This window comes from Petaurus breviceps, unplaced genomic scaffold, assembly GCF_028583685.1.
Source record: "Petaurus breviceps papuanus isolate PSGF00001 unplaced genomic scaffold, PetGlider_PUasm1.0 90386, whole genome shotgun sequence".
Lineage (NCBI taxonomy): Eukaryota > Metazoa > Chordata > Mammalia > Diprotodontia > Petauridae > Petaurus > Petaurus breviceps.
Genome location: NW_027187236.1, coordinates 1,789,305 through 1,860,776, shown reverse-complemented (window position 1 = coordinate 1,860,776; position 71,472 = coordinate 1,789,305). Strand labels below are relative to the sequence as shown.

The window sequence follows — 71,472 nt, the reverse complement described above, 5'->3', positions numbered from 1 at the left end:
TGAAATGCCCTCCATGGAGTCTCCCTTGAATTCATCCTCTTGAAATCTTTCCTGATTTCCCCCTCCATGAAGTATTCCAATATATCCCCCCTCCTCGAAGTCTCCCCTGAGTTTCCACTCCATGAAGTCTCCCCTGATTCCCTCTCCATGAAGTCTTCCCTGATTAAACCCCTCCATGAAGTCTCTCCTTATTTCCCCCTCCATGAAGTCTTCCCTGATTTCCCCCTCCATGAAGTCTTCCAAGATATCCCCCCTCCTCGAAGTCTCCCCTGAGTTTTCACTCCATGAAGTCTCCCCTGATTACTCCCTCCATGAAGTGCCCCTGATTTCCCCCTCCATGTAGTCTCCCCTGATTTCCCCCTCTGTGAAATCTTTACTGATTTCTCCCTCCATGATTTCTCCCAATTCCACTCTCCATAAATTTCCCCTCAATTCACCCTCCATGTGGTCTTCCCTGATTCTCCCCTCCATGAAGTTTTCCTCGACTTACCCATCCATGAAGTCATCCCTTATCTCTTCCTCCATGAAGTCTCTCCTGATTTCCCACTGCATGAAGTCTTTGTTGCTTCCCCCCTCCATGAAATCCCCCCTGATTTCCTTCCCCATGAAGTCTTCCCTGATTTCTCCCTCCATGAAGTTTCCCCTGATTTCCTTCTCCATGAAATCTCCCCTGTTTTCCCATGAAATCTACCCTGATTTCCCCCTCCAGGAATCTTCCCTTATTTACCGTTCCATGAAGTCTCCCCTGATTTCCCCCTCCATGAAGTCTTCACTGATGTTCCCTCTCCATGAATACTCCCGATTGCCCCCTCTATGAAATCAGTCCTGCTTGCCCCCTCAATGAATTCTACCCTGATTTCCCTCCTCCATGAAGTCTCTCCCTGATTTCCCCCTCCATGAAGTCTTCCCTGATTTCCCTTCCATGTAGTCTTCCCTGATTCCCCCCTCCATGAAATCTTCCCTGATTTCCCCCCTCCATGAAATCTTTCCTGATTCCCCCCTCCATGAAGTCTCCCCTGATTTTCCCCTTTATACATTCTTCCACGATGTCCCACCTGTATGAAGTCTTCCCTGATTCTCCCCTCCATGTAGTCTCCTCTGATTTCCCCCCTCCATGATGTCTCCCCTGATTTCTCCCTCCATGAAGTCTTCCCTGATTCCCCCCTCCATGATGTCTCTTCTGATTTCCCCCTCTATAAAATCTCCCCTCATTACCCCCTCCATGCCAGTACCTCCTCCCAATTATTCTGTATTAACACTCTCACTCTATATGTACATCTGTATACATACACATGCTTCCATAGGATGCTATGTGACCCCCAATAGAGTGTAAGCCTCCTCAGGGCAGGGCCTGCTTCATTTTGATCTTTGTGTCTCCAGTGCTTGGCACACTCTGGGCACTCCACAAATGCTTGTTGACTGACTGCTTGCTGACTCAGAGAGGCAGTATAGTGCAGTAGAGATAGCTGTGCTCATGGCAGGTGCATGAATATTCCAGAATGTGCTTGGTGTGTTGCCTGGCACACAGGAGGTGCTTAATAAATGCTTCGTTCCTTCCCCACCCCCAGTGTAGTACAATGGCTGAGGAATAACCTTGTACAGTGAAGAAGCAGGGCTCTCAGATGGAAAAACACTGGGTTTGGAGTCAGAGGACCTGGGTTTGAATCCTGGTATAAACAAATCACCTTTTAGTTCCTCAGCTTCCCCTTTTGTAAAATGAGAGGTTGAACTAGTGACTTCTCCGGTTCCTTCTAGTTCTGTGTTCTTATAGATGAGCATAGGAAAGTCACTTCCCCTTTCAGGCCCTCACTTTCCCCTTTGTAAAATGAGAGAGCTGGGACTGACAGCCTCTGAGGGTCCTCCCAGATCTAAATCTATTATTAGCTTACAATCCTTCAACACAGTGCCTGCCCTCAAGGAGCTTACCATGGAGTTGGGACTTTTGGCTCTCCTCTGGCACTGAATACATAGGTCTAGCTCTCATTCAAGTAGAAGGAGTCCAGGTGGGGAAACAGGAGCTCCTAAGGCCAGTGTCAGTTTGGGAGACCTGGGAGCAAGCCTCTCGTTTGTACAATTCAGTTTGGTGGTCTGGAATCCCCCTCTGTGCCTCAGTTTCTCTCTCTATGGAACAAAGGGATCAATCTAGGTGATTACTGAGGTTGCTTCAAGCTCAAACATTCTCCACCTAATTCATCCTCTGATGTGGAGGTGACCCTGGACTCTCGAAGCCTTTGCCAGCAGAGTGCAACCTGGGATAGGTCCTGCCAAATTGGAAAGACTTTGAATGGCAGCCCAGAAGGAGCCAGTGTTGTCTGAGGGCCAGCTGAGGCCCATAAACAATCTAGCTCAGGAAGCCTGCCCACTGAGGGTCCACAGGGCAAAGGAGACAGAGAGAGCCCTAGACAAAGTGCATGGGAAGATGCCCTTCAGCTGGCATGGCGGGGCAAAGAAGAGGGGGAACTGCTCGGGAAAGGCTTCATGGAGGCTGTGGGACCTCTTAGAGCTGGGCCTGAAGGGAAAAAACAGGTTTCAAAAGGGGGAGACAAAGAGGTGGTTCTCTCCAGGCTTGAGGCATGGCATTCACCAAAGGCCTACAGAGAGGTAAGAGATGGCAGGACAACATCAGGGAACAGCCCAGAGGGAACTATTTGGACATGAACATTACATATAAGAAGGGGAGTAAGGCAGAACAGAGCTAGAAAAGTACAGTGGGATCACATTGTTGTTTATCCATGTCCAACTCTTTGTAACCCCATTTGGGGTTTTCTTGGCAGAGATACTGGAGTGGTTTGCCGTTTCTTTCTCCAGCTGATTTTACAGATGAGGAAACCGAGGAAAACAGGTTAAGTGACTTGCCCAGGTTCACATAGCTAGGAAGTGTCTGAGGCCAGATTTGAACTTAGATCTTCCTGACTCCAGGCCTGGTGTTTTATCCACTGTCCCATCAGGCCAGGGAATTCATATTTTAGCCTGAAGTCAGTAGGGAGCTATTGATGGTTTTTGAACAGGAGAGTATCATAATCAGTTCTGCACCTTAGTAAGGTGATTTTTGACCTCTATGTGAAATATGGACTAGAGAGGGGAAAAGTAATTAGGAGGCCAATATAATCCAGGAAAGAGGTGATGGAGGTCTGAAATTGGACAAGCAACTGTGGATGAGAGCAACTTTGTAGAAGTAGAATTAGCAAAACTTGTCAGTTGATTGTATAACAAACAGACTCATGCTTCAAGTTGGCTTTGCTCCTGAAGTAAAAGAAATGCAGGAGGATGTGATATACCAGGGGTATGGAACCTATGTCCTCAAGGCCACACATGGCCCTCTAGGTCCTCAAGGGCAGCCATTTGACTGAATCCAAACTTCACAGAACAGATCCCTGCTAGGTCCTCAAGGATGGCCCTCTGATGGAATCTAAACTTCACAGAACAAATCCCCCTCTAGGTCCTCAAGAGCAGCCCTGTGACTGAATCCCAACTCCACAGAACAGATTCCCTCTAGGTCCTCAAGGGCAGCCCTTTGACTGAATCCAAACTCCATATAACAGATTCCCTTCTGGGTCCTCAAGTGCAGTCCTTTGACCAAATTGAAACTTCACAGAACAAATCAAAGCTTAGATTCAGTCAAAAAGCTGCCCTTAGGACCTAGTGGGTCATATGTGGCCTCAAGGTTACAGGTTCCCCACCCCTGTGACATACCTTTCAGCCACCAGAAACTGGAATTGAACAGCTTAAAAGCAAAGATAAAAAGATGGTAGGTCCTAAGGGCAGTCATGGGCTTCTCTTTGCCAGGGTCTGCCATTAGGCCTCTTGCCCTTGTTCCACAAGCTTTGTGCTATTCATGTGAATCCATGTTAGAAGCAAAGGCCTCCAGCCAGCACCAGGTCCTGAGTCTGTGCCCTATGCTGCAACGAATTATCCTCCTTTGTTCAATCTCTTGAGAAGTGAAGCAAACCCAATTGTATGTTCCCTAGAGCTCCTGGGTTCGGGCTCCAGGCCTCTCCTCTCTTATCTCAGTTTACTATCTCAGTCACCTTAGGATTCAGTTATCCTCTCTGTGGAGGTGACATGCAGTTGGACCAAGGCACCTCTCTTCTCTGTCCTGCCACATCTTCTCTTGGAGGTCTTATAGGCAGCTCAAACTCAACAGCCCTAAAGCCCAATACATTCTCTTCCCCCAAGAGCCACTCCTCCTAATTTCCTTCTTTCTGTAGAGGGCACCACCATCCTTCCATAGTCATCCAAGCTCCCAACCTGGACTCTTCCTCTCCCTCTCATCCTATATTGTGGGGTGTGATTGAAGATCGCTTGTCAAATCTTGTCCATTTCACCTTCTTGCCCTCCTTTCTCTCTATTCATATCACAAGCCCTCATCGTACAGCTGACTGCAGCACACTCTCAATTAGGCTCTGCAGTCATCATCTCCCTCTCCAATCCATTTTCTATACTACTGCCAAATTGTTATTACTAAATTACTAAAGTGCTGGTCTGTGGTGAAATGACAAACGAAGAATTTTGTTTAAATGATCAGAACTATGCTAGCAAAAACCAAGACTGTGAAAAAAAGAGATGAGCCCCAACCAAAATATAAAATATTCTAATTAACAGAGTATGAAACACTCCATAAAGTCCCCAGGCTTGGAAAATAAAACCGAATATGCCAAAGCAGGGGTGGGGTGTGGGGTGGAATGTGTGTGTGTGTGTGTGACAGACAAACAGACAATCCTTAGTCCAGGAGAATCTATTGGTGAATTCTATCAAATGTTAAAGAATAATTAATACTTATGATATTATTCTCAAAGGTTGAGGAAAACATACATTATCATATAAAAAGATTCCTCTATGCTTACACTTTGTAGGATTTTTAGGGTATGTGAGTATGTACTTTGTCAAAGGCTTTTCTGAATCTATTGATACAATAATGTGGTGGTGGATATTTCTGTTTTTTAATGTGATTATTTTAATTGGTTTCCGAATGTTTAACCATCCTTGCATCCTTGGTGTAAATACAACCTGACCATTGTGAAAAAAAATTTTTTTTTGCTATTTTGCTGTAGACTTTTTGCTAAGGTTTAACATTTATCTAATAATTTCCCATCAATAGTCATTAGTGATATCAGTCTATTATTGCTTCATTTTTCCTTGGTTTGGGTATTAGGCCTCTATTTGTGGCAAAAAAGGAATTTTGTAGAAGAGACAAATATGAGGAATTCAGTGAAGATTTACATGAACTGATGCGGGGGTGAAATTAGCAAACAAAAAAAAGGGGAAACAATATGTACAAAGACCATAGTGATGTGAAAGGAAACCTGTTTGAACAGAGTGGCTCAAGTGATGCCCAGGGGCTACTTGGTGCAGCAGGCACAGTCACAGAGGAGGTAGTTTCATTTTGTTTTTATGTATAGCTTTATTGCTTTTTTTTTCTTTGCAAAAATTAAAACACTGTTCATAGTGTTCAAGCATGTTTGCTTTGGTCCTATGGGAACTGGACTCCATCATGCCATTGTCACATGATAAGGGCTCAGTGAAAAATAATAAGTTGAGGGGTAAGGGCTACAAAGCCAGTGGGTAGGGGCCCAGCACTAACCTAACTAGGTAGATCCACACGAACCATACTCCCTTACACTAGCCAGTCAGTGTGGTTACCTAGAGAGAAATGCTGGGGCACACACAGAAGCTTCTGATTGAGAACCATAAAGCACTTGGAGCTTTGGCTTTTCCACTCAGTTGGATGGTAGTGTCATAAACAGAAAAAAGAAAGCTGAATTTCTGATCCAGCCTAGAGCTGCCTAGCACTAAATTGTAGTGACTGAACTTACTTGCAATCCCTAGTCCCTAAAGATTTCCTGGCAGAAGGTATTGACTGTAACATTGAAGGAGTCATGTCTTACTTCTATGGGAGGACTATCTATGGAGATGAGTGAGTGAGTGAGTGAGTGAGTGAATGAATGATTGAAGCATTTATTAAGATTATTAAGCTAATCATTTAATTTTAATTTAATTATATTAATTTATAGCAAATATTAATATATAATAAATAGAATACATGAAAAGATATGATTATAATTACATCTTAATCATATAAATATAATATTTACATTTAATTATATTGATTGAAATAAAATTATTTATTAAGCTAATTATTAAGCTTATTATTCTTATTAAGAGCTATGTGCAAAATTCTTTTGATACAAATGGAAAAGTGAGCCAATCCCCATTCTCACAGAGTTCATGTCCTAATGGGGGAAATAGTACATGTGGAAAGTTTTAGCTGTAAATCAATTGGAAAGGTCTCATGGCCTTTAGGACTCATCAGCAAAGCAAATGCTAGTGTCTCCTTTAACATGTCATTTCCACTGACAAAATTATATAATTTTCTGATGTTGAACCCTTTGATACTGCCAAGGACTTTGGGGACAGGAACTTTGTTTTTTTGGGGTTTTCAGTTAGTAACTGTGGCTGTTATTGCCTGCAGGACCAGGGTCAGACTGCGTCTCCCTGGGGGCGACTGTGTCTCCAGGATGATGTCGGAGGGCCCTGGGTTGGAAGCTCTGTTATTCTCAGGGTTCTAGAGCTCAGGGTCCTGGGCTGTCACCAATGATGAAGTCATTATTCAAAGGATCTTAAAAATTCCAGCAGAGCAGGCCTCCAAAGTCATGTTTAAAAAGCACGGAACCAAGATACCTCTACTGCCTACCTGGTCCACCCTGCCTACAGTTGAAATTTCTATACTCAATATATCTGTGCATGGAGGACTTCACTTGCCTGTCTCCTAGCTTTTTTGGCTGCAGAGATAATGCCTCCAAGAAAGAGAGCTTCCTATCCCCAAGAGTAAAAGCACACCTCAGCATAAGCAATGTAACCAGCTTCCAAGGGAAGGGTGGGGATAGGGACTGGCTGGGAAGGGGTTTGCAGCACACCTTTTAATCCTTCTTTTCCTAAATGCACACATATTTAACACGAGAACATTCTATACTTTGGGGATGCCAACCCGCCTACACTCCAGGGAAGGGGTCTGAAGCTGCGGGGCATTGAGGTGGCCCCAGACTGAGAGGCACAGGGCTGAATGTTTCTGCTCCTTGCCCTATCCTTGTCCAAAGCAAGTCTCCTGCCTTCTCTGGGTTGTGGGAGTTGGACTAAAACATTTTCTTGGCACTAGAAACAGGCAAGGAGGTGTCCTAGTGAAAGATCACCAGACTTAGCCTTAGTTTGAATGCTGTATGATCTTGAGCAAATAACTTGCTGTCTCTGGGAAAGTATCTGTAAAATGAGGAAGTTGGACCAGAGGCTCTTTAATTCAGATCCAGCCTAAGGTTCCTTCCAGCTCTAAAGCCTACGATTTTAGAGGGCAGGGTTCCTGTGAGGTCCCAGACTGCCATGGGATACCCAGGAAGCCTGCCCAGGCCACACAGATGTATTGGCAATGAATGACCTACAATGTTTCACCACCAGTGAGAATGAAGCAGCTGGAACTCTGGGGAGACTTAGGCCGCCCCCACCTCAGGGCTCTCCCCTCGCTGTCCCCCCTGTTGCCCCCCACACCATGAAAGTCTGCAAAGTCTGAACAACTGCTTTCTTTCTCCTTGGACCAGCCCTGGTCTGGACATTCTTTGCTTCTCTGCAAAAGGAAATACATCATCTACATGAAAATGCCTTAGTATGTCAATGCTTTAATGCCCAGACCGCATCTTGGCCAGAGTCCATGGACTTCCTAGCACATTGTGGGCAACCCAGGGCCAATTATTCTTAACAGCAGTGAGAATAATAAGAATGTCAGTACCACCGCAATTCCTTCCTCTCTCCTTTCCTTCTTTCCCTCCTCCCTTTCTTCCTTTCTCCCTCCTTCCCTTTCTTTCTTTCTTTCTCTCTCATTCTCTCTCTCTTTCCTTCCATCTTTCCTTCCTTTCTTTCCTTTCTTCCTCCTTTCCTTCCTCTGGCTCCTTTCTTTCTTGACTCCTTTCATTCCTTCCTCCCTCTTTTCCTTTTACCCTCATTTCCTTTCTCCCTCCCTCCTTTCCTCCCTCCCTCCCTCCCTCCTTTCCTTCCTTCCTTCTTCCCTCTTTTCTTTCCTCACATCCCTCCCTCCCTTCCTTCTTTCCACAGTGCCTTTGGCCATTTGAGCTGAGGTTAGATAGGCTATCCATAGGTACAGGTTATAGGAGGGGTGGGGTAGCATTCAGGCGCTATGGAACAATATGATAACCAGGGGGTAAAGTGGTAAATATCTTCAATTCTGAACTAGGAAACTAACATACATAGCTTGATAGTTCCGGTGGGCCCTCAAATGAAGGGACAAGGTCAGCAGTATGGTGTAGGTCTAAGGTTGGACTCATGACTTGGGTTCAAAATCCAATTCTTATATTTACTGTCTATATGGTCAATCAATCGACAAACACTGATTACGTACTTACCATGGGTCAGGCACTGTGTGGACATAAAATTGAAACAGGGGTCCTGAGAGGGTCACTTGAACTTTTCTGGGTGCCTGTTTCTTCATTTGTAAAATGAGAGAACTGAATTCCTGAATTTTCCAATCTCCCCTTGGGTCCTCTGCAGACTCTAATCCCATGATGCTTTGTGGATAGATTTTGTTCTTTTTGAGAATCCTCTGAAGCAATAAACCCTTCTGTGGTCAGCTATGGAGATGGCCTAATGGAAAGATGCAGGTGCCTGCTTAGTGCCATTAGGAATCAGCTTCCCTCAAATGTGATTAAGGGGAGGTACATGGATGTTCCAAAACCAAGAAATCACAGTGCGTCTTGAAGAAACGAGGCAGGTGATATTCCCATGACAGCTGATTTTGATTACCAGCAGGAATTATAGAAACAGAAAAGTAGAGAACAAGCATTTTTCAGTGTTTCTCTGGCATCGCGCAGGGACAAGGGAATTGATTTTAGATAACTCATCTTGCTTATTTCAATTCATAGACTTGAAAGCTGGAAGGACCCTTAGAGATCATTGAACATCCTTTCCTCATTGCCTTTTTTTTAAACCAAGAAAGAAACTGAGGCCAAGAGAAGTTGAGGTTTCCCCATAGCTCACACAGGGACTAAGTGGCAGAGACAGGATTCAAACCTAAGTTCTCTGATGTCCTGTGTGAACTTGAAGGTGAACTTTCTAAGTCTCCATTTTCTCATCTATAAATGAGGGAGAAATTTCATCATTTATAAGTGAGGGAGTTGGCCTGGATGACCTTTGAGGCACTAAATTGACACTCGTATGACCTTTTTTTTAATGGTACCACACTGAAGAGGTAGAAATAGCCCTAGAATGGAGATGGGCAGCCAAGAGAGCTAGAACAGCTTGGTGGAAAGAAGAAAATTGCCTTTAGGATCACCCAACTCCCCTTATTCAATCTCCACACTCACTAAGTGATTTTTTTCTTTGTAATGAGGTTCCCTGAGTGGACCCACCCATTAGGGAGAAGGTATCCTTCACACATAACAAGAGTTGATGTTCATATGGTGCATTAAGTAATTCTTCACATGCATTATTCTATTTGAGTCCTGTGAGGTTGGTATGACAGGTATTATTACCATATCCATTTTCTAGATGAGGAAACGGAGCTCAGGGTGAGACAATTAGGAAGTATCAGAGCAAGATCTAAGACCAGATCTTCCTGATTCCCAGGGAAGTACCTTTCATAGGGGATCATATTGATCCTCTATGGCTGACCCTCATTTCTGTGCCAGATTTTACTACCACTGTCCCTTCCCCCTTAAAAGGCAATAAATTGGCATTCTGGTTTAGTTACCCAGTCTCTGGTGAGCTTGGCTGGTGGGAAGGGGATAGGGGAGGAAAGGAGCAAGCATTTATTGAGTGCCTACTGGATGGCAGATATTGTATAAAAAATGGAAGAGGATTTTCCTTTTTTTACAGTTATATGTAGGCAATTTGCAGCATTCATTTTTTTGAAATGGAGGCCCTTTGACTGAGTCCAAATTTCACAGAACAAATCCCCTTAACAAAAGGATTTGTTCTGTCAAACTTGAACTCAGTCAAAAGGCCATACCCAAGGACCCAGAAGGCCATGTGTGATCCTCTTGGTCCTTGAGGGTGGCCCTTTTACTGAATCCAAACTTCACAGAACAAATCTCCTCTAGGTCCTCAAGTGTGGCCCTTTGACTGAATCCAACTTTCACAGAACAAATCCCCTTAATAAAAGGATTTGTTCTGTCAAACTTGGACTCAGTCAAAAGGCTGTACCCAAGAACCCAGAAGGCCATGTGTGGTCCTCTAGGTCCTTGAGGGTGGCCCTTTAACCAAATCCAAACTTCACAGAACAAATCTCCTCTAGGTCATCAAGGATGACCCTTGGACTGAATCCCAGCTTCCCGGAACAAATCCCCTCTAGGTCCTCAAGTACAGACCTTGGACTGAATCCCAGCTTCCCTGGACAAATCCCCTCTAGGTCCTCAAGGGCAGCCCTTTGACTGAGTCCAAACTTCACAGAACAAATCCCCTTAACAAAAAGATTTGTTCTGTCAAACTTGGACTCAGTCAAAAGCCCCCACCCAAGGACCCAGAAGGCCACAGGCTCCCCACCCTTGGACTAAGCAGTTAATGCCTACTATGTGCCTGGCACTGTGCTACAGGCTTTTTGCAATTGTTATCTTATTTGATTCTCTCAACAACTCTGTGAGGCAGGTGATAATTTTTAGTCACCATTTTACAGTACTACCAGATTCCTTGAATAATTCATACGATAGATTATTGAGGAGTTGAATTTTGTGGTTTTCATCCCTAATAATTTAAAGGTGCTGATTTACAATGAAGAGCATACATTTGCCCATGGAGTTTTCATGACAAAGATATTTGAATGGTTGGCCATTCCCTTCTCCAGTGTGTCCCCATTTTACAGATGAGAAACTGAAGCAAATAGGGGTTAAGTGACTTGCCCAGGGTCATACAAGTAAGTGTCTAGTCAAATACAAATACTAGTCATACACTAGTAAGTGTCTGAGGTCAAATTTGAAGTCAGGTCTTTCTGACTCCAGGTCTGGCACTCCATTCTCTGCAGTGCCACCTAGCTGCTCCTTAGAGTTGGAGGACCTGGGTTCAAATCCCCGTTCTGTCACCCTCTATTCCACCTTGGACAAATCACATAACCATTGTGGGCCTCAGTTGTCCCATCTGTAAGTTGAGGGGGTTGGCCTAGATGGCATCTAAGGCCCCTTCCAGATCCAAGTCTATGATCCTATGACCTTCTGTAAGTTCTTTCCCCTTTCTTGGATTCATTTTTCTCACTTGTAAGTAGTATAATGGAACAAGCTTTAGATTTGGAGTCAGAGGACCTCAGTTTGAATCCTGACTCTGCCACCTACATGATATATTAGAAAAGTCACTTCCCCTTTCTGGGCCTCTACTTTCTCACCCTCAATGAGAAAGTTGGATTTGATGACCCCTAAGATCCCATCAGCTTTGACCTGATGGCCCTGTGGTCCTAAGTCAGGTATTTGGGGAGGGAGTTCAGCATGCTCCCAAAGTCTTAGAGAGGCAGTAGTCTCCAGAACCAGCCTCCTCCCTTTAATTCTGGGCATCACCTTTTAACAGGTACACTGCCAAGCTAAAGGGCTTCTGGAGGAAGGCAAGAAACATAGTGAGAACATTACTAAGCTAAGACCAGTAGAAGGAATAGGAGACAGTTCCAAGGTGGGGATCCTGGTAACTCTTTTCAAATATTCAAGGGGCTATATTTGAGAGAGGGAATAGACTTCTCTTGTGTGGGCCCAGAGAGCAGAACTAGAAAGTTATTGGATATTGCTGAAGCGTGATGTAAGGAAAGGGTAAGAATGTATGAAGAATGTAAGAAGAAGAAGGTATCTATGGCATTGGTAGAAATCAGAGGTCCTATTAAATAGAGCTTTTCAGATATAAAAGCTGTTCAAATTATATCTTTCTGCCTTGGCTTCACTCTACAAACATTTGTTTCTTTTTAAGCTAAACAAGTTAGCTAGTTGTACACAAGGTGTACAAAGCTTTCCGGTATCTTTCATGGGAGGATGCTATGTTGGGACATTGTGAATGAGATGTGGCCAGTCTATGGGGGCCACCTAGTCTTCTCTTGGTCTAAGTTTCATTTCATCTGGTTTTGATCTAGGAGAGACAAGTACCAAAGATGTCAATCCTTGATGCCCCTTCTCATGGGAGGACAATAGGGGTGTCTGCATGAAAGGGGATGCCTCCCCAGGCCTTTCTCTTTGCTCCTGAAGAATCTCCTAGAGTCAATTCAGTGGTCAGAGAGACTATTCTGGAGGCTTCCTTCCGTCCATCTCTATTTTTTCCAATTCTATGTATTGGAATTTTTTTTTTGAAAGGATGGCCCTTTGACTGAATCAGAACTTCCCAGAACAAATCCCCTCTAGGTCCTCAAGGGTGGCCCTTTAATGGAATTCAATATTCATAGAACAAATTCCGTATAGGTCCTCAAGTGCAGCTCTTTGACTGAAGCAAAACTTCACAGAACATATCCCCTCCAGGTCCTCAAGGGTGGCCATTTGAATCTAAACTCTACAGAACAAGTCCCCTTCCGGTCCTCAAGGGCGGCCCTGTGATGGAATTCAAACTTCACAGAACATATCCCCTCCAGGTCCTTAAGTGCAGCCCTCTGAATCCAAACTTCACAGAACAAATCCTCTCTAGGTCCTCATGAGCACACCAGGTGGGAGAAAGTCCATATCTTCTACTTCCTGTGAAGACAGCCTTAGCCACTCCTGGCCCTTTGAAAGATCATGCAGATCACTGACTAGACTTTACTTCGGAGCCCTAAATTGCCTCTTATGTCACCTGGAGAACGTCTCTTGTCTTACTGGTTCTACATCTCATCCACCCAACAGGCAGACAATGGCCAGCCCCTGCTTAGCGGAGCCTGGTGGGGAAGTGGTTAGGACCCCTTTCCCCCCGCTGGTTGTTTGTGTGGGCATATTTGTCATTGTTTGTTTATGTCCTCCACAGGGATTGTTTGGATACCAGGGTGTTTTACTTTGTTGGGAAAAATGAGGTAACAGTTGGCTAATACCAGGTGTTCCCATGGTTCACAAAAGCTAGTTACCTTTGGAACCAAACAAGCAGTTTTAGCACAATGTATATGCATGGAGACAGATGAGCACATTGCACACAGGGCTCTCCAGCTTCTATACGTGTCTGGTAATCCTCACTCCCTTTTCTCAAGCAATGTAGGGTTCACAAAACCCCAGGAGCATCCCTGGGCTGCTGGGGTGGCAGTGGGGCTCTTGCCATTCCTAATTTACAGAGAGAAATGGGATGCTTTGATCCCATGTAACTCACATGGGGTCAAGGAACTAGGAGGAGGCAGAATTCAAATCCTGAGGCCATATGGGACACTGGAAAAGAGCATAGGATCTGGGAGTTGGAGGGTTCAAATGCCCCCTCTGTTGCTATGTGTGTGATCTTGGGTCAATCACTTAACTGTTACGAGCCCCAGTTTCTCTGCTGTTAAAATGAGGGTGTCAGATGAATTATCTTCAAAGGTTCTTTTCAGTTTGAAATCTATGGGCTCATGGCTATAAGCCCAGCACTGTCTACACTATACTATCCTGTGTCTGCATATGTAATTTCATTTGATTCTTATCACCCCACAAGGGGGCTAGCATAGACATCATTGCCCCCATTTCACAGAGGAGGAAACTGAGAGGGAGTGACTTCTATAATTACCCAGCTGGCAAGTGTCAGGACTGGGATTAAAACCCCAGTTTTCTGAATCTCAGGATTTAGAGGTATCAAGTTCAATCCCTTCATTTTACAGAGGCCCAGAGGGGGAAGGGACTTGTCCAGAGTCACACAGCTCCTGTTCTCTAGGTCTGGGAGGATTTTCCGGGTCTCTCCTGCAAACTTAGAAGAGTCATGGTGCAGGATCTGGCCCCAGCCCCAAGCAAGGAATCTGAAGCAAGAGGGGGAGGTGACCAGCAGAGACAGGATGAGTAAATGTGAGTGTGGCAAGGCAGGAGCTGCCAGATCTGGCTTCTCTTTCCAATCTGCAATCCCAACCTTGGCTCCACACCATTCTTCAGGATGTCCACATAGCCTATGTCCCCAGGATACCCCATTATCACCAAGAAGCTGGGCCTAGGGACTGAATGGCTGCTCCAGTCATTCCGGGCAACTGATAATCAATCAACCAATCGATTGACAAGCATTTTTTAATTGTTGACTCTCTGCCAGTCCCTATGCTAGGCCCTAGGGATGCAAGGCCAAAGAAAAAAACACTCCCTGCCCTCAAAAAGCCCATATTCTAATGGGGGAGATAGCAAGGACATGTATAAATATACATACAGCGTAACTGTAAGGAGAATAAAGACAAATGAATACCAAGTAGGTAGTTGGGAAGGGAGGGCATTAACAAGGACATTCTGGGAATTTATGAGTGCCAGCCACTGTGGTGACACTAGAAAAGGGTCTTAGTTCAAAAACAGGCAGTGTGGCCTAAGGGAAAGAACACTAGCTTTGGAGTCAGGCTGGTTTGGAATCCCAGTTTTGCTCCACACTAAGCCAGGTGACCTTGGGGGAAACGTGAGGGAAAACTCAGTTTCCCTCTCTGTAAAATGACGAGGTTTTGAGTAGATGATTTCTAAGGGCTTTGTATTGTTGACAACCCATATAATCTGAGTTCTCTCCCATCTTGAACCTATAGATAAGATAGATAGATGGATGGATTAAAGATAGTTATAGATAGATGGCTAGATAGATGATAGACACAGATATAGACACATGACTAGGTAGATGAATAGATACATAACCACATACACACATATGTAGATTAGATGATCTCTAAGAGGTGTCTTATCTCTGAATTCTCTGACATTTATATGTTGCCTGAGATATGTGCTTTCCCCATAACAACCCTGTGTGGAAGGTGGTCTACATAAATCCCTTTTACAGGTGATGTAATTGAAACCGAGAGAAGGAAATGACTTATTCAGTGTCACACAGTGAAGGTTACATCTGGGTCACAAACCCAGGACCTTTGACTTCAAGTATTACATTACTTGGTTTCCCAGTTTCCATCAGACTTCCTATACCCAGACCTTGGGTTCCAAGCAAATCCTGAAGGGAAAATGCCAAACATTTGAACAGATGGGAGTTGCATGGAGCCACCAACCAGAGAGCAGCATGGTGTTGGGCCAACATTAGATTTGAATCAGACCACCTGGGTTTAAGACCTCTTTAACAAGCTACTAGCTGTGTGACCTTGGATAAGTCTCTTGACCTAATCTCTAAATTTCTTCCATTGTAAAATAAGGTTAGACTAGATGGTCTCTACAATCTTAGTATTCTATGACCCACTGATAGCCAGCTTCTGATTAGAAGAAAGGACAAATTCCCTGAAGGGGTACCACATTTGACTTTGTGCTATTTGAATTTGAATTATATGAAACATGGAAACTTGTTCCAGTCCAGTAGGAATTGGAATGATGTGACTATATCAGTGGATTCATTATTTGCATTAACTGAGGCCTAGCTGAATTTGGTTTTTGTGTTTCTATTCCTAGTACCTAAGCAATGGTTTGTTGGAGAGGCAGCACAGAACTGGCTCTGGAGTTTAAGGCCCTGGGTTCAAATCCCATCCATGTCACTACTAATATGAGTCTGGGATGTTACCAAAATTGTCTGGGTCTGTTTCCTCATCTGTAAAATTAGAGGGCTGATCTGGAACCTCAATATTCTCTGAGGTCCCTTCTAACCCTAAACCTACCTACATTCATGGCTCAAATCCCAGCTTTGTCACTTACTCCCCTGTGGAACTTTAGCTAAGTTATACCCCAAGCTTATTTCTTCCTCTGTCAAAGGAAAGCATTGGCCTGGATAATCTTGAATGGCAAGATGGTAGCAAGGTCAGGGCTTCTGTCATCTGGGGCTCAGTCCTGTCTCTCAGAGTTGCTACTTGTGGGACTATGCTGAAAGTCGCTTGAGATCTTTTGGCCTGTTTCCTCATCTGCACAGTGAATCCTCTGGACCTGCTTTCTTCATCTGCAAAGTGAGGGTTTTGACCTAAGGTTTCTGAGGTCTGTTCTATCTCTAGATAGAGCCAGGATCCTCTGCTCTGGGTTTCAAGTTCTGCCCCTGCCACCTTTGTGGGCTTGGGCAAGTTTGCTCCCTTTTTGGAGCTTGTGTTTCCCCACCTGGAAAATGAGAGTGGTAGGGGTGGTATTAGATTAGATACCATCTCAAAAGTCCCTCCCGGGTGTTGAACTATCATCCTATGAGCTGAATGGAATTTTAAATCCTTTCTCTTCTCTGGGCCTCAATTTCCCCATCTGTAAAATGGGAGTGTTTGGGGGTGGTGTTGGATTAGATGCCATCTGAAATGGAACCCCAAATCCCATCCTGTCTTTGTGTCTCGGTTCCCCCTGCTGTCAATTGAGGGGGTGGGGGCGGGTCCCCTCTTCAAGCCGGGGGGAGGGTTCTGGTGTGAACCACCTCCCCGGGAACAGGCTCGGGCAGGTTCCAGGCACTAGCACGAACCACTAACGGGCATCTCTGTTTTGCCCCCTCCCTCTGCAGCCCCTCCCCCGGGCCGCGCAGGCCTCGGCGCCCCCGCCCCTCGGCGCCCCCCCTCCCCGGCCCCCCACGTGCTGCCCCCGCCCCCCTCCGCCGGAGCGCGCAGGCGCGCTTTCGCCGGCCCTTTGGCCGGGCCCCAAGGCCGCGTCCCTTCAGTCCGAGCTCCTGGTCCCGGCGCGGACACGCCGCGCTCGTGGCTGTCGCTCGGCCCCTCGGCCGCGCTCTCTGTCTCCGTCCGTTTTTCTCTCTCTGTCCCCCTCCAGAGCGGCTGCGGCGGCGGCGACGCGAGGCGCGGGTCACGTGATGAGCATCCTGCTGCCCAACATGGCGGAGTTCGACACCATCTCCGAGCTGGAGGAGGAGGACGACGACGACGCGGCCGCCGTGTCCTCGGGCCTGGACGACGACTTCGACGACGACTTCGACGACGACGAGGACGAGGGGAACGAGGACGGCGACGATGTGGAGCTGCAGCAGCCTCTGCCGCCGCCGGGCCGGGTGGGGAGCGAGGAGCACCTGCGGCGGCTGGCGCCGGACCCGGTGACCGTGCGCGGCACGGGCCACATCACGGTGTAAGCCGGGGGTGCGGGCGGGGGGGTGCTGCAGTCCGTGCGAGAGGACCAAGGGGGGGCTAGAGCGAGGAGCTGCCCCCCTGAGAGGGGCCCCCGTCATTGGAGAGGGGGGGCTGCAATCCCTGAAACAGGACCAAGGGAAGGATGACGCTGAGAGGGCTGGGGTGTGTGGGGGGGTCCAAAAGAAGGGGCTACTTCCTCAGAAAGAGAGGCAAGTTGGTGGTTGGGGGGGGGAGTGAAGCTGAGAGGAGAGCCAGTTTGAGGATGGACTGACAGGATGGGGGGGAGGGAGAACTGCAGTCTCTGAAAGAGAACGAAGAGGAGGCTGCGCTGAGAGAACTGAGGGAGTGATGAAGTAGACCAAGGGGGTCCAGAAGAAGGAGAATAAGATTGGGGAGGGGATTTGAGAGGACTGAGGTGGGTCAAGGTGAAGGAGCTGAAAAGCCTGAGGACAGTCAAGTTGAGGGGGCATTTCAAAGAGGATTAGGGGCTTCGTCCTCTGAAAGGGAGCCAAGTTGGGGGAGTGCTGATGGTTAGAAGGTTAGATAATAGTTAGAATGCTGCTCAGAAGATTAATGATGGTTAGAAAAAGGGACCACTTTCTTTGAAATCGGGGGTGGTACTGACAACTAAAGGAATCAAGGTGTGGGGGTGACAAAGATCGGAGAGTCTAAAAGAGAGGCTTCCTTCCTTTGAAAGGAGACAAGTTTGGAAGGCAGAGCTGAGAGAACTGAGGGGAAACAACTGAGGGGGGCAGAAAAGAATCAATGAGTACATTAAGAGGGCCGGGGTGTAAAAAGCGGGCAGATTCCTCTGAGGATAAGAGCTAGGAGAATTGAAGGGAGGAGGGGGGGGGAAATTTGCATCTCTGAAAGGAAGCCAAGGTTTGGGGTAAAACTGAGAGAAACCAAGGTGGTGGTTGGGGGGGGGGGAAGGGGGGGAATTGAGGGCCTCAAGGGGGGGGGGGGAATCTAAAGGCTGAAGGAATCTTAAAAAAGGAGCTGCTTCCACTGAAAGGAAGCTAAGTTGAGGGGAGGAGCTGAGAAAGTAGGGGAGCTAGGTTAACAAAAGGAGGAGGGAATGAAGTTGGGGGGCTAAGGACTGAGTGGGACTAAAAAAAAAGGAGCTGCTTCCTCTGAATGGGAGCCAAGTTGGGGAAAGGATGAGGGAATTGAGGAGACTCAAGATGGGGAGAGCTAAGGATTGAGGGAGTCTAAGAAAAGCGGGGTGCTTCCTCAGAAGGAGAGCCAGATTGCAGAGGTTGAGCTCATAATTGAGGGGAGCCAAGTTGACAAGGTCTGAGGCTTCTAAAAAAGGGGGCTGCTTCCACTGAAAGGGAGCCAGGTTAGGGGGATGGAGCTCAGAGGAGTGTGGGGGGCTAAATCAGGGGTCTGAGAGAACCTTGGGGAGCCAGGGTTGTGGGGAGACTGTGAGAACTGTGGGGAATCAAATTGAAAAAGGGGTCTAAGGACTGAGAAGGTTCTTTTGAAAGGAAAGAAAAATTGGGGAGGGGAGCCAAATTTTGGTGTGTTGAGTTGTGGGGAGCCAAGTTAGGGAAGGTTAGAAAGAGGGGTTCTCAGAAGGACCACCTTCCTCTGAAAGAAGCCAATCAGGGTAGAGCTGAACTGAGGGAGGGGGCGGTCTGCAACAAGGGGCTGCTTCCCCTGAAAAGGAGCCAGGATGGGGGGGTGGAGAAAACTGAGGGGAGCCAAGGTGGGGTGGGGCTGAGGGACCAGGGAATTGAGTGGAGTCTAAAAAAAGGGGCTGCTTCTTCTGAAACGGAGCCAAGTTCCAAGGGTGGAGTTCAGAGAATTTCGGGGAGGAGAGGGCTGAGAACTGGAGGGGGGGCAGTGCAGAGGGGGCTGCTTCCTTTGAAAGGGAGCCAGACTGGAGGGCCAGGCCTGAGACAATTGAGGGGAGCCAGGAAGGTGGGGGGGCACTGAGAGTACTGAAGGGAGCCAAGTTTAGAGGGGGCTCAGAGGAAAGCAGTCCCTGAAAGAGGACCAAGTTTGGGGAGGGCAGCTGAAAAGTGCAGGGGGAGGGAGTACAAGAGGCTGCAATCCCAGAAAGAGCCCAGCTGAGAAAACCAAGGGCAGCCCCCTTTGGCACAGTTAGACTGGAGGGCACTAGCTGAAACAAGTGGTAGGGAGGGGGGGAGGGAGGACTAGGAAAGCAGGGGAAATGGAGTCGGAGACAGTGTAGATGAGGCAAGAGATGCTTGAACCCAACCAAGTCCTCTGACTCCTGGAGTCAGTGCTTTGCCCATGAATCCAAGCACACTGTTCCTTCCTTGTGGTTGCCAATTTCATGTGAGGCAGGACGTCTCTGAACTGCAGAATGGACCTGGGAGACATCTCCTGCTGGGATTGCAGATGGTAGTTGAAATCAGTTACGTGAACCCTTCTAAACCCCAACATGAGAGAATTTGATATATAATTTATGTCTCTATGAAGAGTCATATGAAGAAAATGACCCTCTCCCTGCCTCGGTCTTTTCTCAGGATGACATGCCTTTACAATAGAGGTCAGCTGCATATGTTTTCTAAGTGCTGGCTTCAGCTTAAGAGGGATCTAGGCCCCAAGAGCACATGTCACTTTGGGTCAATGAGGAAAGTACCCCTCTGGGAGTAAGGGGCATTTATCGAAACTTAGAGGAGGTAGTTTTTCCTTCTGTAAAACTCTGAGTCATCCCAGGAAAATTAAAACAGCCAGCCATCCAAAGTTTAAAAAAAGATCCTCACAGCTCAGGGGCTACAAAGGAGTTTTTCTAAGGGGCATGAGAACTTCTGAAGGCTATTTATTCACTGTTATGTGTCTGGACTGTAAATACTTGGAACTTTACATACTGGATCATGTTTTCATCGTGTTTTCACTATCTTTTACTACATTTTCAGGAACAGACCAACTTTTCTGTCAAGTTATGTCTCTACTTTCTGTGATACCCTCAGAGCTGTTGACTCTTCAATGAGTTTATATACTTACCCTTTCCCCATTAGCAGGGCTTATGATTGGACTTGTCCTGTACTTTGTTCTCTTTCAATGAAAGATACAAGAACAAAGCTTGTAGAATTGAGTGGGGATAGCGGAGATAGCATATTGGTTTATTCTTGGGACAGCTTTTTGATGAACTTGAATTCCAAATGTTGGGGTCCAGGAATGTTGCATAGCAATGAGCCACAGCAAGCCAGCAAATGTAGCCAGTGAGCTTATTGGGCCATGTTCTTTTCATTACTTTTTACCACCAGTGAGAGAACTTATTCTGGAAACGAATTATGGTTCTGTTTCCTTTTGAATCTACAAATTGCCTTCATGCAGACTAATGCAGAGATCACCATATGATGAAAGAATCATAGGCTCTTGGATCTAGAGCTGGAAGAGCCTTGAGAGATGAGGAAACTGAGGCTCAGGGGGAACGTGAGGTGACTTGTCCATGATCCTGGAAGTAGTTAGTGGAAGAGTGGGCATTGACAGCTAGCCGCCCTGGCTCCACTTTGCCCTGCTGACATTGTCAAAGGCTGCTCATGGCAGCCATGACTCTGTTTACCAGCACTTCTGCTAAGTTCAGATAGTGGAGAAGGAACAAGGAGGCAGAGTGTGTTTACTGGACCTTGTCTTCTTGTCTTGGTTCCACACATGGATAAACAATCAGCCTTTCTATTTTCTCTGTCATTAAAAGGGAATATATATATATATACAAATATACAATTCTTTTTTGCTTGGAATCTTCTTCAGTGACAGGTGCAAGGTTCCTTCTATAATACTAAAGGGGGGCAGGGGAGGTGATGAGATGCATTGCAGGATGGAAGCCAAGGTCTGAAACCCAGGAGCCTGATGTTAGGTTGCTGGGCAGTCTGGAAAGTTATTTAGTATCCTTGTGTACCATGTCTCAGCTGTGCCGGATCTTGGATTGAAAATTTTGATCAGCACATTAAATTGTCAGAATCAAGTTTCACTAGTTGTGAGGAATGGGATAACCTTACCATGAGCCTTCCTCACCCTGATAGTCTTAGGAAATATTTAATCTTGTGTTGATGTCTTCAAAATAAACTCTGTATGTGTGTGTGTGTGTGTGTGTGTGTGTGTGTGTGTAAGTATGTGTGATAGTGTGTGTGTGTGCACGTGTGCAGGCCATTCAAACAGATTTCTTTTTTATTCCCAAGATTTGTGTCTTTTCCATTGTCTGTACTTTTTTTATGCAGAAAAGGACTTTGTTTCTTTTCACAGTTTTAAGTTTGAATTTAAATTCCCAAGTAGGACCTTTTTTACAAAGCTCTGTTGACACGGTAAGAAAAGTTATCTTTTTGAAAATTTGATGACAAGTAAAATGCTCAAGAGATAAGGAGTGTTACTCAACCCCTAAGCACCATCTCACCTTTCTCTGTCCCCCAGGCCTTGAATAGCACTTTGTTAGCACCCCTCTTATGTTCTTATCATATTCTGTTTTGTGTAATATTTGTGTATGGCATATTGCCTTACTGGGTTATGTACTCTAAGTTCGATATCATTTATTGTATCTCCCCCAGCACCTAGCATAGTGCTGTGCATATAATATAGGAAGTAGAGAATACAGTATTATAGACTTGAATTAAAAATCGAGACTCTACCAACCACCTCTGTGACCCTGGGCAAGTTACTTCAGTTCCCTGGGCCTCAGGTAGCCAGCCAGTCTCTAAAATGAGGGAGTCAGATGAGGTCACTGTGAGGCCCAAAGAACTCCCTGTGTCTCCCCTTCCCTGACATGTGAGGAAAGGGTTGGTCAGCTTTGTGCTCCGAAGCCTGATGCTCCATTTTGGTTTTCCTCTTTTTTAGAAGGATTTGGAAAACAATCCAAAGATTGGGTAAGAAGAAAAACAGAAACATTTAGCAGCACAATTATCTTTGAATTAAAAAGCCAGTGACCAAATGAGATTGTCTCTCCATTTTGGTATTCAGATTCCTGAGCAGGGATGTTTTCAGAGTAGAGGAGCAGAAAAGGCTGCCAAAGATGAGAGGATTTTGAGTCTTACTGGCAGTAGAAAGCCTTGATTTTTTTTTGTGCTGTTTCCATATGGTAGTTGCACTAGAAGCATTTTGCTTCCTTTATGCCTGCTGCAGTTTCTGATACCATAGACCTTAATTGGGATTTTGCTAATTGTGATCATTCACATAAAGGTTGTTATTATTGCTAATAACAACTCATTATAGCATTTTGAGGTTTAGAAAAGTCTTGTCAAAGACTCCTAGCTGCCTTGTGAGCTGTGTGGTATAAAGAGAATCCCACATCTCAGAGTTGAAAAGGACCCCAGAACCCCTGGGATATGACCTGCCCTCTGCAACTATTCATAGGGCAGGGCACAGTGGAAATAACCAGAGGCTTTAGGTCCAAACCCAGCCACTGATGAGGGAGGGTTACCTCTCTGGTCTTGATTAAGTAATTTAACTTTCTGAGCCTTGAGTTTCCTCCTCTGCCAATTGAGAGGGTACTTGCTACCTCAGGGGTCCCTGCCAGCTTGAGATGGGTGATTGATCCCCTAAGGCAGCCTTTGCTTAAGAATCTCCAATGAGAAGGAGACCCATTGCCTCCTAAGCTTCCCCTTAAATCAAACCTTCAGATACTTGGGGGTAGATCTCGTGTTCTCCGTTTATCTTCTCTCCTGCCTCAACACCCCAGGTTACAGCCTGATCTTGAGGCCTTTTACCACCCTAGTTGCCCTCCCTCAGACACCTCAGCTTACCATTGTCATGTCTCTTTGGTACACGGAGCTGTATGCCATCTTCCAGGTATGGTTTGGCCAGTGGGCGCCCCTGGATGGCCTGGAAGATTTCTTTTGCTGTCTTGGCTGCCATATTACATTGTGGACTCATTGGAGTTTGTGGGCCACTGAAGACCCTAGATTGTTTTCATATGAATTCGGGTAGGAAGGAATTGTTCTCTTTTAATTCTCCCTCTCTCTAGTAGCAGCTGTGCATGGTAAAATCCTTCATTTTACATTAAAATACCTAGGTAATATTACTTGGGCCATGTAGCTGAAGGCATCAAGGGTAAGAGATGGGAAGTGCCTTGCCCAGGACCACACGGTAAAGACCTGCCTGGCCAGGACCTGCCCTATGACCCCTGGGTTCAGAGTGCAGCTGCAATCAACTTCTGTGGACTTTCTATAAAGAAAGGATTTCCTAAGCAAATGAACGCAGGGTTAAAAAATATTTTTGGGGAATGTAGTGTTATTAAGAAGAAGCTTTTACTAGTTTTGACTGACTTTGCCTCCACATAGTTCCAAATGGTTAGGCTTTCACTGTAATTATGATACAGCTAGATATCCTTAAAAAGAAAAAGAAAGTTGAAGTTTCCAGGAATTGTTAGAGACCCGTTAATCCTCATCAATTAAGAGTAAATAGTTATTGATTATCTTCTGTGTGTAAGTGCAGATCAGCCTCAAACCAAGGTGCTGGTGACTCTCTGGTAGCTTTATTCTGCCTCTCCCATGCATTGGATAAAACCTATGAGCAAACTCAGCTTAAGTTTTTGTGGAACACTTGCTGTGTGTCAAGGACTGTGCTTGGTATAAAGCAGACAACTTAGAAATGCTGAAGTCTTTCTCGACCTTCCTAACTCCATGAAATCTGCCTCCCCTAAATCTAGTCATTTACTAACATTTATTGAGCGTTGCACCATCACCTCGCACTCAACCTGTTGCAGGCCAAATTCTTCATCTTTCTTTCCCCGTGCCGGCTCCCCTCCCGGAGGAGCCGGTTTTGGTCATGGTGGCATCATTCTCCTAGATTCCCAGGCCACAGACCTAGGAGTCATTTTGGACTCTTGCATTTTACCTCTCCTTCAGTTCCTATTCGAATTTGCCTCCCAAGTCCATAATCCATTTGAGCTGACTCTAGTTCAGTACCCACCCTTTATGCCTTGTTAGAAGGTCTATCAGGTTAGCACCTTTCTCTCCATACTCACTTCCATCACAGTCCAGCTCCCTGGTACCTCTTGTGTTTCCCCTAATGCTCTTGTTATCTTCTCTGCCTCTAGCTTCTTCCCTCATTAATCTGTTCACAGTAAGGCTGGCAGAATTAAAAAAAATAACCCCTTCCTCATGTTTAAGAACCTATTTGGGTTTCCCTCTTAACTTGGGGGGAACAGTTATGAGCCCTGTACCCAGCTTTCAAGGCCCTCCATAATATTGGTCCCACCCCACCATCCGCCCTTATTTCTGGCTACTCCTCAGCACTTATCTTCTTCCATTCAGGCCCATCTTACTGTCTTCTACACATACCATGCCCTTTTCTGCCTCTCTGCTTTTTGCTCATGCTGTTCCTCCTGCCTAGAGTGCCCGTCCTCCTCTCTGCCTATCCATATCCACTTCAAGGCCCAGCTCAAGTCCTACCTCCTCATGAAGCCTTATCTGCCTACTTTGGAGTCAGAAGACCTGGGTTCGAATTGTGGCTCTGCTACTTACTCCCTGTGTGGCCTTGGGTAAGTTATTTAGCCTCTCTGGGCCCCGGTTTCCTCCTCTTTAAAATGAGAGTGTTAGGCTAGATGACCTCTTTCCAGCTCTAAATCTGATGACCATATAACTAGATAGTAGCTATTCCATACTGTCCATAGTAGAGCTCAGCAGGGTGTCTGAGCGCCCCATCTAGTCAGTTAACACCACCAACACAGTGGCCCCCATGCTTGTTCACTCATTGTTTTATGGTGGTACTTTTGACTTGCAGCCAGTTTGGGGGTTTGTGGAAAGCACATGACCTCAGTGGGCCCTTCTGGGGCTAGTGGCCAATGGACTGGATGATAGATTCCAAGAAAAAGTCTAAACTATAGTCCTTCTCAGAGAAGAGACAGTCTAGATTAAGGGTTCTTAAGCTCTGGGATCTGTGAAATTAAAAAAAAAATAAGCATTCATATATATATATATATATATTTATTTATTTTGGCAACTATATTTCAATAAAATTGACTTCCTTCAAAATCCTCTGTATTTTATGTGATGCATTTAAAAACCGTGGTTCTGAGAAGGGGTTTGTTCATAGGCTTTTTCAGACTGCCTAGCGGGTCCAAAACACAAAGAAGGTTAAGAACCTCTGCTGTGTAGTCAAATGCAAACTCATGAAACAATCCTCAAACAGTATAAGATAACATATAATTAAATGCTGAATTGTTTGGTGCAGACTGGAAGTGTAGTTTAGAGAAAGGGGGTCTTAGTGGGCCTTGAAGGCTGTGACAGCAGCCTTCATGGAAGGGGGACCACTTGGGCTGGGCCTTGAAGCCCTGGTAAGGACTTGAGTAGACCAAGGGGTAGGGGGAGGCTAGAGGGTAATTCTCTGGTGAAGAGTCGTTTCCCCAAGTGGTTGTGGGTATATTAAGGACACCCTGTGAGAACACAAGTATCTATAAGCTTCCTCCCAGTCCTGATTCTTGTGATCTACTTGAGCTCCGTAGCATTGCTGAACTCCAATTACATTCATAGTCAGCACTGTCTAGTGCTGCTATGAATAGGTCCCCTACAGGCCCTCTCACAGTGCTGAGCACATAGTTGGCACTCAGTTAATGCTTTTTGGCTGCTTGAGTCACTGTGCCAAGTTCTTGTATCAGAAGCAGTTTTTGCACAGGAAATAACAGTATCAGCACCTCCAGGAATGGAGCTAAGGCTGTACTTGAAGCAATCTTATTAAGCTGGCAGTCGTGTGTGAGAGAATCTGTGCTTGTGATTTTCTCTACAAAATGGGACCTCAGCTCTTTGGAAGGGACACGATCAAGTGCTTGGTAAGCTTCAGGGGAAGAGTCCTTATCAAGCAGGGAGGTCGGGAAGGCTTCCTGGAAGAGGTAGCAATTGAGTAGGCTTTGGAGGCTGGGTTGGAATTTAGCAGAGGAAAATAGAGAGGGACTTGGGTTCCATGAACAGAGTCCCAGAAATGGGAGGCGGGAAGCCCCAGGATATGTTTGTAGGGGCAGAGAGGAGGGTGTGGATAGAGCTGGTTTAGAGTGGGGGGGGAGGTGGGCAGGCACCTTGTTATGGAAACTCAGAATGCCAGGCAGGAGACATTGAACTCTGGGCAACAGTGGGCAGGCAGCCACTGAGGATTTGAGAGCCCAGCAGAGATGGGCCATTGGGTTCTGTTTCATATTTGAGCCCTTGGTGAATGTCTATGTGTTGTATTTATTTCCCCACAGACTGTGATGTAAGCTCCTTAAGGGTGGGCACCCTTTCTTTTTAATCTTTGTACCTTTCTGAGAGCCTGGCACAGTGCCTCCTTGCACATAGTAGGTGCTTAATAAAGGTTTATTGAATCAAAATGCTCTTAAGTTGCTTTTTTTGCATCTCTAATTTCTTCATCTTTAAAAAAAATGGATGTTACCTCAAATATATGTTATGTGTTCTTTGAATAGAAAGAGCATATAACATAGCACGTCTGCGAGGAATATAGCATAACATAACATGATGATGATTATGCTCTAACATAGCATCTTCCCCAAAGGCTCCTTGAATTGAGGCGGGGGGGGGGTGGTCCTCGCTCTCAGACATTGTCAACCCAGTGTGAACAGTGGTAGCTTCTGTGCTGAAAAGGCCCAGAGCCTATGGCTGGCAGAGGGAGTATGTTCTGTCCTGAGAAAAGTCTAGTGAAACAGCTCCCAGACAGAGTTCTTGTCAGTTTTGAGAGAACTCTTACCAAAGTCCTGTGAGGTAGGTGGTGCTCAGATTTGGAAGAGGGAAGTAAGTAAAAGAGAAGATGAAACCCTGGGCTGCCCCCCCCCCCCATTAACCAAAAGTCACATCTGATCAGGGCCTTTTTCCGCATCACCAAATAAATTGTATAGAGTGGAGCCCTTATGGAACTATCAAGTACTTGAATTCCATGCTCTCAATCACGAAGTTTTAATTGGGGGGAGGGCAAATAAAAACCCGTCCAAAGTCTCCATGTTTGACATTGGAGGTGTTATTTGTGAGACCTTGTCATTAGAAAACTGACCCAAAGCATGCTGGTCATGTAAAGCGGTATCAAACAAAGACATAACAGTTCATAAGGATGGATGTAGAACGAGTCTATTTGTGGCCATGCCACATCTGGGCTATTGTGTCTAGCTCGAGGTGCCGTCTATTAGGAAGGACATTAAAAAACTGCAGCCATGTTGGGGGGAAGGAAAGGGTACTGTATTGATGAGTGCCCAAGAGTTAGTGCCATTCAGGGATCATTTGGAGGAACTGGGGACATTTAACCTGAAGAAGAAAAAATGGGGGTTATGTTTGTTTCAAGAATTTGAAGGGCCCTCTCTTGGAAGTGGGGTTCACCTTGTTCCCAGTTCCTTCAGATGATTTCTGAACGGCACTATCTCCAGGCCACTCACCAATCCTTTATCCTTTCCCTTCCCGCCCCCTCCCCAGCTTTTTAATGTCCTAGAGATCAGAACAGTTGAAGGAGAAGGGAAAAGTTTCTAGCAACTCCAGCTGTCCGAAAGTGGAGTGGGCTGCCTGGGAAGGTAGTGAGTTCCCCATTATTGGCCAGTGCTCAAACAGGGACTGGGTGTTCATTTATCACAGATTCTTAATGAGAAGTAGGTTGGACTTCTAAGGGGCCCATTTGACGCTATGAATCTGTGTATGGAATAAAAAGAAAGTTCTTTTAATTTGGTTGCTTTTCTTCCTGCTTTGTAGACATTTAGCCCTATATTTTAAGTGATGTTTATTTGCAAATCATCTTTTGGCATTACTTTGTACTTTCATAGATTTGTGCCATTAATGGTCTATACTCTTTTTTTAATGACTATTTTTTAATGTATAAAAGTCAATCTCTCTCTTTTTTTTGTTTTGTTTTTCAGAGGGGGAAGGTAGGGCAGTTGGGGTTAAGTGACTTGCCCAAGGTCACACAGCTAGTTTTTGTGTTAAGTGTCTGAGTCCGGATTTGAACTCAGGTCCTCCTGACTCCAGGGCCGGTGCTCTATTCATTGCACCACCTAGCCACCCCTGGTCTATACTCATTTACAGTGAATTGGAATCAGTTCTTGGAGAATGCATAAATAGGAACATGAAAATTTAATTAAGTGAGGTCATCAAATAGAGAATAAAGAATGATAAATGAATTTGCCTAAATTATGCATTTCTGCACAGATTCAAGTACTTGATGCTTGTGGTGGAGGGACCACTGACTTGGGGACAATATCTGATAAGGCATGTTTCTACAAGGTGGATATTTTGCAAGGTTCCTGAGAATTGAGGAATATTGTATCTGTAGGGCCCTTCCATCTACAGTGGGGTGAAACGCTTGTCTTTATTTCCGTGGGGAAGAGGAAATAGCTGTACAGAATAGAACCAGAGTTAGCAGCACTCCCTTCACCATACCGTTGGAACATTAGTATAGACTGGCTTGGCCACACAGGGCTTCAGCAGAATTTCTCCAGCTGGGTTTGGCCCAGTAGACATCCTTCATGAGCAAACAGGAATTGGTGATGTTTCATCTATTCCAGATTTTTAAAAAATAACTTGGTCTTAGATGTTTTCAAAATGGGTGGATGAGAGAGAACCACACCTTTAATTTCTTTATTCCATGTACATTTTCTTTTTTCTCTTTTTGCTTTTTGGAGGGCAGTTGGGGTTAAGTGACTTGCCCAAGGCCACAAGGCTAGTTTTTGTGTTAAGTGTCTGAGCTAGATTTGAACTCAGGTCCTCCTGACTCCAGGGCCGGTGCTCTACTCACTGCGCCACCTAGCTGCCCCCGTATTTTCTTTCTATTATATGAGAGCCTCTTGACATAGTAAGTAAATTACTAAGTAAAACATAGTAATAAACCAATAGCATTGGTACCCCTGGTGCTCTCTTGGGATCTCTAGTGATTTGGAATCATAGGAGAGGCTGTGCTGCCACTTTGTGGTGCTGAGGAAGTTTTCCATAGGGCCCGTTAGGAGGTCCATCCATCTGGGGCTGCTTGTTGAACCTGGCAAAGTGCTACTTAAGCTTTGGTCCCTAAAGCTCATTATGTTTAATATTGTTTTGGTAGCTAATAGTCTCTAATGAGGACCATCAACATAAATGTCATGGCCCTGGTTGTTTCAGTAATCATTGCTGGATAGTGATCATAATTTTAATCTCTTGAGGATTAGTTTGCCATTTTTGGAATCATAGAACTGTAATATCTGACAAAGAGTTGACATGGTTCTCTGGGCAGTATATCCTTTGGCGAGTTTCTTCTGGTCCTCTAAAGTCCAACACCGATGGGGCCTTTTCCGGGGAAGGCTTTCCTGATTACAATGGCCCATAATGACTTTGCCCTTTGCACCTTACTTAACCCTTTGTTTTATAATTCTCAGTTGCACTTATTATGTAATATGTATTATAGCTCTTTGAGTTTGTGACCTTTCCCATAAGAACAAAAATCTGGGAGGTCAGAGTCTTAACCTAACCCCCCTCCTATTTCTTCCTTAAAGCAGCTCAGGTCTGACTATGCTATTCCTTTGCTCAGGAAATTTCAGGGATTTCCTCTTGCTTCCAGGATCAAACATAGACTCCTCTCTCTAGCATTTAAAGCCCCTCATAGTCTGGCTATAGGCTGCCTTTACAGCCTTAGAACACATCATTCTCCCTCACCTACCTGAGGGTCCATCCAAATCAGCTTTGCTCACTGTTCTCCACACATTGCTTCTGTACTTTTGGACTGGTCTGCTCCTCTGTCTAAAATGCTCTGTGTCCTCCCCTCCTCCTCTTAGAATAGAGAATCCTTCTCTATCGGCTCAGATGCCACCACCATTTCTGAGCTCCGCAAATGACCTTATCCAGATTTTATTTAATCGTAATTGTTAATGTTACTTCCTCATAAATGCATGCTCCTTAAGGACAGGGACTGCTTTCTTGCTTGTCTGCTTGCCACATGGCGACTTACTGAATGCTAGATGGAATATTTGTTGAATGTATGAACTGGTGTGAAAATGACAGTAACTGGCCCCTGTTTGGTGTGTGCTGTGTTAGATGCTGTGAGGATGCAGATAAAGTCTGAAAGTGGTCCCTGCTTTCAGGGAGGCTGTAGGGTGCACACACGCAAACACTGTACATTTAGTACAGCTTTATATAATTAACAGTGAAATCATGGGACTCTGGCCACAAGTAGAGAGCATTCTGAGAGAGGAGAGCTTGGGGAGGCCCAAAGATGTGAGGGTGATAACCTTTGTGCAAAAGTACCATGAGCCCTCCCTGTTCAAGGAACAGTGCAGAAGTAAGGGGAGTAGAGTGGGAGAAGCATGTTGGGGAGTAGTAAAAAGCACACTGAGAAAGGTAGGCTCCCCATATTATGGGAAGGCCACCAAAGCCAGGCAAAGGAGTTTAGACTTGGTATAGTACGTTAGAGAACTCAGCACCTTCAGAGGCAGCCCCATTCTGCTTTTGGATGGCTCTAAATGTTTTCTTCTCTCCCTGGGAAATCTGCCTTGGCCATTTTCCCCTGTTCCTTCCTGAGGCCAAACAAAATAAACCTCTTCAATGTTATAGCCTTTCAAGTACTTGCAGGCTGTGATCCTCCAAGTGTTCTGTAGGTTTCCACCAGTATTGGGGCTGTATGACTTTGAGGCATCTCCCCATTGCAGTTGCCTTCCTTTGGTCAATCTCCAGTTTACCATTGTCTCAGAACTGAACACAGTATTCCATCTGATGGTCTGATGGAGGCAGAGAGCATGTGGAGTTTTAGGTGATGACAGAAAGTTTGAAGCCAGAGACTGGAGTTTAAATGAAAAGACAGGACTAGCATGAGGGATTTGGCAGTCATAGTTGATGCCATTGTGACAATGGTGTGTGTCCTAGGTGGACACTGTGGTGCCCATCCACGCCTTCCCAGTTCCCCTGATTTCTGCAGAAAATAGAGAAGCAGGCTGTTACTTCACTAATTACCATTCTAGGAAGTGTCATATAGACTCCTTGGCCTACTGGGGCTCAGAAGACCATTAGCTGCAAAAAATCAAAATCTCTCTTGGTAACAGGTAGCAGCACCACCCTATAGCTAGCAGCCAAGTGGCTACGTCAGAGGATAGCAGGTTTGACTTGGTGTTCCCAGTGGCTACACTGTTCACCAGAGAGTTCCCTCCCACTGGCCTAAGCCTTCCATCCCTGGGTTCTGTATACGTGTAAGAGTCTGAGCTGGGCCATGCTCAAAACTGCTCATTCTCTACGTTTGGGGTTTCCCTTTCTTATGTTGAGTTGATCTCATTCACAGGACTTAGATAATGGACTTTTTAATAGCTAGATAACTGATCTGATGGGATACTTTTGAGAAAGATCAGAGAAGGGACTGTAGCTTCACAACTCCTGGAGGGTGACGGGCTGAGGCCTGCCCCTCTCTACTCTTCCATATGTGCCTTACTCCCTTTAATCTGTTTTCACCTCTCCCTGGCTCCCCAAGGTTAGTCCTGGCTCTTCATTTATTCCATCCTGCTTGGGCTGCTGCCTTTCCCCATCAGAAATCTTTTCTGTCCCTGCCACGTGGCAGTAAAGGCCTCCCAGGACTAACCAGGGTGTTGACCTCTCTACTCTCAGCCAAATGGAAGGAACTTGGATGGAATGGCTGAGGGATGGGCTTGCTCCATGATCCTGTGAAAACAGATGAGCATTCTGACACAGTTTTGAGAGTGCCAAAGACTGAGCTTTGGATAATACTCACAATTGGGTCTGGGAGGAGATAAAAAAAAAAGAAAAAGAAATCCAAACCAAAAAAAAAGAAGGCACCAAAGGAGGGGTCTGATCATAGAAGCTAGTTTTAAGGAGGAGGTTGTCACTGTGCTGCCATAGGTAGAAAAGGTCCTTGAATTTGTCCATAAAATGGTCCTCACTGGTGGTGTACTCAGAAGTTTTAGTAAAGTGCTGGCCATTTGGGAAGGCAGCAGATAAAGGCTACTTTCTGTGCTTATTTGAAAGCAGGAAGAAAGTGAAACTCATGCAGAGAAGAGAATAAGTGTGTGAAGCAATCTTGAAGAGTTAAGGGCTGGGAGAGTAACTGGATCTTTGGAGGTCTAGAGAAGCCTCTGTAAATTCAACTCTAGGACTGTATTTTAGACATTATCTATCACTAGTGGGAGATCAAAATAAGCAACTTCAAAAAATCATTTTGCAAAATAAATCTAGTGTGATGATTTAAAGTGTGTCCATAATACATTAAGGCTTAAAATATCACCAAGCATTTGGTTGGTATCGATTATGTGCCAAGCACTGTGCTAGGTTCTCCTGGAGGATGTAACGTTTATAAAGAAGTAGATAGAAGAGGAAGGGAGAAAGCCTGGCCCGGCCTGGTATAGACAATGCCTACAAATGTGGGTTGATACCTTTTCTGCAATTAGAGATTATAAACCTTGGAGATTATCATCTCTTAGACAGTTGGTGAGAGATCTGAGAAGTTGTGACTTGCTTAGGGTCTCCCAGCCAGTTGGAGTCAGGACTGGAACTCAGGTTTTCCTGGCTTGACAGTTGGCCCTCTATCTTGTCTACAGCATCCCTCTCCTATACAGCATACAATATATGCCCCCCCCCCCCAAAGTACACTGATTTGGAAAGGGGCACGAGTGACTGGGGGAATTGGGAAAGGCCTCTTGAAGTGAGGAGAGAGAGCATTCCAGTTCTGTACAGGGAGCTACAAGCAGACCAGTTTGACTGGAATATAGCGAATGGGGGAAGTAATGTGTTATCAGCCTGGAAAGACAGGCTGGCGCCAGATTGTGACAGGCTTGAAATGCCCAAATATCACCCTAGAAAAGGAATGCAAACGGCGTTATTTGGTATTATGTTCATGGCAAACCGTTTTAACCAAAAATGTACAGGGTTTATAAATAGAGCACAATGTATCTTATCAGAAGGACTTGTCTATATATTATTTAGAAAGATGAGCAAAACCCCATTTCCATTGAGAGTTGGTGTTTAGCCAGTGCAGAGCACTCACTAACCATTCAAATGATGCTGCTTTTCATTCTTTAGCTGTAAATTTGCCTCCAGAGAGAAGATGCTTGTTAATCAAAGTACAGGCAGGGCTGGGTTTTGTAGCATACTGAATTCTTGGAAATTGTCTTAAAGCAATCGGAGCCCATGAAGATAAAGTTTTTTAGTCCCGTGTTCTTTCTCAGTAAAATGAGGACGAAGGACTAAATACTCCCCAAGGTTCCTTCTTAGCTCGGAATTGTATGAACCCATTTTACTAAAACTCTTACCTTTGGTTAGTTTTTAGTATTTAGGAAGAATTTGAAATACATCAGTGATTAAAATATGTAGGGTCAACCTTCTTAGAATGGAGCCCAGGGCTATCTCTGAGGTTGAGTCACATAAAAAGCTTCTTTGTGGGAAAGTAGATTAAATGAAGCCTTCTTGATTAATGCTTTAAAATGTTTCTATCATAACAGACGGAATGATTACCTTTATTCTGTTACATATTTATGTTCCAGATTCTCAGATGAGTATGTCATTGTAAATTGTAAATTCAATACTATAATAACTGTGTGTTTGCCACAAAGCAAACCCCAGGCCTTGGATTTTTTTTTTTTTGGTATTAGGTTTGTTACTCTGTGTGAATATTTATAGATAGCATTAAGAGCTGTGTATTGGTAATGGAAAGAACACCAGAGACCCGGGTTTGAACCCTGCCCCTGGTGAGATGTTCCACTGTGGACAAGTTACTTAGCTCCGGGAGCCTACTTTCTGTTTCTCTGAAATGGAGAGAATACTTGGCCTACCCACCTTGCAGGGTTATTGTGATGAAAGTGCTTTGTAAACCTCAAAATACCATGGTGATGTGAGCTTATAACACTGGACAGCCTTTTTCTGTTACACATAAAAAGTAGGTTCTAGGATTGTAGGTGAATTTTATATTATTTTTTGTTCTGATTTTTAAATGCAGCTTTTGTTCAGATTTGAAATACAGCTTCAACTTTTGTCTGTCACCCACACAACATTTTCACAGAACTCACGGTTTTATATTTTAAAATTGTTTCTTAGTGAATCAAAATTGCTCATTGAACTTAATTAGACTGTAGCAACCAATGATTGCCAGTTGTATTTGGCTCTGAGGCTCACTTGAGCTCTGCCATGCTATGCTTGGACTCCACTTGCCCCTTAGGATTGGTAGTTTCTCCATTGGGGGCATTTTTTTGATGGAAACATTCCTTAGACTTATTACTGATTATACCTGTATTTTCCAAGAAGTTCAAATGTGAATCCAACAAATGACTCTTCGGTGACATGTTACTTTCCAGAATTTTAGCCTTGAAAAGCTTGTTGACAGTTTCTTGGTTATTTCCTGTCTTGTAGTTTCTCCAAAAATTCTTTGGTCCCTTTTAAACATGATTTTTCATATAACTCCTTCAGCTATTCAAAATGTCCAATTTCTGTCACTTTCCTCATTTGAGGAAACACAAACTACCCCTTCTTTGATTGGGGTCAGTCCATTGCCTTGACACCATTTTTCATGAAATGTAAAGTGACATGATGGTTACAAAGTTTGGGTGACCTGACACACATTGGACTTGCTACATGTCTCTTTTTTTGGATTCATCTCTTTCTTTGGAGGCTGATAATACTTCTGCTTCTGCTGCTCCATCTACAAGGAAAGTGGTAACATTGGGTTGGCCCCCATGGTCTTTCTCAAAGAACAATCCCTCTCAGATCCCCACCAAGCCTATGTCCCATGGTTCATGCTTCTAGGACGATTTTCCTTTGTGGACTGCATTTTGGCCACTCTAACAGGGGAGTTCCTTCTTTTACTAGAGAAGCCCATAGTTTGGACATGTCAAGGTGACAAATGAGGTCATGTGGGTTGACTTGAGTGATTAAATGAGTATCTGGGGAAGCGAAGGCTATTTGGACTTCTCAGTTTAGCAGACATCTGTTAAGCCCCTACTACATTCAGAGCCTGTGGTACAATACCAAGAAGCCAGCCCATGTCCCCAAGAAGCAGAAACTGGAGGGTAAGGCACAGATATACATTACTAATAATAATACAAAAGGATCATAGCTAGCACTTACATTGTGCTTTTAAGGTTTGCAAAGTGCTTTACGAACATCTCATTTGATCCTCACAACCACCCTTTGAGGTAGGTTATATTTGAGGCAGGCTATTGTTATCCCCATTTTATGGATGAGGAAACAGAGGCAGGCAGAGGTAAAGTGACTTGCCCAAGGTCACACAGCTAGTGTCTGAGGTGGGATTTGAACTAAAGTCTTCCCAACTTCAGGTCCAGCCCTCCACTTATGCCACCTAAAACAGTACATAAACACATAAGGGAGGTAGGTACAAACAAGGTTCTATATGAGGGTCAGAGATGTGGGTGGGGAGAACATCATTACTGCCTGAGGACTGAGGGAATTGGGAGAAGTTTCTTGAAGGAGGTGGTATTTGAACCGGACTTTAAAGGATGGGAAAAGGTTCAAGAGGCAGAGAGGCAAGAAGGTTTTATTGTTTGAAGTGTAATCTGATTTTTTTTCCTCCTTAGAAATAATAGTATAATAGGAGGTTAGGTTCCCCACTCCTGTTCTAGACCATAACAATGACTTGATGCCCATTTAAAAATAGAATTGACCTTGGGGCGTCCAGGTAGCACAGCAAGTAAGAGCACCGGCCCCAGTGTCGGGATGACCTGGAGATTGAATCCCGGGCTCAGACACTTAGCACCCACCCAGAAACACCTGGCTGTGTAACCTTGAGCAAGTTACTTAACCCCAATTGCTTAGGGGCAGCCAGGTGGCTCAGTGAGTAAGAGTACCTGCTCCAGTGTCGGGATGACCTGGAGATTGAATCCCGGGCTCAGACACTTAGCACCACACCCAGAAATAATTGGCTGTGTAACCTTGAACAAGTTACTTAACCCTGATTGCTTTAAAAAAAATAGAATTGACCACAAATACCATATTTAACCTACTATAAATGAGAGACTCTATGCTATATAAAGCATATGATTTCCTAGATTAATTAAATGGAGGCAATACTGTTGTCATTCATCCAAAAAGTATTTTTTGTTACCCTTTTTTAATTTAGTATTTTTTCCTATTACATGTAAAAATAATTTTTAACATTCATTTTCATCATTGAATGCCTCATGTATCCATAAGGCCCTGTGAGAAGTGCTGTGTTGGTCACAGGAATTAGAAACGTATGTCTCCCATACTCGAATTTTCAATCTAGTACAACTTGTTATTGGTTGTAATCCAGCAATCTGTGCTGTCGAATTTAGCCCAGTTTGGTAGAATATAATCATTTTCCATACAGAGGTCTCAACTTCTTTGTGATTCTGGACTTTTCATTACTGTAGAAGTTCAGAAGATGAAGGTGTAGCCTTGGGGCCAGGGAATTCACAAGGGTTTCTTCAGGAATATTTGGTAGGTTTCAGGAGGAGATCGGGTGGCATGCTTGCCTTCAAAATTGAGTAGGTAGTCTGGTAAAAGGCCTTTCAGTATTTGGGGCAGAAACTGGATGGGTTGGTCCTTACCCCCCCCCCCAGACCCCAAGAATACCTGACTGCCACTGAGGAAACTGAACATGTTGAAGGAAAAGCATTTTCTTCTGACATTGAGAGGTTGCTGGATGCACATCAGCATTTCTGTAACTTACTTAGAAAAAGCAGACTTCAGTTAGAATCTGACTTTGTTCCTTGTTGCCATGCTCATGCACTTAATTGGGATTAACATTCCACGGTTTGAGCTCATATGGTATAATTTTTAAAACTTCCCAGATTAACTTTTGAACTCTGCATTATCTCAGCTAATTTGCAAAATCGTAGCCAATGGATTTATGCAGAAAAATCGAAGCCTATTAAAGTAACATGATTTTAAAAGTAAATTAAAAGAAGTTTAGTAGAATATATGTTTTGTTTCTCTGTTTTCAAGGTTTGGCTTGAGCAACAAGTTTGATACTGAATTTCCCTCAGTTCTCACAGGGAAGGTAAGTAACAGTTTGTACTGAATTTTTCAATTAGAACCAAGAGAAGTATACACAATAACAGCAGTAATCTGAGGGAGAGCAGCCCCATATCTCGGCATCAAGGAACAGCTGAGGAAATGGACCTCCTACCACACTCTGGATGTGGAATGTGGTGTGTGCTGGGTCTTTGGGTTGTGCTGAAATGGTTGTCTTTGTTACAAGGGGGAGTTCAGTTGTGTGTGTGCTTGTGGGTATGGGTAAGGGTGTGTGTGTGTGTGTGTGTGTGTGTGAGAGAGAGAGAGACAGAGAGAGAGACAGAGAGAGAGAGAGAGAGAGAGAGAGAGAGAGAGAGAGAGAGAGAGAGTGAGACAGACAGAGAGAGAGAGAGAGGGAGGGAGAGAAAGAGACAGAATGAAAATGAGAATGAAGAGGTAAATGGTTAAAGGAGAAATGAGTTATGATATAAAATTTGAAAGTATTAACGTTTGAATGCCAAGGACAATCAAAGTAAAGTAAAAAGATGACCGTTTCAGAAGTCTCAGCTCACTGTTGATAAACTAAAACTTGAATACACTGAATGGACACAATGACTAAATGTCTGTCCCTTGACCAGTGATTATACCTAAATCCCCTCCTTTTCTGCAGCCATCCTTTCTTTATTTGTAGAACATTATCATGTGACCAAACCTTCCTCCCCTTTCCCTCATACAGATCCATGCTCTGAGATAATCTGGTGTTTTTTTTTTTGCGTAGTAGTGAATATCCTAGATAGTTATACTAGACCTGTAATCAAGAGAAATCTGGGTTTGAATCCTGCCTTGGACACGTACTAGCCGTGTGATTATGGGCAAGTCCCTTAACTTATCTGAACTTCAGTTTCCTCATCTGTCAAATGAAACTGACAGTAGTATCTAAATCATAAGGTTGTTGGAAGATTTAAATGAGGTGATGTATGGAAAGTGCTTTACTACCGTTAGGTCACCATATGAATGTCAGTTATCGTTTTTGCACCTAATTGAGGGTGCTGCATAGTAGAAAGAGCCGCTGGAATGCTAGGACTCAGGAGAATTGGTCTTAAATCCCAGTGCTAATTTATGTGAGCCTCAGCCTACAGCTAGATTACTGGGTCTTGTGCACATCTGTCTAGCTCCTTTTAAGCCCAGATTGGTAATGAAGTCCTTTGAAGTTTATAAAGTGCTTTGTATATTACCTCATTTGAACCTCACCAAACTCTGTAATGTACATACTTTAGGTATTTGTTATTCCCATTTTACAGAGGAAGAAACCGAGACTCAGAGAATTGAAGTGACATGCGCATGGTCACATAGCTCATAAGTGTCAGTTTCCTCATCTGTAAAATGGAATGACTAATCCTAGCTTGTTGAACCAGGTCTCTCACCAGGCTCCTTCCCGCACTAAACTATATGATTGCTAGGAACTATCTTGCAGGGTGCGTATGTGCAGAAAGTGCTGTGTAAACCTTAAAGGGCTACAGAAATATCGACTTTTTACTGGTCCGTCTTCCTCCTGAAAGTTTTTTATGGCACATATTTATATTGTAAATTAATGGGAATTAAAACGTTTTGATATTGTTACAATAGCTCCTCAGAGAGAATCTGAAGAAGCCAAGGTTGGAGCCGCTGCGTTAGGTCATTTCCTGTCCCTTTGAATTCTCAGTTCCTTCTGACTTGGTAGCACATGGGGATCCCAGTTTGTCTGTGATGTTAGTGGCTTCTTTTTACTATGATGTCATGCTGTACCATCCATATCCCAGTCTTATCACAGTTTCGTCCCACCCCCAAACCCAAAGTGACAGATCTGTTATTTTCAAAGGACATTGAATCTGAAAGCTTAATTTGGAGAATTCAGAACTGCAGGGAACCTGAGAGGTCACCTAGTCCATCTTCTTCATTTTACAGATGGAGAAACAAATGCCCAGAGAGTCAGTGCCTTGTTTATGGGTCTCTTAGTTTGAAGTAAGAGAACAAGGATTGAAATCTCAGCACACTGACTTGAGTGTAGGGACTTTGTGCCTTCACCAGGCTTCTTCTTGAGAATCTAGCCAGAGACATTCAGGAAGAGTGTTTTGAACTTAATTTATTTGTTTTACTCTTTCATTTTTCAGTTAAAGCAAAAAACTCCATTTAAATCAGCAAAATTTTCTTTTATCTCTGAAGGAATCTTGCTTCATTTTGGCATCTGCTCGGGAGACACATGATTGGAGGAAAGCTTAGCTCTAAGGTGAATTTGTAGTGCTCAATCAGGAGCTTTCTTGTAGCCAGCAAACAATAGACATAGTGCGACCTTGGGATCTTGCATTCTCTCCATCTTTTAGGCAGTTGTGTGATGGTAAAGATGTTGTTGGCTGTGTCTTATACCTGGCAAAAACTTACCTGATGCCTTCCTGTTCCCTCATCAAAGATACCTTCAAATGCATTTATTCTTATAAAAATTTATATAGATTGGAAATAGGTACCTGGGTGAGCAGTTAGTAATGTTCTCTTAATTACCTTTAAAGATTTTTTTCCTATGCCTCTGGCTTCTTCCCTGCCTTCAAATACCTTTAGAATTTATTTCTTGATATCCTCACAGTCGGGCTGTCTCCAGCATTGACCTCCTCTGTGGACACTTTTATTTTCATTTCATTCATTCGGCAAGCATTTATTAGGCACCTGTAGTATGCCAAAAATGAGTCCCTGCCTTTAAGGAACTTACATGCTTCTGCAGGGATGCAAGTCTTTGCAGACAAACTGGTTAATAGCTTCTTTTCTATCTGTAGCTACCTCTATTGAGAGAGAAAGGAATTTCCATGGGAAAAGGGGGTGGTGTAAACAACTGGGGGAAAATAGGGAAGGCTTCTTCTAGGGAGAGATGCTTGGTAGAGCTTTTAAGGGAGCTACACGTTTCAAGAGGTGGAGGTGAGGAGGAGAAGAACATTCCCTCCTGTCCCAGGAGCAACTTGTACAAAGGAATGACATACCATGTATGGATGGCAACAGGTTGTCTCTACTAAGAGTATAGAGTTCATGAGAAAGAAAATCTCATTTAATTAGCTAGGATCTGAACCGAAACCTCTTGACTCCAGATTTTAACATTCATCCCCTTTCCCTTCATTTCAGTTTCTATTTGCTTCACTCAGCCTAGAGCTAGATTACTGGGTCTTGTCCACATTTATCTAGCTCCTTTTAAGCCCAGATTGGTAATGAAGTCCTTTGAAGTTTATAAAGTGCTTTGTATATTACCTCATTTGAACCTCACCAAACTCTGTAATGTACATACTTTAGGTATTTGTGATTCCCATTTTACAGAGGAAGAAACAGAGACTCAGAGAATTGAAGTGACATGTGCATGATCACATGTGTTAGAAGTGGGATTCAAGCATAGGTCTTGGTGGTTCCAAGTTTAGTGCTTGATTCATCTTAGCACTGCTTCCAGGTGAGACTGGCTGCGAACCACTCATAGGAAATAACTACACTTTTCATTCCCTTGGCCATCAGTAGAGACCCTTGGCAAGCTTCCCACCATCCAGCTCCTGAGCCCTCCAGCAGTGATGGGAGTTCAGCCCTTTTTGTTCTCCCAGGAGCTGAGAGTGGGCTGGAAGCCCAGATGTTTGTATCGTTTTGTGCCCTGCAAAACATTTTCTCACACCTAACTGCTGGGTTTTCCCAAGCCTCTAAAGTAGATGAGAGGGATGCTTAGACCCTTATAGACTCTTGTTTCTTAAAGTGAATCTTAGAAAAAGTGAAGTGATTTGCCCATGGTCGTCCAGCTAGTTTATGACAGGTCGCGGATGACAACACAGATCTTTTTTAGGCTCCCTAGCGTAGTGCTTCCCACAGAGAGAAGACCTTTTTATGTACTTGAAATATTAAACACTATCTAAACATTTTTTTCTTCAGGCAGTGGAAATTCATTTTCTGTCTTGGAGACTGGCAATGTATTTTGCCTTACACAAACTGAAAACACATAATGCTATTTAAGTCTTCTCAGGACTGTCTAGGTTCCTTAAAGCTAAGTTGATAGAGCACAGACTTGATTGTATTCTAACAAGGGAGAAAGCTGGGAAGCCTAGGGAGTGGGGCCAGCCAAAGGTTGGAGATGCCCAGCAGCAGAGGCTGCCACCAGGGAATGGCTCCCTCCTGGTGAGAGAGACGGGTGGTGGGGGAGGAAGTTCATGAAGACCAGAGTCAAAGGCATGGCAGGAGTGTCCATACCACTGAAAGCACAGCCCTTTTAAAGTAAGTGCAACTCAAGTAAGTAGAGTGTTTTCTGATCACCATGATATTACTTAAAATAAAAGTTCTACCAAGATTGGTTTCATTGTAATTTGATTTTGACTGTACTTTCTGATTAGTACCTAGAATGTTAAAATCACTCCAAGCTGGTTCCAATTTTATATTAGAGTAGAGGATTACAGGTCTTCAGCTGGTCCAACACTTGTATAAATTAAAGTGTGTGTGTGTGTGTGTGTGTGTGTATAAACAATTCCAGATTTTGTGTTTATATGAAAATTTGTACTTTCATGAACCTTATTTTTTTAATGGACTCAATTTTGTTAAGACACTTACCTCTGCAAATGTTGCTGAAAATCCAAACGATGAAATTTCCTCTGCAAATAAAGCTTCAAGCTCTTACCTGTCAAAACAGTAGGCTGTTGATTCAGTGGGCAGTGTACCAAATTATAGTCAAAGCAGTTAAGCAAATTGGTTGTTGTGGACTGGTCAAAACAACTTGTCTGATTATTTATATACTTAATATCCTAGATATCCCCACAACTGCAAACGCTGGTACTGGGTTCTATGGCAATTATCTGTCTCTGCCATCCTCGTAATTCATACTGGGCCTGTAATCTTGATGCTTGAAATGTAGCGAGTGGCATGACAGTGTTTGGAGGGCTAGTGCAGCCCTTTGGACACCAAGATGACCTTCCTTGATTTGTGTTTTTGTGCCTTTTCTTTTCCAAAGCATCCTTTCACCACTTGTTCGCTAGGCATGGGATTTTTTGGTCCCCAGACTCACAAAGACAGACAAGTTGACAGTGAAAGGGGAACTGGTTCTCAAGTCCAGAATAAAGATTTCACCTTGAGGTACATGATTTTTAGTGTACCATGAACTTGAATAAATGTGAGGTTACATTTTCCCTGTAAATCTAATGAAGCTTATAGTGCCTACCACTTTTAAATTGCTTCTGTTCTTGCCAGTGGTGTCACTCCAGAGGTTATTTGCAAGAAAGGAAGAAGAGCAAGAGTGCCTAGAGAGATTTGAAACCATTTTGTGGTTCATGGGGTGTAACTCTTAGATCTAGTCTAGCCCACCCGTTTTTACCGAAGAGGAAACTGAGGCCCACAGAAGGCAGGCAGGTGACAAGTTCATTTGACCAGCTTTTTAACCTGGTTCTTTGAGTTCTGGATTCAGTATCCTTTACCACCCTGCTCCTGTCCGGCCCCAAAGCAGTAGCTTCTCATGTTACATATTAATAAAACATGCATGAATTTAATCCTCAGCAAATGCTCAGCACTGTTTACTTGGCATGTCAAAGGTTTTCTGGGGGGAGAAGATGTTTCCTAGGAGCACCTTATTTTTGAGGCAGCCTGTGAACAACACTAATAACAATTAGTGTTATACAACACTGATGTTAATTAATGTTAATAACAACACTAATAATAATTCTAGTTGGCATCTATATAACACATTTTACAAGGCATTGTCTTCTTCTGCGTTAATCTCATTTGATTATCAAAACAGCCCTTTGAGGTTGGCAGGTAACTGTAATCTGTGTTTTAGACATGAGAAAATTGACAGCTAAACTGATTACAGGTACTGTAAGTTTCATTATGTTCCCACAGAGAATTTTGCCTACAGTTATATATATATATATATATACACACACACACACACATACACATAAACACATATACACACACATATATACATACATATATATACATTTGTGTGTGTGTGTGTGTGTGTGTGTGTGTGTGTGTATATATATAGTTAAATACCTACTGGTGAAACCTGTGTTCTGGACTTTAAAGACGTTCCCCATTAAATTTGAAGAGAGGTAACATGACTCAGTTTCCACCTCTGCAAAATGAGGAGGTTGTTGGACTTTACTTTCAAAGTCTTTTCCAGCTTGAAGTGTGTAACCCTATGGCCCTGTGACTTGCTCAGCATTCCTTGTTCAGCAGTAGAGTGAAGCTTGGATGGTTCAGTTTTCTTGCCTCTGTGTCAGGCTGCCTCTTGCCCTGAATTTTGAGAGACCACCAAAAGCTTGATTTTTTTTCAGTTATTACTCCTGTCCCTTTGGCAGTGTCTGGCATATTGAATTAGAATCAATGAATGCTACACAAAACATTCTTATTTGTGAGGACAAATGGTAAGAAAACAGGCATATACCCATTTCCTGGGATCTGAAGGGGGTTATTTAATATTATTATTTACTATAAATATCACTAATGGTTACTTTCCTTCTACTGGCTTGCTTTTCATTCCTCCATTATTGGAAAAGTTGACTAACTTCTGTGTAAATGGCCTTAGATCCTTTTACTTTTTAACATCTTCTAAGCGTCTTGTCTATAATTCTGTGGGAGATGGAAGAGGACACTAGCCACATTTGTTTTGCATGTGATTAAAATAATTGCCTTGGTGAAAGACTTTGATTTGGGACCTCATCATCTGCACATCACTGAAGAGCTCTGCTTCCCCCACAGGTGGCCCCAGAAGAATTCAAGACCAGTATTGGCCGTGTGAACGGATGCTTACAGAAGAACCTTCCAGTCAGTGTCAAGTGGCTACTGTGTGGCTGCCTGTGTTGCTGCTGCACCTTGGGGTGCAGTCTGTGGCCTGTGGTTTGTCTCAACAAAAGAGTGAGTGCAGCTTGTTCAAGCAGAGGCATGTGTAGGCCCTCATTTTAAAGCCAGTACAGTCATTCCTTGGACACAACTGTGGTTTTCCTAAAACACTCTGCCACCAGTCTCCTCAGTCATTCAAGGCAACAGAAATTTATCAAGTTTATGCTGTGTACTGAGCACTGGGGACCCAAAGGCACGTGAACTAGCCTCTGCCTTCAGGGAGATTCCAGTCTGCTAGGGGATGTCAGATGTACACAGGAACATAAATACAAAATAATGCCTTTTCTTGGTCCTAGCCCTGCTCTGGAAGAGGGCAAGTGATGTCATTGGTATAGAAAGCTCTCTCTACCAGTGCAGCTTGGCACTTTCTCTGCCACTAAGAATATCAGGGCATCGCCTAATGCCTTGAGGGGTCACTTAGCCAGTGTGTGTATCAGAAGAGGGACTTGAACACAGGCCTTCCTGGCTTGGAGGCCAGCTGTGCCACACCTCCTTGTAGATGCCTCCTTGTACAATTGCCAGGAATGAGTAGTAGTAGTCATCTGTTTTAACAAACCTTGGAGACTCACTCCTGTTCTGCTTCACGCCCCAGGAAGAGAGATGCCTCTCTTGTTTTCAGATAAGCAGAGAGTCATCGCCACCATGGTGAACTTTCTGTTGAACTCCACAGGGATTCTTTTGTCAATCTCCTGGTGTTCTGTGGACCTCTTTCCATCCTTCTTTGTGTCATATTCTTTTATCCTCCAGCCCTTGGATCCAGGTCAGGGTTCTTCTCTGTTTATTCAGAGCCTTTTTCTTGGTTTTCTCTTCGAAACTCTTTAGTTTCTTGTCCCTGAGATGTTGCTGCTCATTGGTCAGGAATCACAATTTCTAGGCTGTGGCAGAAGGATGAACATAGTGGGGTTCACTACAAACTTTGCCTGTTGCTCCATACTTTCTACCAATGGTATTCCAGGTTCTTTCTTAACTTGCAGCATAAATGTCCTAATGCATGGACTTAAGTACTTAGTGATTTAAAATAGAAAGGCCCTTAGGATCATATACACTTCTGCTGATTAACATGCCTAAATGAATTTTTTTGTATGGAGGAACTAAGATTTTATTAAACACACAACACTCTTTAGTTTGTGGCTCCTGCTGAAAGTCTGTCATTGGCCTTCTCACTGGTAGCAAGCCTCAGCAGGGCCTTTTCACAAATCTCTCATGCAGGGCAGCATGGCTCAGTGGAAAGGGTATAAGATTTGGAGTATGAGGATTTGGCCGAGAATCTGGCTCCTCCATGGACTGCATGGTTGGCAGTCCTCTTGGAAGCTTGGCTTCCTTAACTGAACAGTGCATGGTCTCTGAGGACCCAGTTAGCCTATGCTTATTGCCTTAGATTACTCAAAAGAACAATAGTAATTGTAGATCTGTTTCTAGACCTGGCCATATTGCCTATTCTTAACTTATCTTCAGTTATCCTGAGTAAGTTTTAGAGAGGGCGGGATGGAAGGAGGGAGAGAAAGAAATATAGAGAGAATGGATGTGCTGTACACATGCAGATGGAGGAAATTGACCCTTAAAGTATAGACAGGCTGATCTAGTTCTGGTTCTGTTGGCATGTTTAAAGGCCAAAAAGGAAGAAAAAAACTCTTAGCATCAGCTTTACAGAAACAAAAGGGCAGAATTTTTTAGCGCATGGATAACCTTGGAGTCCCCAACTTCCATTTCAGTCTTTGAAATGAGAGACATTAAGTGTGTTCTAGGCAGTTGTAACATGGTGTGGCCCTCCAGTCTTGCCTTACAGAGCATGTTTTGTCCTTTTGTATTGACCCAGTGGATAGAGGGCTACAGCCTTGGAATCTCTGCTCCATCAGTCCTCAAATACTTATAAGCACCTACTGTGTGCTGGCCGCTTTAGATAGAGGGACAAAGAAGGAAACCACTTACATTCGTGTGTGTGTGTGTGTGTGTGTGTGTGTGTGTATACACACACATAGGTATATATGTATAAATAATATACATATATATCCAGCATAGATATAAAGTTGATAAATGCATGTGTATCTCCATCCATATGCTCCTGTGCATACACAGAGCATTTGAATACAAGGTGGTTTGGGAGGGAAGATACTGAAGAGCTGGAAAGCTCAGGAATGACTTTATATAGAAGATGTTGCCTAAGCCACACCTTAAAGAAAGACAGGGACTCAGTGAGCCTGAGGTAAAGAGAGAGGGAAGGAGGTGTGGAAATGCTGGATGGATCATCACAAGTGGAGAAGAGAAAGAAGGCCAGACTCATGGGGAAGTCTGGAAAAGGTGAGGGGGAACAATGACCAGGGGGGCCAACTCCTGCCTCCACCACATACTCCTTAGGTGCCTTGGCAGTTGCCTGGCTTAGAAAGGAGTTGCTCATTTGCACCAGTGGAAGGAATGTCTACACCCAAAGTTCCCTGCATGGATGAAGCACAGGTCTAGACCAAAAACCCAGGGACTTCTATCATTCCAGTTTCCTTAGCTAGCCTTTCTCATGTAGTTTCCCCCTCCCTGGCTTAGCCATGAAATACCGCCCTCTTCATTATTAATCTCGATACCCCCAGCTTTGAGCATAGTACCCTGCACAGTTGCTGTCAAGCAATTGAAGGAATGAATTGTCTTTACCTTTGCTGGGCTTAGAAGTGTGGCTATGTCTATATAGTGTGACAAGAGCCAGACACGTTCTGCATAACCTTCCCTGGGGTGTTGTCATTCAGTTGTTTTAGTCATATCCAACTCTTTGTGACCCTCTTTGGGATTTTCTTGGCAAAAGATCCTGGAGTGGTTTGCTGTTTCCTTCTTCAGATCATTTTCCAGATAAGCAAACTGAGGCAAACAGGGTGAAGTGATTTGCCCAGGGTCACACAGCTAGGCAGTGTCTGAGCTCAGATTTGAACTCAGGAAGAGGAGTCTTTTTGACTCCAGGTCTAGCACTATCTACTGTACAGGTCACCGAGTTGCTGAGTGTCAAGGTTGCCATCCGAAGCCATGCCTTCTACCTCCCGGGGCTCTTTGTCCCATGCTACAAGTAACTCTGAATCCCACAAACATTGTCTGCCAGATAGATTGCCTCTGGGAGATTCCCTTCCTCATACACAGTATGCACAGACTTGCCTTTGTCTTCTGGGAGTCCTCTTGCTGGTTCAGGCTGGAAGAGATGATTAGGGCAGGCTGAGCCACCTCCACCCCCACCAGTGTTTGGCTGCCATTCCTCTGACCAAGCGGAAGTGGGTCAGGCCACTTCAAGTCAAGATGGAACTTCAGACAGAGGATTTTGGAGGGTTAGGGCCCCATATCCTCTGCTCACACTTGTCCACAGAAACCTTGAGTACACAAAGGATGGTGACATGGGGGGGGAGGGGGAGTGGTCACCTCACTTTCTGAAGCCTCCCTTTGCTCATTGGTAACTTCGTAAGTAAATTGGGAAATGGGAGTTATAACTTCTTTCAAGATTTCGGGGTCCGTTAACATATTCAACCAATATTTATTAATACTTGCTCTGTGCCAAGCACTGGGGGTACAGGGCCAAAAGAGATAGCCCCTGTCCTCAAGAAATTTACATTCTGTTAGAGATAAAGAGCATAAAAGTCAGTCTAAAATAGATGCCCCATCAGTACCAAGTCATGTTGGTCACCACTGGTGGGCTCAAGAAAGGCCTCCTGGAGGAAGTGATACTATGATTGACCTAGAAAGCTAGAGCTTGTGATAGGAGAAGGCAAAGAAGGCATGGCACTGTGGCCTATTCAAGCCAGTAGAGGAGTGGAAGTGATGTGAAGTTAGTCAGGCAAAGTCATTGGCAGTCAAAGTGTGAAGGGTTTGAAGGGTCCCAAAAACACTTTTTATGCTAGAGATAAGGAGTTGCCAAAGCTTTGTGAGGGGGTACTGACAGGGTCAGACATCTGCTTCAGAAATAGCACTTTGGGAGCTGGATGGAAGACAGATTAGAGAGGGGAGAGTGTTAAGGGATGGAGACCAATGAAGAAGCTAGTGCAACAGTCCAGATAGGAAGTAAGGAAGGCCTGAACTTGGGTGCTTGTGGTATTAATGGGTTGTGAATGATGTGGTGAAGGTTGAATTAAGATGACTTAACTGATTGGCTAGGGTTGGGGTCATGAGGTGGGTGACTAGAAGGATGGTGGTGTCCTAGACAGTAGGGAAGTCTGTACATGTGTTGAGTTTGAGACGTTTACTCCACATCTACTTGTAGCAGTCTGGTAGTTGGTAATAGGAGTCTGGAGTTCAGGACAGAGACTAAGATCAAATCTATAGATCGGGGAATCATCCACCATAGGCATAATTATTGAGCCCACAGGGACCCTAGGAAATCACCAAGAGAAAGGGTGTAGAAGAAGAAAAGCAGAGGCCCCAGAAAACAGCCTTGGGGGACGTCTATGGTTAGTGGGCCAGAGGAGGATGGTGTTCCAAAGGAGACTGACCAGAAAGGAGGGGACTGGAGAGCGAAAGAGAGAGAGAGGGAGAGGGAGAGAGAGAAAGAGAGAGAGAGAGGAAGAAGGAGAGGGAGAGACAGGGAGGGGGGGAGGGAGGGAGAGAGACAGAGAGGATGATTGAACAGGCAAGTTCTCCTCTTTGCCATACTGAGCTAAAGAAGGGAGAGTAGGGAATGATGTCAGGGGCTTTGGAAGTATAAGGTGTGTTTCTTGGAGAGGGGATTCTTTAGCAGGCACAGTTTGGACTAGTCTCTGTAGTCCCTTCCAACTTGAAGCTTCCGTGATCCCTTATTGATTCTGGCACTTTTGCCAAATCTCTCCATTTTCCTAAATGGAAGTTCAATGAATTCCCTCATCCCCCAGACCATTCCTTCCATCATTCATGTCTTTCCCTCCCACTGCTGGTTTCCCACTCCTTACCACGGGTATCCTTTGGCATCATAGCCTTGGCATCATGCTCCTTCTCAGGAAGCCCTTCCAGAGGGAAGCTTTAGCTTGGCACGTTATGTGTCCATTAAAGCTGTATTCATGTTCAGAGATACACAGATAGTCACCCTGGATTTGTTCTTTTTAAAAGATTTGTTTATCAGTTTGAAACGCTTGGTTAAGTTTTTATGATGATCTCAAGAACTAAGTGAGTGCATTTGCATTTGTGATTGACTCACTTGGATACACTTTTTCCAACAGCACCAGCTATTTCAGCCTGTGTTACAGTTGTCCTTCTTCTGACTTAGAAATCCTTGGAGGGGGAAGGGATGATGAGATGAAGGGGGTAATGGGTTCTTATAGATAGGTAGAAAACATTAAATAATACAGTTTCCTAGGTGGATTAAATGTATGTAAACCATATTCTAAAAAGCTATTGGCTCTTTTTTTCCTCCCTCTCCCTCCTATAGACAAGAAGGTCAATTCAGAAGTTGTTGGAATGGGAAAATAACAGATTATACCACAAGGTAAGAAGTGTTGGATGGAATTTTTAGCCCAAAGCATCATGTCCCTGTAAACCCTTACTGGTTCCATTCACATAAGCTTTTGGTAGTTAGATATATTTTTACTCAAACCTGCTTGTAAAGGGCTCACAATTTCACTGTACTGGCTATGCCCTGTATTTTGCAAAATCATTACTTCTGTTAATGGTTAAGTTACTTAAGGTCCTCCCACCCCACTTGTAAACATTGCCTCTTTGCAGGGTGAAAAATGTGGTGTCCTATGGTTTCCAGAATGTAAGCCTGCTCTTAGTATACTGCCAAGCATTCTGTATAGAAGAACTTCTGAGCTTTAGGTGCAAAGAGAATTTAAGATAAGACAATACCTGTCCTCAAGGAACTTAGAGTCTAGTAGACAAATAAAATCTAACCACTAAAATGGTTAATATTATGAAAGTGCATTAGAGAAGTATAAAACCAAGTGCTGTTGGCCAACTCGGGGTAGGGTAGAGATGAGAGGCTAAGGGGGTGGTGGTTGCTGACATGAGAGAATTGGGGAGCTTCCCCTCCTCCCACTAGTGTCCCATTGTGCCCTCTGGGATGCCTGCTCTTTAATTAAGCAACTTGCTTTTATCTTAAACCTTTTGCTTTCTCGCTCCTTCTGTCTTATGGCACTTACTGACACCTGGCTTCCTTTTGATGATGTGATATCCCTGGCCACCCTTTACAATACTGATTACATTTTCCCTCAGCACTCCCCTCTACACCCACCTTGGTCATGATGGGACCCATGGTTGCTTCCCCTTGCCACTTCAGACTCTGTCTCTACCAACATCATTTGACAACCTTAACTCCTTTAAATTTCTCTCCCAGTCCAGGTCCTCGTAATGACTATTTGTCAACCCCTAGGACTTTCTCCTTCCTATTTCAGTGAGTGTTAGTGCCTGGCCCATAGCCTTTCACTCTACTCCAACTCCTGCCCTTACACTGGATACTCAACATACATATTGTGGCATCCTCAAACACCGATATTTTCCCGTTCTTCAGTCAACTTCATTGCTATCGTCTGCTCTTCCCAGCCGCCTCATCTATGCACAGGGATGTTGTTGCCATCATCTCCAGGTATTCTGCTTCCGTGTTCATAAACTCTTAAATTCCCTCCTTTGATTATAATCTCTTGTCATCCACCTTTCTTTGAGCCTTTTAACGTCTGACTCTGTTCTTTAGCCTCACTCCTTCCCATCACCCCTGCACTGGCTACACTCTTTCCTCTTTCCTATCTTGACCTCTTGGTAAATTCACTTCCACTTTACAATGTCTTCTGCACTTGAATCTCTCCCTTGTCTTGGCACTGATGACATCTTCCCAAACCCCAATATTGGGTTACTCTCACCAGTTGCTTCTTTTATTTCTAATAGAGCTGGAGCAAATCACAAATCTATGCTGACTTCGTCCACTACATATTTCTTTAAATATTGTGATAACAGTATTTCATTATAATTGGTTTCCCCTGTAATAATTCTGTGTATTTCACTTTATGCATTTGAATACACTATTATGAAAAGAAGTCCAATGAGTTTGCCAGACAGGATCCATGACACAGGAAAGGTGACAGAACTAGTAAGTGTCTAAGGCTGGACTTGAACTCAGGTCTTCCTGACTCCAGACTCAGATCCCTGGCCACATCTTGTCTCTTTCATGAGCTCTGGTCTTGAGTAGCCAAGTGCCAGTCTGTTTTCAATCTTGTTTTTATGGTCACAGTTTTTCTTCTATATGTCCCATTCTCTCCACTCACACAACCATCACCTCATACCTAGAAAATTACAATAGCCTCTGTTGGGTTTTCCTGCCTCAGATTTCTTCACAATCTGTTCCATCTTTCCCTCAGCTTTCCTGAAATATAGGTCTTGCCATGTAAGCTCTCTACTCATGTTGTTTTCCCCAATTAGAATGTCATCAGCCTCACCTGGACTATTTCAGTAATCCCCATAATTGGGTTCCCTGCTTTAGGTTTCTCTCCGTTCTGGTCCACTCAGCTGCCAGAATTATTTTTCCTAAAGTATAGGTTTGATCATGTGAACCTTTTTCCCTCCGCCCATGTAGATCCCAATGCTTCCTCTTACCTCCATTCCCTTACCCCCATAGATCCCAGTGGCTTCCTTTTACCTCCATTTGATACTCAAAGACCTTCACAGCCTGGTCCCTTGCTATCTTTCCAGTTTTCTTATCCTTTCCTTTCCTTTGTGCACCATATAATCCATCCATACTGGCCTTCTTCTCATTCCTCATACACAACGTTCTCTCTATTCCCTTAGTGTCTTTGTTCTGGCTGCCCCCCCCCGCCCCGACTGGAACAGTCTCCTCCTCACTTCTGCCTCTCCAATCCCACCTTTATAGTCGGCCTTTCCCTCACCACTCTTTCCCCCACTACTAGTGTCTTCCCTCTAAGCACACTGTATTTATCTTGTATGTATGTGGCTGTTTGCATATGGTCTCTCCCACTGGACTCTGAGCTCTTTCATGCCAGGGCCTGTGGCTTTTTGCCTTTCTTGACCTCAATGCTTATTAGCTCAGGGTCTGGAACATAGTAAGAGCTTAACAAGTTCTTCTCAACTGACTAGAAGGGAGGGCATTTGAGTTGTGTTGGAATGGATGGTGAGGAATCCAGTGAGAGCACAGCTGCAGAGTCACGGCAGTTTTGGGCAGGAATGGAGAGCATGAGGAGGGGAGTAGAATGAGGTAAGGATGGCAAGGTAGAAGGCCAGATTATGGAGGACCCTGCAAGCTGGGCAGAGGAAGGACTAGGGAGCCCCTGAAGAGTTCTGAGCAGAGAGGTGGCCTGACCAAATCTCTGCAGAAAGAAACTGACATCATCTTAAACCAATTTTATTTTCCTAGCTTGGTCTGCACTGGAAGTTGAGTAAACGGAAATGTGAAAGTAGTAATATGGTGGAATATGTAAGTATGTATAAAAATAGGTTTTTCCCCCTGTTACTTTGAGGGTGTCCATTCTAAAATACGTCATTCACCAGATATTACTGGTGACTAGCCCATTTTTTTTTTTTACCTTGGTCTGCTTACTGTAAACATCAGTCTTCCCTTTTAGAGTTTTGGGTAATAACATAATTATCCTGAAAGCTACAACCAATTGTTATGCCTTAGAAAAGTCTCTGCTGGTACAAACAATGTTGTACCAGTTTAATCCACTTGTGAAACATTCCCAAGCCCTAGCAACAAAGTCGATGTGTGGGCAACAGCTGCTGTGGCCTGACGCAGAATTTGGGAATGGTATCTTGTGCAAACATGCATGAAAAATACCAATTGGCCTTGGATTCTTCTTTTGGCTGTCTAGCTTTGATTAAAGCAGAGGAAAACAGATTCTGAATCGTGTTTTTGACTTGAAGATGGGCTTAAGTGTTAATTCATAAACTGCTGATTGCTACATATGGTCAACCTGCAAAACCCCAGTGTCAGTTACACAGAGACAGAAGAGCCATTTGACTACATTTTGGGGGTATTAGGTTTCCTCTGTCCAGAACAGCAAATTGCTTTCCTTCGGTGTATATTTTAATAAAAATTGATTTTTATGAGGACTTTCAAGTTGAATTACGAAAAGGTGTGGTGGAGGAAAAAGGACCACTAGCCACAATGTCTGAAATCCCTGGGTTTGGGTGCCCTTTCTGCAATTGCTAGCTATTGTCACCTTGGACATTTTACTTCTCTGGGCCCTACAGTTCCCACTCCTGTAAAATTTGGATGTTGGACTAGAACAAATTCTGAACCTTTTTTCTGTTATGTACCCCCTGGGAGCCTGTGGACCTCCTCTCAGAATCCAGGTTTTATATGCACAAAATAAAACACATGGGATTACAAAGCAAACCAATTCTATTGCAATGCAGTCTTCAGAATATTAAAAAAACAGTTCACTCACGAGGTTAAAATTCCCTGTGCTACATGGTCTCCGAAATTATTTCCAGCTCTTAAGAATTCCATAATCTCTCCTTCTCTCTCTCTCTTGAGCCCTTTTGAACAACAACAAAAACAAAACCCCAGCCAGGATCACCTAGGATTCCAGCCGTGGTATAAGCAGCTCTCCTGCAGAGGATCTTGGGCTGTATTATTGGCTTGTCGTATCTCCTGTTCAGATTTGGGATCAGTCCATTTGAATCTTCATTTAAGAAAAGACTCAGATTCAACAAACCAGTCTTCCTTGTAAAAAGCATGTTTTTCTCCTTGTCAATATTGAACCCCTCTGCAGTGTGCAGCAGTCATGTTAAAGGTGTTGTTTTGATGAGTATCTAAACATCTAGTTAGACAATTAAGACTTTCAGTATTGATAGTCTTACAGAGGTTTTGAGTTGTGAGGGGCCTGAGAAATCGGCCAGTTCAGCCACCTGCCTCATTTTACAGGTGAGAAAACTGTGGTCTGGAGTGGGGGGGGATTCTATTTGGCTATGTGCCCCTGCTGTTGTGCCACATGTAACCTAAGGAGATGATTATTGATTTGACTCTTTAGAGATAGACTCATTTGTGAGAGACTGATTCAAATAGACTTGGGTTTGCATTGTATTTATAACTGAGTTTAAAGTATGCTCCCACAGAAAATGAGGATAGATGTTGATGTTTAAATGGAAATCATTTTTTCACGATGTTTTTTTTTTGGTTGTTTTGCAGGTAATCCTAATAGAATTCCTACCAAAGTATCCCATATTCCGACCTGACTAAAGCATCATAATCCGATCACTTTCACATTACCTGTCATTTTCTACCCTTAGTGCCTTGTTAGATGATTTTGGAAAGGAGATGGTCTATTTTGTTGTGTTCAGAATGTTATAATGCTAGCTAGAATAGTCTCCTTACTCAGTTATTTTTGTTGGTTTTAAAAGAAAGCAATTTGCACATCCCCCCCCCCCCCGTTAAATGAGGTTTGTGTTTTGCACTCAGAGTTTTTAACATAAACAATAGTTTCCACTAAGGATCTAACATCAGTGCTGATTTAAAACAAACAGAGCTTGTTCGGAGCATGCTGCCTTTTCATTGTCTCTTTCTCAATATGTTTCATTTGTCTAGGACATTCTTTCAAAGCATTGTGTTCCCGTAAACCCTCACAGATAAGCTTTTGGAAACTAGAGCTCATTTTACTCTACCCTGCTTGCAAAGGGCATGCAATCAATAGCACTGGTTTGGTCCTGCACTTTGCAAAATCATCACCTATGTTAGTGAGTCGGCTCCCAAAGCCCTAACTTAGGACTTGTAAATATTGCCTCCTTGCTTAATCTAAACTGTGATATGCCATGATTTCCAGAATGGAAAACTGCTTTTACTGTGTTGCCAATGAATCTGCATAGATTTGTAAACTCTGAATGATTGTACAGACCTGTACATGCCAGCTTATGGCCAAGCCATAACAAATTGTCTTGGGATTGTCTGTTGTAGCAAGTAGATTTAAAATTCCTGACTGTACTGATGTTCTGCACTGTTCCTGAAACAAAAACCTTAGTTGGGAAAGGTTGGACTACATGTTTACAGACACACACACACACGTGTCCCTGTGCCATCCAGGGCATTTTGTGGCCCCTTTCTAGACACACAAATTTCCCTTCCCCAAATGACATCAGCCATGTCCTTGCCTCTCTCTTTCTGCCTTTTCCCTACCAGGAAAAAAGAAAACAAAACCCAGGTCCTCCCCTATATATGTGGTGCCTCATAACATCGTCTGGGGGAGTTGGGAGGGCACCATTGTGAACCACTGACCGCTATTCTCTAGACTTTGGGTGCTCTGCCTAGTTCGAAATGGAGAAGCTACAGTTTAAGATTAGATAGTAGCTGGTAGATAGTAGCTGATTCAGACCTGATTGAGTGTCTGCCCCAAACAAGAAATTAGAAAATTGTTTTCAACATTTGGATAATAGTAGTAATTGGAGGCATGTATCTAGTTGGAGGTTTTTGTAGCTTCTGCATTCTCCAAGTCAGGGTACCTAGTTGGGCTGTACTTGGGCCACAGTTAAGTGTGAGAGGAGGGAACCCTGTTCTTCAACTCTTCTGAAGTTGAAAAGTGAATATTGGGAGGCCCAGATCAAGTTAATAGGGTTGCATAGGGAAATGCATAGTGATAACTGAACAGAATTGTTCAATTGAACGGCATTATTTGGTCCATGATGTTCATCAGGATCCCTTCCCTTGATGGCCATCAGGTGCCCTTCAGACACACTTTCTATTAGAGACTGTAAAAGGCCAAGATTTTTGCATCCAACTGTTCTTATGTTACACATATTTTGTTCAGACACCCTCCATTCAGCTCTATTTCAGCTCTATTCTCTTCCCCCCTCTCAAAAAATAAAAAAAAAAGCAAAACAAAAAATATACGTATGTGTGCCTGCTAATAATTACATGTTTGCACAATCAGAGGTTCATTTGCCAAAGTAGTAAGGTGGATACCTCTGAAAATTCACCGAACACATTTTGTCTCCCTATGGAGGTTAGGGAAAATTATATCTGTGGTTTCATTTCCAACCAGCATCATGCAAATGACGCTTTTTTGGACTGTGACATTTGAATACCAAAAATTGGTTTCTAGCCTGGTTCTTATTAATATAATAATAAGCTGTTGAGTGTTAACCCCACAAGTCTCATTTTCCTTGAGAAATTGAATTTTGGTCAGTCCCTTTGGCTGTCGTTTTTATAAAACCCCTCCCACTCCTTGGTTTTGTCTGAAGAGTAACAGCAAGTTTGGAATTGTTTCCATGAAACACATTAAGTGTAGATAACCAGGAGCAGAAGTTATCCAGAGTGAGGGAAGCCTGTTGCAAGAAAGGGGTGAGTGTGGGGTGCAAAGTCTTGTACTAGCACATAGTTAATTGTAAAAAAGGACTTTGATAGCTTTATAAAAGTATTTCTAATGCTGCTGTTCATTACCTTAGAATTGACTCATGGGCTTGTCTCATTTCCTTAAGTTATCTGGATACTACCCTCCCAGTTTTCTTTCTCTCTCTCTCTTATTTTTGTGTTTCCTTGTGTTTTTTAAATGTTTTTTCTTTCGAGGAGTTAGCCAAAAGGTTAGGTGGAGTTGAGCATTTGGAGGATTTTGTTTCCTTTTTCAGTGATATTGTCATGATGGCTTATTGATTGAGGATGACACCAGAGTTCTGGGGCTGCTTGTTGCTTCCCCAGAATTAGAACCTGGTTCTCATTGATTCTACCAGGATCTATCCATTGGGTTTGTCACATGTTTTGTGAAAGGTGGGGCTGGATTGAGGGAATTCCAAAGGAATTGCCCAGTCCCACAGCTAGCTGCTGTTTTCATAAAACAGTGTGAGGAGAAAGGACAAAGTAATGTTCGGTTTGTCCGAAAAGCTGCATGCTAATTGTCCTTCCCCAAGCTCATCTTTCCTACCTTCTCTTCCTTCTTGCATACCTATCACATTGCTTTTTTTCCAAACCCCTCTCTCCTTTCTCCCTTGGACAACCCCCTTCCCCACTTTGAAACAGTAGTGTGTGTGCTTCTCTACTCAGTGACACTCATGTCTTTATGGACAGTGAGGGTAGGATAGATGGAAATCCTTGTCTGTCACTCCCTCCTCCATCCCTGGATGGAACTTTTGGCACACCTGGTTATATTTCAGTTTTGGTAGAAGGGAAACCGTTGATATGGTTTTGCTAAGCAAACAGGCAAGTGTTTGTTCATTCCAAGGTTATAGTTCTCCCAGTCAGGGGTTGGGGGTGCTTCGTCCCTCGTTTCTCCCATCTTCTTCTCCCTATGCTAGATTAGGATTGCAACCATAAGAGTCTACTAGTAGAAGTATTAAAGCTGTTGTTGGAAAAGTGCCTTCTCTATCTTGAATAAAGATATTAGGCTAAAGTTGGGGACGGGGGGGGGGGGAAGCAAAACTAATTGGTCGATAGGATTATATACAAATAGGCTAAAAATCATGTTTCTCAAATAGCTATAAACCATCTAACCAGATTATTCTTTTCTTGTTTGAGGTCTGTTCTTTGGGAGGTTTTTTTGAGGGGAAAATTCAATCATAGGGGAATGCTAGCGTCAGAAAATATTGATAGTTCACTAATATTTGCCCTTCACTCGAGAAAGTTTCATTTTCATGTTGCCCCATAAACCAGTGTTCAGGTTAATTCTTGAACATGGAAAAATGGCATTTCACTTCCTTTTGGAAGAAAGAGAAGTCCTGGGAAATTGAGCCTTTTATGAGTGACCCCTAACAAGTCACTTGTGGATACATCACCAGGTTTCAAGCAATAACTCTCATTGTTGTTAGTTGTGATCAGCAGTCTTCGCCATTTCTACTGGGCTGTGTTTGAAAAAAAAATTTTTAAGGTCTGAGGGGTATTTTTTCCCCTAATGAAAAAAGCTGTAAGATTTGTAAGTTCCTGGACGTAGTTTTTATTTTTCTCAGTTCTTAACACTTTTATTTTGTTTACAAGTAAAAAAATCCACTTTACAAAAAGTAGCCCCTCACTACTTGAGCTTAAAATCATAAAAGCATGTTGCCTTGAGATTTTACTGTATTAACCTGCCTGGGCCAGGTCAAAGAGGCAGAACTTTACTCCCAGCTGGTTAATTGGAGCACTTTGACCCATGGGGCTATTTTTTAATTCATTTAAGTTTCAGATGCAAAACTTGTCTGAGGGATCTGAGGGAGGGCCTCTGATAGCCCGACAAGGCAGGTGCCTTTTGATCTTTATCTGTGCACAGCTTGGATGGATTGTAAGACTTCATCTCTACAGAGAAAGGAATGACTGGTTGGGATCTGTGCCGTGCAAATGAAAGGGAAGGGACTTTTTATGTTTTTCTCTAGTTTTCTGCCTCCTGACTCTGAGCTTGCATCTTTTGTTTTGTTGGTTCCAGTCCCCCAGATCATGGGAAATTTGGGAGTGGAGCACTTCATACTGAATTCTTATCCTAGAACAGTAAGAAGCACCACCACCTGGGTCCTTCCTTATTTTGCTACCCATAGCTTAAGTTCTCAGTGCCTCCCACTTAGTAGCCACCGAGTAATCAACTAAGTGTACAGTGGCCATTGTACATTCAGATCCCAAAGACCTGAGGAAGTTGAAGTTCCTCTTCATCCCCTTACCTCCCTCCCCCTCAACCTGGGCCCCTCCCTAGTGGTAAGCACTAATACCTCTTCTAGAGGAGCCTCATTACCCGGGAGGGGCTAAGGCCCTGAGGCACTCTGGCTCCTTGAGTCTTTGGGATCTGAATGCACAGCTGCCAATTGCTATCCAGGCAAGAATCCCAATTATGATGACAGGGGCATCTGGGGGTGGGACGGAAGCCCCATTTTGACATTTTATAGGGTAAGAATTTCACATCTTAGCATCTGGCGCACTTTTTCAAAGAGCCACACCCTGCAGATCTATGGGAATGGGATGGAAGCTATGGAGACATGGAAAGTCAAGTGGTTTAGAAATCCAAATGCAAGTCATTCCTGACCGAATTCAGGGCTCTGCTGAGTTCTCTTTGACAAGTGACTTAATTCCTCTGTACCTCATGTCCTTGTAGGATAACAAATCCGGACCTACCTCACAGGGGAATTGAGGCTCATTTCATACATTAGTGTTCTGGTTGACTACTGACAGATGTTCTGAACATCACCATTGTGGATGTTTCAGAAGTGATCCCTTTCTGTCCCATCTTTGGTTTATTAGTTGAACCACACAAGATTTCCGGAATGCCACAGCTTGGCCCTAGGCAGCTCTGAGGTTCTCTGTGTCTGTGGCTTTCTACCTGTTAGACAAACACTTATGGTTTGGGAGTTCCCCTGGCAGATTAGACTTCACATACCCTTGTGTGTCCGTATTATCCTTTCCCTTCTTATTAGACTTAGTTTGGTGACAGAAAAGCCCTTCGATTTTAAATACATGGGAGTTCTCTCCCCCTTTCTGCAGGTCGTAAGTGTTGTCTCACATGACAAACTCTTGGTCTGTTTTTGCCGCACTGGGGATGTATTGTAGCTTCAGGTTAGCATTTGCTTCTGCTTGAGACAGAAATATTTAAATGACTTCATTTAGTGTTTATACAGCGCACTGCAGACATTGGGAATGTTCTGCCGTCATGCTCCAGCATGGGACTCTGAGTTCCCAAATATCTTCAACTAAGGTCAGTCCAGCTTGGGAACTTAATATAAACAGCAACTTAAAGCAATAATGTCTTGAGTGTTATTTGTGTTCTCATCCTTTTGGTTTATTTGGTAAAAAAAAAAAAACTTTTAAACTTGGTTTTGTTTGTCATCTCCTCAATAAATGATGTAGCATTTTAAATGAAGTGTAATCTGCAAGCTCACTTGGCACCCCTAGATATTTACCAAACAAGAGACATCAGCTGACGAAGAGCGAGGCCAAAAAGCCAGAGAGGAGCCATTTCCTAAGATGCTCTGTTGAACTGCCCACTCTTTCTGTTTTGTGGCAGAGGACTCTTGTTGGAACAGCTTTACCAGCGGAGAATGATAATCGTTTCTATCCAAACCAAGAATTCTCCTGGATCTTCAAATGTTATGTAACCTGTCAAATTCTCTTTTTCCCTCCTGTAGAATGTAGTAAACCGCCCCACCGGAAGAACTCTTCTTATATAGCTGTGCCAAAACTGAAGAAACATGCTTTTATGAAACTTTCAGTGCTGCTTTTGTCTTTGTTCATTTGTCAGATGTAAAATTGATTATCTCAGGATTGCAAAATTAAAGTCAAGTGCAAACCAAATGCTAGTCGTTTTAAGTCCTGTTTTTTTGGGGGGCATATTTCCCTCCCCTCTGTACCAGTCCTTACAAAGTAGATACTCGAGGCTCTCTTCTCCAGCTTTATTTTGGCATGTCATCAATCCCCTGTGAGTTCATGATGGATTCATGCCTGACATTGACTCCTAGGTACTCTGAGTTGTGTATGTGTTTTGGACCTCCTCCAAGAAGGGAGGCGATTTCATATGACTTTGCTCTTGACCCAGAACACTGCCTCTTCACCATAGAATTGAAAAGGAAAGACAAGTAACCAGGTGTAACTAGACCTAGTTGAATATAAGACTCAGATGCTACTGCTGTGTTGAAAGAGGGGGGACATGTGGTCTTCTAGAGAGCCTGGTGCTCCACAGTGGGTGTATGGAGGGTGTATGAAGAAGTCAGTGATTAACACCATCTATTTGGTTTACTACTTAACCTGACTGAACATGTAAAAACAGTATCAGGCAAATAAATCATCATCTGGAGCAAACTGAATGAAAGACCCTGTAGTTAGGGTTTCCCAGTGTCTTTGGAAATTGAACTGAACTGTTTCATATGAAGGGTTCTCTTCTAGTTCTAGTATTCTGTGTTCTAAGGTCCCTTCTACCATTGACATTACATGTACCTAAGACCCTTCCAGATTCCATGGGATTTCCATCTCTAGCATTCTATTTACAGACGACTAGAACATCATGCAAGGAGACTAGAACCCTGAGAAGAGAAGAAGGAACTGGAAGAGGGGCCCTCCAAGGGTTTTCAAGGTAAAGGAATCACCACCTCTGTTGATAGTAAAACCTTTGTCAGCTGGCATGGGATGTGCACGGTGGATCTAACATAACCACAGCTTGGTTAATCTCAAGCCATCAATAGGGATTTATTGCTCTGGGTGCTGTGGACACGATTTATCAGGAGCCCTTCTCCCCACCCCCCAGTTGGTTTTGGGGTTTAGGGGTGGGGGTAGCTGGAGCACATGGGGGAACTTTGTGGAGAAACAGCATTTAATCCCATTCACATCTTTTTTGGGAAATGTGCCTAGCCTCTGTACAATGTGTTGTGCACATTTTCTTCTCAATGGAGCCTTCCATGGAGGTCTAGTAAATACTCTGTAATGACGTTGTTCAGGTTGTCTGAATTCCAGCCCTGTCCTACTAGGTGTCTCTGTCATAGTTATTTCAGTCAGCATTTCAACTTCATGCTGGCAGACCAGAAGGGCAATTTGTTTTTCCGTTGAACCCCCATAGAGCCCAGGCCTGAAAGCTGTTACCGTTGGCTTGGGTCTTTGGGACCGAAGGGGAGGTTGAGTGCATTTGATTGCAAGATATTAATTAGAATGCTTCACCATGGGGCTGATTTGGCTCTTGCAGAGAGTTAGTTGTTACAGCACCACAAAGGAGGAGCAGGGTGGGGACCTGGCCATTGGAAAGAGCTGGTGTAATCCTGAGCCCCTGGGGATCTGACTGGATGATCAGCAGGCTTCTCAAAAACCAGCCCATCTTGCCCCTCCCTAGGCCAGGCATTTACTTGGAGATAATGTCTGCTCAGTGGGCCTTCATAAAACAGGCAATTTTCAGAATGACCTTAGACGCCATGATTGGGAAATGTTTTGTTCTAGTAAGGTTACTCCTGATTTATAAAGGCATGGTTGGTTTCTTCAACAAATACATTTTAGGATTTAGAGCCGGAAGGTACTTTAAAAATCACCTAGGCTAATATCTTCAATTGACAGATGAGGAAACTGAGTTAGAGGGTGGGGAAAGACCTCAGGTCACAACACATACCTTGGCTACACACATTCATTGGTGTGTTAAATTGTTTCCTGTGCCCTAGGCCTACAGCAGATTTTTTTTCCTATTTAACCACTTGTGCCCTGCTTCACAGGATTGAAAAGTAGAACAAGAACACAGTCCCTGCCTTCCCATCCCTGGCCCATCCACTTAACGCCTAGCTTCAGTGACACTTCCCCCTTTCCTAGCTCCTTGCCTCTAGTCCCAGTAAGCCCTCCCAGTTGAACACACAGCATTTTCTGTGACTTGTTGATGCAAGTAGCAGACTACATTGAATTTTAGTTGCTTCTCTAAGCTCCTTAAAGTCAGGGATCATGTATTATGATTAGAACCAAAGAATATTCATGCTGAAGAAGACTAGAGAACCTCTAGTGAAGGAGGGGAACCTGTGGCCTCAAGGCCACCTGTGGCCCTTTGGATCCTCAAGTGTGGCCCTTTGACCGAATCCAAACTTGAAGGAACAATTCCTTTTATGAAGGGCCACACTTGAGGACGCAAAGGGTCACAGGTGGCCTTGAGGCCACAGGTTCCCCACCCCTGCTCTAGTCTAAGCTCCCTGGGCTAATAAAAGATTGACCTGTTGGGATTTGAAGTGAAGTCTCTGGATTTTAAACAATGCTTTTTCATCAACAGAAATCACCTCTAAAGTAACTGGTTAGCTCCTAACTGCCAAACCCAACAATTTTTTCTCAGTTGTCATCCTTCTTGACCTCTGTAGCATCTGGCACTGTTGACCAACCTCCTTCCTAATCCCTCTTTTCTCCCTATACCCTTTTGATGACTTCATTGGCTGCTAGATTCAATTACCATGTCTGTGCAAATGACTTCCAGATTTATACATCCAGACCTGCTCTTTCTCCCAGGCTCTGCACCAGCTGCCTGTTGGGCATTTCAAACTGGATATCCCCAAAGCATCTCTGAACTCAACATATCCTAAATAGAACTCATTCTTTTCCCCTTTAGACCCACTCCTGAACTTCAAAATTTCTGTCAAGGGTACAGCCATCGTTCTAGTCACCCAGGTTCACAAGCTTGTCGTAGCGTTAGTTGATTCCAGATTCCTCCCTTTCCTCCATATCCAATCAGTTTCCAAATTTTGTTGACTCAACTCCATTACAACTCTAGCTTTTGACCTTTCTCTCCATGGTGGCCAGAACCCTGGTTCAAAACCTTATCACCTTTTGCTGGGGCTATTGCAACATTCTCATTGATTTTCTTGTCCCCAGTTTCTTCTCTAGCCAGTCCATCTTCCATGAAGTTGCCAAAGTGATATTCCCAAAGCACAGGCTGCCCAAGTCACTCCCACACTCAAGCAGCTTCAGTGGCTCCCTATTACCTCTAATCAAATACCAACTCCTTAGTCATGCAAAGACAAACCTAACTGCAGCCTACCCTTCAAGGCTTATTACACATTACCCTCTTTGAAAAGCTCTACCATCTAGTCAAACCAACCTGCTTGCTGTTTCTCATACACAATATTCTATCTCCTATCTCCATAACTTTTCATGGTCTGTCTTCTATACATGGAAAGTATTTTCTCACCACCTTTCATTTGGACTGTTGCAATAACCTTCTGGTTGGCTTCCTTGCCTCCATTCTGTCCCTACTCCAATCCATTCTTCCCCCAGCTATCAAATTGATCTTCCTAAAACATAGGTTTTATCATGTCACCCCTCCCCCCATTCAATAAATAATAAATAAATTCAATGTCTCCCTTTTACCTCCAGAATCCAATATGAAATCCTGTTAGGCATTCGACATCCTTCAGAATCTGGCTCCTTCTACCTTTCCAGCCTTTTTACACCTTCCTTCCCTCCTCTACTCCATGATTTAGTATAGGGTTAATGGAATATAAGATCTTCCCTGTCCATTAAACAGCCTGTGTGACCACATGTCCCTTTTTTGCTTTGGAACAGGGGCTGGGTTCCCAGTTCTAAAGGTACATAGGTATTTCAATCACTTATGTCTTGCTGCTTTGAACTCTGGCTCAGTTCACAGCTGTGACACATCCTGAGTTACATTGAACCCATTGTGAGAGGAACTTGCCTAAGGGGGAGAGCTTGTTTACAAGGAGGCTTGCTTGCAGGAAGACTTTCACACCTTTTGGTATTGAGCCAATTAGGCACTAAGTTACATGGGTTGTGATGCCTTCTGGCTCTGAGGCTCACTCATGGGAAAAATGTTTGCCTGAGGTCTTTGTGATTTGGCCAGACAAGACTTGAGACTCGGTTAAGGGCCCCCAGCTTTGTGAACCCAGATGTTGGTGCTGCCTGGTCTGGTGATTATGTATCTATTGCTTTGTTTAGACAGTTGGAGCCCTGTCTATTGGATTCTTTTTTTTTTAATCTGGGGTTATAGTTCATTTTAAAGAACCAGATTTTAAGTTATGTCATCATTTTATGCATTTAGTCTGAGAACTGAAGGAATTTTCATATCCTCGATTCAACATTCAACTAGGTTTACATTCACTCTTTTTTTTCCCTGGGGGGCAATTGGGGTTAAGTGACTTTACCCAAGGTCACACGACTAGTTTTTGTGTTAAGTGTCTGAGGCTGGATTTGAACTCAGGTCCTCCTGACTCCAGGACCAGCGCTCTACTCAGTGCACCACCTAGCCGCCTCTATTAGATTCTTTCTTGGATACTCACTTCTTTATACTTATCTGTCTGCATTGTTTAATTAAAGTAAGATTGTTGACCTTTTTGAAACTTTCCTTGCAGATCAAAGAACCTGTGCTGGCAGCCCTCCTGTGTGCTGGTGTTATTGGTCTCATACCTTCACAGCAGCTGCAAGTATTAAGGATACATCTATTGGCACTGGATCTTGGCTGTTTCTTACTTAGGGCACTTCATCTCCTGATAGCTGTCTCTCATGTCTGGAATACTTTTCCTCCTCACCTCTGTCTCCTGACTTCCTTGGCTTTCTTCACATCCCAGCTAAAATCCCATCTTCTATAGGAAGTCTTGCCCAATTCCTCTTAATTCTAGTGCCTTCCCCTTCTTGTTGTTGAGTTGTTTCAGTCCAGTCTGACTCTCTGTGACCTCATTTGGGGTTTTCTTGGTGAAGATCCAGGAGTGGTTTGCCATTTCCTTCTCCAGCTCATTTGACAGATGAGGAAACTGAGGCAAACAGGGTGAAGTGAATTGCCCAGGGTCACACAGCTAGGAAGTGTCTGAGGCTAAATTTGAACTCAGGAAGATGTCTTCCTGACTCTGGGCCTGGCACTCTGCCACCTAGCCACCCCTTCCCCTGTTAATTCTCTCCAAATGTTCCTGTCTATATCTTGTTATTTATCTCCCGCATTAGGCTATTAACTCCTTGAGAACAGAGACTGTCTTTTGCCTTTTTTTTGTATCCCTCACACTTAGCACAGGGCCTGACACATGCTTGGTGATGTGCTGACCCCTGCCTCTTAGAAACCCTAGCTTCCTTCAGAGCTTAGCTCAAGTGCCTTCTCTTACATGAGGCCTTTCTTTCATACCCCAGGTATCAGTGCATACACAGAATCATGGGATTGTAGATTTCAAGTTGGAAAGGATGCTGGAGTCCAACCTCTTCATTATACAGTTGAGGAAACTGAGGCTCAGGGAGGGTAAGTGACTTATCCAGGATCACACAGATAGTAAGCACCAGAGACAGAATTTGAACTCATGTCTTCCAACTCTCGAGCCATTGCTATTTCCACTTCCCCGACAGAGCATAAACTCCTTGAGGGCAGAGATTTTAATTTTTTGTCTATTTCCAGCACAAGTGCCTAATACATATTAAAACATGCTTGTTGATTGATTTCCACAATACTGTCTTTCCTCCTTTTTGGACCTGCCCCAGGAACTCATCCCTTAAGTTTCTGCTGTGTAGGAGAGTGGGGGGTACAATCCAATCTCAGAAGGCAAATATTAGATACCAGCACCACCAGCTAAATTAGGCAGCACCGCCATGCCCCCATAGCTACTGTTTGGTCAGGGAACACTTCTGCTTGTCCTTCCTGTTCAGAATAGGATCTGATGCTGCATTCTACAGTGCCTGCCTATTGGTTACATTTTTTTCCAGCTTATGCCACTTCAGGGGCTGGGATCTGAGTGTGCTAGGCTACTGGCAGGGAGAAATGGTCTCCTGAAATTCTGTGCCTTTGCGTACCATTCCAGGAAGTTGAGCCAAGCTGATGTTACAGGAAATAGAAACATTATTGGACAGTAGTGCTCATGGTATAGTGGAAGAAGCATACAAACCATTCTATGTATTTCATGGGGTAGCAGAGGGTCTACCTGCATGACCTTGAGTGAGTCTCTTCTCTTCCCTGGGTCTCAGTTTCCTCCTCTGTAAAATGAGAGGTTTGGCACTTTCCAACTATAACTTGTTGTTCATGTATTCCAGTCCACCTAATTTTACCGAGGGGGAAACTCAAGCCCAGAGAAGAACATGGTCTTGACCAAGATCACACAAGTACTATATAAGATTCAGACTCGGTTCTTACAATTATGAATCCAGTGCTCTTTCCAATAAACCACCAGACTGGAAATCCAAGAGATGCCCAAGCAAGTGGCCCAATGAGCTGTCTGCTGTGGAAGCTGCATAAACAAAACCCCTAAACTGTCCCTGCCTACAGGGAGCTTACATTCTACTGGGGGATACAGCATTCAAGCAGAGAAGAAAATACAATATTTGAGGAAGAGAACCCTAGCGACTAGGAGGTTTGGGAAAGGCTTCCTTTAGGAGGCACCCCAACTGAGCCTTGAAATGAGCTCAGGTTTCTAAGAGGCCCAGGTGAAGAGGGAGTACATCGTACATTCCTGATTTAGGGGACAACATGGGCATAGGCACAAGTAGCCCACAAGTGGGCCAGTATGGCTGAAATGGGGGTATCTGGGAAGGCAAGTGGGAGCTGGCCTATGAGGGCCTTTAGATACCTAGCAGAAATGATTGCATTTTCTCTTAAGGACAGTAGGGAGCTACCAAGGATTCAGGAGCAGAGGTTGGACACCAGCAGACATCCACCTTTAGAAAAGGCACCTTGACAGTGAAGTGGAAAATTGATTGGAGAAGGGACATTTTTGACATAGGGAGACCAATTAGGTTATTATAACAGTCTAGACAAGAGTAAATGAAGGCCTGAAGTAGGATGAGTGGATGTAAGGGAACATACTGTTTTGGAAAGATGTTCTGAGGGAGAAACGATATGTGGGCTGAGTGAGAGTGGGGAGCCAAGAGTGGCACTGAGGTTATGAGCTTGGCTGGCTGGGTGAATTATAATAGAGAAGTTCAGAAGAGGGGAATAATAATGAGTTCTGTTTGGTCCCCATAAAACTTAAATAGTTTTTACAAAAGGTACATGTCCTCTGCTGGGTGGTGCAGTGGATAGAATGCCAGGCCTGGAGTTCAGAAGACTCCTCTTCCTGAATTCAAATCTCACCTCAGACACTTCCTAGCTGTGTGACCCTGGGCAAGTCACCATTGGCCTCAGTTTCCTCATCTATAAAATGAGCTAGAGTAGAAAATGGCAAACCACTCCAATATCTTTGCCAAGAAAACCTCAAATGGGGTCATGGAGAGTCTGAAATGACTGAACAACACCTCCACATCTCTTCTATCTTGAACTTTCTTGAACTATCTTGAACTTTAATTATTTCAACCTAAGTCTAAGACTTTACATTGATTGCTCAGAACCCCTCTGTAACCATTCTGGATTCTTTCCTCCTTTGGCCTGTTGTCTGGCAAGGCTCTTCTCCTCGTCAAGATTAAACCACTGATCCCAATCCCGTCTTAGCTCCTTTAAGTGTTCCCCTCCCTTTCTCGCTCTCTCATCTCCCCCTAAAGGTATTTACCTTTGCTATTGGGAAAAGTTCCAGGAAGATCATATTTATATAAAAGAACTCTGTGCTACCTTCTCGAAAAGAAATGCATCCAAATGAGTCAATCATGAACCCAGTTGCACTCCCTTAGTTCTTAAGACCACAATAAAAACTTACCAAGTGTTATAAACTTGACAAACAAATCTTTAAAAAGAAACAAATCCAAGATGAGTATCTGTGCATGTTTAAACATGACTATAGCTTCAATGGGCACATAACGTGCCAAGCTAACCAGTTTCCCTCTGGAAGGGCTTCCTACCTCAGAAGGAGCATGATGCCAAGACTATGATGCCAAAGGATACCCATGGAAAGGAGTGGGTAAAACACAGCCACGGGAAAACCAGCAGTGGGAGGGAAAGACATGAATGATGGAAGGAATGGTCTGGGGGATGAGGGAATTCACTGAATTTCCATTTGGAAAAATGGAGAGATTTGGCAAAAGTGCTAGAATCAATAAAGGATCACGGAAGCTTCAAGTTGGAAGGGGCTACAGGGACCATCTAGTCCAAACTGTGCCTGCTAAAGAATCCCCTCTGAAATAAGTATACCTTATCCCTCCAAAGCCCCTGAGAGTCTGTGATCAAGAGAGATTTTTAATAATGAATATGACTTCAAGAGGTAGTGAAGAATAGAAGGGCCCAGTGCACTATGGTCTACAGGGTCATGGAGAGTCAGACACAATTAGCGACTGAACAACTTTCCTTTCTGAACCTCAAATGTTTTGAGCATGCAAAATACAAATTGCAGGACAGCTGTATTACGTGTTCCTCATGAAAAAATAATAATCCTAGCTAGCATTTCTATGGCGATTTAAGGTTCGCTAAGTGCTTTATTTCTTTGGATCCTCTGGGAAGTAGGTGCCATTATTATACCCATTTTACAGATAAAGAAACTTAAGCAGACAAAGGTTAAGTGATGTAAGTCACACAGCTAAGTCTGAGGCCAAATTTGAACTCAGGTCTTCCTGTCCCCAGGACCAGCACTCTAGCCACCGTGCTATCTGGCTTTTGTCTTCTAGTAGCATTGGGATGCTCTGTCTGCTTCTTGGCCAGATTCTCTGTGAATTGTTAGAGTGAATGATATAGTCAGTATTCTTTGTACATATCCCCCTAATATTTCTAATGAGTCTTTTCACATAGAGGAAGGAAAGTGTAGTGGACAGAGTACTGATCTTGGAATCATCAAGACTTGGATTTAAGTCCCACTTCTAATACTTATTAGCAGTGGACTTTGAGCAAGTGACTTCTTCTCCTTGGGCCTCAGTACAATGAAAGGGGTTGGACTTCATGGTCCCTGAGGTCCTTTCCAGTTTTAGATCTAGGATGCTAGGTGGGACTTTGGGCCTCAGTTTCTTCCTCTGTAAAATGAGGGGGTTGGACTGGACAGCCTGTGGGGTCCTTTATAGCTCTGTGATCCTGTCCTTTTCTTTTAAAAACAATAGAAATATTTACTGTCATTATTGTGTCTCATATGCAAAAGAGATGTTACAGAGATGGCTGTTGTTTGTCCTTTGTTCTTGAGGAGGAAGTGATGTGGTGTCATGTAAGTCAATTGGATTCAAGTGAGGTAGGGCTGTGTAAGGTCACCAGCCTCACTTTCTCCTCCAGAGCCATCTGGGTCCAGTGGCCAGATACACATCAGGACGACTGGAGATGGCCCAGGATGCAGTGGAAGACCTTGGCCTTTTTAAGCCAAGGTCAAAGACTCCAAGCAGCCAGAAAGAAACAATTTAAGTATTGTGGAGCCACAGGCATGATCACACATGATTTAAGGACTTCCACGTTAAAGGAGTAGAGTAAGCACAAAGAACCTAGGATTACAACCATGAATGACATCTACCTGGCAAAACTGAGTGTAATCCTGTCGGGGAAAAGTGGATATTTAGTGAACAGAGGACATTCAAGCATTTTTCTGAAAAGATCAGAGCTGAATAAAAAATGTGGCTCAAGAGAAATATAAATGGGTAAACATGAAAGAGTATAAGGACTCAGTAGAGTTAAACTGTTTATGATCCTATATGGGAACTTTGCATTATTAGGGCAGTTAAAGGGACTTTACATAGACACAGGATGTGGGTGTGAGCCAATTATGTTGCAATGATCTCCCAAAACAACCGAAGGGGTAAGGAAGAGTGGTGGACTGGGAGAAGGGGGAAGGGAGAGGTAGAAATGGGCTCTGTTTTCTCACGTAAAAGAGGTGTGCAAGGAGGAATTTTTACAATGGCACGGAAATGGGGACGAGGGAGTGGCATTGGTTCAAAGAAAGAAGAATATATATGCAGACTCAATAGGGAAATAGAAAGGAAAAGGGATAAGAGAAGGTGGGGGGAGGATGATAAAAAGGAGGGTGCATTAAAGAAGGCAATGGTTAGAAGCAAAATACTCTTTTGAGGAGGGATAGGATTTTTTTTATCCAGATAGATGAAGAAACAGAAGCAAATGGAATGGAGGCAAATGCTCAGTAATCATAACTTTGAATGAAAATGGGATGAGCTCACCCGGAAAACAAAAGTAGATAGCAGAATAGAAACCAGAATCCAACAATATGTTGTCTACAAGAGACACACTTGAAACAGAAAGACATACCCCTTGGATCATTGAGGCTTGAGTTTTTATGTTTATTCCTAATTTAAAAAGGGGATATACTATGACTCAGAGTATGGAAATGACTTGTCTAGGGTCTTGTGATTATAAGACAGAGCAGGGCTAAAACCAAAGTCTTTTCACCAGGTCAAGTTGGAAGCTTGGGATCTGTGTCCCAGGACTGGTCTTTCCTAGATATGCAAGACTGTGAGCAAGTAACTTCTCCTTTCTAGAGGCAGTTAGGTGGTACTGGGCCAGAACTCAGGAAGATCTGAATTTTAATCTGGCCTCAGACACTTCCTAGTTGTGTGAGCCTGAACAAGTCACTTCCCATGGGTTTGCCTCAGTTTCCTCATCTGTAAAAGGTAGATAACAGCACCTACCTCTCAGGCCTATTGTGAAGATCAAATGAGGTAATGTTTATAAAACTTCCTCTTCTGTAAAACAGGGGACTAATAATACCAGTCTTTCCTGCTTCCCAGGGTTACCATAAGTCTGAAAGCTGCCTAGAGAAGGGAGCTGTTATTCCCTTGATGCCTCCAGTGCAATCAGTCCTGATCTTAAATTAGGCAACCTTGGATCGATCCCCATCATTCCATCATGCCATAGGCCTGGGAGAGGCCACTCAGCTTCCCAGTCTTCTGAAACCTGTCCCCTCCTGCTATAGCCCTATACCTGACTCTACATTGAGCCCGGTAGGGAAAGGACCGAGTCAGAGCTGGAACCCAGATGGAGCAGGCCCTCCTGACCCAGTAGCTGAGGCTGGGGAATTTCAGTCACTAGGGGCACAGCCAGCATGCATTTCAGCACCTTGATTTCCTTTGGTCAGGCTACTTGCCTGCTCTGAATCTTTCAGTTACTTCCAGCTTCCCACCCAGGAAAACTCAATATCTTATCAGAGTAGATTCGAAACCAGGTCTTCTGACTCCAAACTTAGTGTGCTTTTCCCCTATACCAACCTACTACAAGAAGTGCAAATCTCTCAGCCTGGTCTTCAAGGAGTTCCAGTGTGGCCCCACCTTACATTGCCAGCTAGCATGTTACTAGGTTGCACCCCAAACAGATAGCAAAGAAGCAGGCTCTCCAGCTAGATTCCCAGCCATACTCTGTCCTTGGGAAAGGCTCTAGGCCTGGGCTTCTCCAAAACTATAGTTGTGAGAGCCTTGCATTTGCATTGCTCCATCTCTGATTACCTGTGTGACCTTGGGCAAGTTACCTCCCTCCTTGGGCCTCAGTTTCCTCATCTGGGAGAGAAGAGGGGTTTGGACTCAATGGTATTGAAGGTACCTTCCAGCTCTAAATACTCCAATTCTCTGATTAAGCTCAGGAAACAGTTATTAAACACCAACTAAGTGCCAGGTTCTGT

The 71,472-nt window shown here is 43.9% G+C and overlaps 1 protein-coding gene across 4 annotated transcripts; it reads left to right on the top strand.

Moving 5' to 3' along the window:
- Positions 1–16,612: 16,612 nt before the first annotated feature.
- CHIC1 (cysteine rich hydrophobic domain 1) lies at positions 16,613–59,878 on the top strand. Of its 4 annotated transcripts, none has more exons than XM_069108488.1 (6): positions 16,613–17,084; positions 36,892–36,946; positions 43,636–43,791; positions 49,136–49,192; positions 52,064–52,123; positions 53,840–59,878. In XM_069108488.1, the coding sequence occupies exons 1-6, from the start codon at positions 16,816–16,818 to the stop codon at positions 53,888–53,890; spliced, it is 648 nt and encodes a 215-aa protein (XP_068964589.1). In that variant the 5' UTR covers positions 16,613–16,815; the 3' UTR covers positions 53,891–59,878. The 4 variants fall into 4 exon arrangements, with proteins under 4 accessions (XP_068964589.1, XP_068964585.1, XP_068964586.1 ...); XM_069108484.1 differs by having other exon boundaries at positions 16,687–17,084; positions 59,713–59,878; XM_069108485.1 differs by lacking the exon at positions 53,840–59,878 and adding an exon at positions 52,518–53,833 and having other exon boundaries at positions 16,687–17,084.
- The last annotated feature ends 11,594 nt before the right edge of the window (positions 59,879–71,472 follow it).

What these genes read in the sequence shown, in the direction of transcription:
- CHIC1 (XM_069108488.1), top strand. Translation starts at nt 16,816, where the DNA reads ATGAGCATCCTGCTGCCCAACATGGCGGAGTTCGACACCATCTCCGAG. An exon ending in GGCACGGGCCACATCACGGT is followed by an intron (nt 17,085 to 36,891) that starts GTAAGCCGGGGG and finishes TCTGTTTTCAAG; the next exon opens with GTTTGGCTTGAGCAACAAGT. An exon ending in GTAGTAATATGGTGGAATAT is followed by an intron (nt 52,124 to 53,839) that starts GTAAGTATGTAT and finishes GTTGTTTTGCAG; the next exon opens with GTAATCCTAATAGAATTCCT.